Below are 71,250 nucleotides of genomic sequence, written 5' to 3'. Positions count from 1 at the left end.
AAAATGTTACCTGGCCCATAGGATATACTGGGGTCGATTCAAATCAGAGAATTTGAATCGGCCCATAGCAGCCTAAAAGAGCCCAAATGGGCCATTTTCGGGGGTGGGGGCATTCGGTTCAGACGAACCGAATGCAGCATCCCTAAACCACAGCATGAAGCGATGCAAGGCAGCCAGGTGAGCGGGCTGGCAGATGAGGTGTGGCCAGGGAACTGTGGGTCCTGTGACTGAACCTGCAAACACAGAGATTTCTCCCCTTCTCCCTCCAGTGCAAGACTGCAGACCTCGCTCGCTTGCATGTGCCTGTGCCCTCATCGCTGAGGAAGCTGGCCGCCAAGGGAGAGAGAAACACAGCACTCCCTCAGCTTCCCCTCCCGGGAAAGAAATAAGGAACCGAACAGGAGCCCGCCACTTTCGCCATAGTTCCCTGCACTCCACACAGCCACTGCGGTTGCGAGGGAAATGAGAGGAGGAGGGGATCCTCCGCAAGTTACTCGGAGTCAGTGACTGACTTCCACTTACACCCACCCTCCACAATAGGGGAAATAACCCTGCTCCTGCCTGCGAGTGTGAGTTTATTTTATTTTATTTTATCAGTGCCCCCTGACTTATTTAAAGGCCCCCTGAATTAAGAAATTCTGGCTACGGGCCTGCCTAAACCTGGCAGAAAATCCAACAGGAGGAGCAAACTGCGGCAATCCGACCAATGTGTGTGTGACTCTATCAACCACCGGTTGCTGCTGCGTCCTGAAGAGAGACATCTCATCACAGATGAGCCCAAACAGAGAGATGAAGGGGGTGAAGGGGCCGGAGGAGGAGCTGAGGATCGTGGGAGGGGCCCGCAAAAACAGCGGGGGGGGGCATGGACCCCACGTTAGCTACGGGCCTGCCTCCTCCCCATAATGGCTGTGGGAAGAGTGTCCATGTGGATGTTCTACCCCAGTCACCCCACAGGTCCTCCTTTGAACTAAATCAGAGGAGGCTTTCCTTTGATCTGGTTCAAAGGGGAAAGCCCAGGGAGGACCACGAGTCATGCTGAGAATGGAGATAAGGTCTTATGAATGCAGTACTTTAAATCAGTGCTTCCTTTGTTCCCTGAGGGGAGAAATCCCTGTGTGGAGGCTGCCACAGTTGGTAGCTGTGGGATCCAATTTCCTCATTATGCGCCCTGAATCTGTACCTCATACAAGAGCTTTCCTATTAAGTAGTACAGCACTTCAGGTCGAATGTCTCTCTCAGTATAGGCGCACCTACCTGGTATTGTCAATCCAACAGTCCACCCCCAGGGGCAGGAACATGTTGAGGTTCAGCCAGATGGTGAAGTAGTCCTCCGTTTTGCGATAACACATCCAATTGACCACATCCGGCTTGTCTAGCTTGGCCTCTAATTGGTTCCCAAGGCAACCAGGCACTGCAGGACCACAGAGAGAAAGAGAGAGAGAGATGTCTAAGCAACGGGTTTAATAGATTGGTTTCTATGTCCTGAGGAGACTGTGGTTATGTAGCTGTGTATGTGTAGAGGCCATTGCTGTACAAGTTGAAGACACAGAAGTAAGGTTGCCATCTTTTGACTTCCCTCCTCACCTCCCGTGCTTTCCGTACTAGTGAAACAGAGAGATGTGCTTGGAATAACTTCACCAGCTACATTCATTTTTATTTGTATTTATTTACTTTATCTACATTATTTATAGTCCAACTTTCTCACTGGAATTCAAGGAGGGTTGCCAGCCTCCAGGTAGCACTTGGATATCTCCCGCTATTGCAACTGATCTCCGGACAACCAAGATCAGTTCCCCTGGAGAATGGTTGCTTTGGAGGGCGTTTATTGAGGCCCCTCCCCTCCCCAAACCCCGCCTTCCCCAGGCTCCACCCCCCAAATATCCAGGTATCATCTGGAGCTGGCGACCCTAGACTCAAGTTGGATTACACAGAGTTAAGTAAATACAATCAAAATGATGAGACATTCAATAGGATTGATTGTATTTCTGCATGTCGGGCTGCTATGGAAACCACAAAAACAGCAGGAGGGGGATCTACTAAAATGATGGTGACCTTGATCTTACCATTTGTTTTCATGGTTGAGGGAATCTTCTGCTCGTACACATGAACCACACATAAAGCAGTCTTGCGCTGAATCAGACCGCTGTTTCCATCAAGGTGAGTATTGTCTACTCAAGACTGGCAGTGGCTCTCCAGGGTCTCAGGCAGATGTTCTTCATGTCATCTGCTATTACCTCATCCTTTCCACTGGAGCTGCCAGGGATTGAACCTGGGACTTTCTGCATGTCAAGCAGGTAGTCTACCACTGAGCCACAGCCCCTCCCCTCGAGTCTAAAGCACTTGTCTAGTCCAGTCTCTAGCCTAAAGCACTTGTCAGGCGTCCCAGCAGTTGCCGGCTGTCTGTGTTTCTCTCGGAATCCAACCTCATGTTGAGGGAAGTGAAATAGTTAAAATGAGCTGAAGCAGCTATGAGGTAAGGAACAATCTGTCTGAAAAGGCAAAACACAGTTGCAGAACTAAAGAGAAGATGAGGGGGGGGGGGAATGTGAACAAGCCAAGATGGTGAAATAGAGCACTAACCAACTATGCATGTGCAATACCTTCATGAATATTATGTAGCTAATTTTAATGCACACGCAGGGCTATTTTTGGGCAGGAACGCACAGGAATGGAGTTCCGGCTGGCTTCAGAGTTGGCCACGCCCACTACACCCAAAACCACTGCGTGTGCCTGGCTACAGAGGGAAGGCCTGGACAGCGACCCCCCCCCAGCAAACGCGCCCCCCCCCCCCAGCAACCCCGAGGCGGGCGGGCCTGGGGGGGGGGCTGGAAAGATCGGGCCTGTCCACTTGCGCCTTCCCTTCCCTCCAAAGGCTGGCTTGCCCGGGCTCTCCGCAGCCACAGGGCACCCAGGGAAGCCAAGGGAGGCATGGGGGTGTGGCCTAATATGCGAATGAGCTGTGTTGTCGGGGTGTGTGGCCTAATATGCTAATTAGTTTCTGCTGCTGGGTATGGCCTATTATGCTGATGAGTTCCTGCTGGGCTTTTTCTACAAAAAAAGCCCTGTGCACACGCAATGTATGTTGATGTATGTTTGGGAGGGGAACAAACTAATATGTAGAAGGCGGTTGGAAAGAATGTAACCTTCGATACCTTGGCCTGTGGGAACGAAGGAGGGACTTTGGGGTGGGTGGGTAGGGAGTATAAAATTGAACCGTTTGGAATGTTCTGGGAGCTCGCCTTTGTTCGACTCCCTTTATTGCATCATAAAGCACAACTATAAGATACTCCAGACTGACTTTCTTTTCTTTGATGTGTTCCTTGGAGTGGCCAAGGAAGACAGACTTTGTTTCAGTGTGAATCTTGGAAATGTGCATACTCTCTACTGCAATGGGAAAAGATTTGGTCACCCAGTCCCCGGGTCTCGGTGCCTTTAAAAACAGGGAAGGTTGACTTATGTCTGGGGGGCCTGCTTGTTCTCTGGACCATGCCTTCGGCTTTTGATGGATTTCATCAGATGAAAGGCTGTGGGCAGAGAGAGTCTTTGTAAACCTACACTCCTACTGTGTCTTTGAACTGCAGGTCAGGAGCCTCTTGCTTCTGGCCAGGATTCCTGGACTTGGGGATGTAACTTCCCATAAACTGCATCAGGCAAGTCCGAGAATACTGGCCAGGCACAGATTGTGTCACCTCTCTCTTCACTGCACAGAAACCTGAGAAGTTTCCCATCCTATAAAAGAGAGGAGAGGACCAGAAAATGCTTTCATCTCCTTGCTGTAACTTTGAAGTTTCCAATGGTGGGCAAGCATGTTGAAATCCCTGATTTGCTGGATTACAAAACAAAAACTACAGTGAATTGAGGTTTAAGAAACCCACAGGCTACAGGTTGTATAAAGTCTGGAGTTGTGGGTATATGACTAGGCCTGATCCTCTGAATCAAGCAGAGACTCTGGGATTTGCACACACACACAAATAAGAAACTAATTGCCACATAAGCTATTAACCCATTAGTTGGCAGGTGTCAACATGGCTTGGATTTGGTCTGTTGGAAAATAGACTTATAATGTCTAGAACCCTGTGCTTAACCAGAAATGAATCTTGTTGTTTTTAACCATCTTGGGACAAGCCTTGTGTTTTATACCGATTTTATTTATGTTATGCTTGTTTGCATGCCATGCAGTATTGATTCCCTAAACATTTTCTGTTTTACTGCATTATTATGCTTGTGGAATTAACAGTGCAAATCCTATGCAGCGTTTCATCCTGAAGTCTGTTTAGAGTTCCTTGCTATACCCTCTCTGTCTACACACAAACAATCTCTTGTACTCTTGCTGCTGTACCCAAATATTGTCTGGATTTTTAACAGAAAGGAAGTGACGCATCCCCAAATAAATATAAACATTTAGGTGATCGCTGGCTTTGTGAGTTCTTGAATGGTTACGAGAACTGCCTGGGATGTAAGGCAACGAGGGGAGCAAAATATTTTAAAACCCTGTGTGACTTCCAGGTTTCCTTATACGTTTGCATCTGGTTTACTGGGAAAGTTTGAGACACTTCAACAGAATCTACAACAATGGTCTACATCAGTAACTCTTTACTGGGGCCCTATTCCCCCCCCCCACACACACACACACCAAGGGCAATCTACAAATCTTGAGCACAGGATGTTTAGGAGGGGGGGGAACACACAGGATTTGTAGGCAGTCTTCTCTCCCCCCTTGCAACGGTTTCAAACAGCCAGCAGAGGAGACTTGTTTGATATTTCTCACCCCACTATGAAGATAAAAGCCTAGATCCTGGATTTCTCCCTCAGGCCATTCAAAAGTGGCACATGGCAAACAGGAATTGAACTGAACATTAAGGAGTTGGCTGATGGCCCTCCATCACAAGGGTCTTCTTTGATGTATGCCCACTACGACCTGAGTATTCCATGCATATATCATAAATAAACCAATAAACATTTGCCTTGTCTGGAGTGCTGTAGCTAGGGAGACATTTGATACACTGCATACTTGCATACAAATTACGCATTAAGAACTAAAAGCCCAGATGGAAACATTCTTGCATGGGCAGATCATAAATCATAAAACTGAACCCCTTTCCTAAGATTTGTGGGTTGGAGTTATTGTTGTTGTTTACTGATCAATGTCCTTCATGCAGTAAGTCTTTTTTCAAAAATAAAATAAAAATTACAGAAAGCATTTTTTAAGTTTCATTTGGGAGGGTCATATGATATGGACACCTTGTAATTTCCCTTGTTTGGGAGAAAAGCCGCAGGGTGAGTGATGTTGAGCAAACAAATAGCTGGCCAGGAATGGGTGTCCTGAGCAGAAGATTAGAATGTTTTCACAGGCCCAGGAAAGATACAGTAGATTCATTTCCAGCCTCAAGAAAGGTCTTAGTACCTCATAAGTCATAACTAGTGTTCCCTCTAAGCTGAGTTAGTGTGAGCTAGCTCACAGGTTCTTAGCCTCTGGCTCACACCTTTTTGTCTTAGCTTAGCAAGTATGGCTCCAGAGCAAGCTAATTTACTCAGTAGCCAAATCGCTCGCTCACAACTTTAAGGCCAGGAGTTCAAAAGTAGAATTTTTGCTCACAAGACTCCACAGCTTAGAGGGAGCATTGCTCATAACCCAAGGTAACTGAATACTGTGTGTGTCCTGTCTTTAATGCAGATTCTCTAACTTTTAAAAGTGATTCCTACTTCTAGACTTATCATACTTTGGGGGAATCCACTTGTAAACTGACTCCCATGCTACTTTGGCCCTCCTTAACCTAAAATGCAGTGTTAACATCTGTCAATACCAAACAAAGCTTTATTTTTTAAAATATTTTGTATCAGTAACTATACAGCGTTACAGAGCAACAAGCTATATTTCATGGCATATTATGTGGACTCAAATCCAGATTTGCTTTTGAGCCCCCCCAAAGCCTCCTTTCCCAGCTAAGCCTGTTCCAGGGCTGCCAACTTCTAGGCAGGGCCAGGAGTTTCCCAAGAATGACAACTGATCTCCAGACAACAGTGATCATACCCTGTGGCATCACATCATGCCTCAGGCTCCCTCCTCAAGCCCAACCCCCAAGGCACCACCCCCATGCCCCCCAGTGCTGGAAACCCTACCCTGTTCTTCTTTACTGCTGGCCTTCCAACCCACCATTTGAGAAGCACTGCTCTATGGTAATCAGAGAGAGGCCGTGTGGTGTAGGGGCTGGAGTGTCAGCCTAAGATCTGAGAGGCGGGTTCAAATCCCGCCTCTGCCCTGGAAGCTTGTTTGGTTACCCCAAGCCAGTCACTCTCTTGCAGCCTAATCAGAGGCAGGGGCAGGCCCACTATGAAACTAATGAAGTTTAAGCTTCAGGGCCCCCAATCCTGGAGGGGCCCTGAAGCAACTTTCTTTTCACAGGGTGAATTTTTCAACAAAATTGATGTTGGTTTTTTTTTAAGTGCTCGTTATTAAAATAAGGCTATTTTAGTGACAGAATCATAAGCCAATGGGTCAAATGTGCTCTAATACCTGTTTCATATGGTCTCAAAATGTCCTCAAACTGGTCAAATGTCAGAATCTAAGGAGGGGCCCCCATAACAGTTCAAGCTTCAGGGTCCACCACTGATCAGAGGGTTGTACAGATAGAAGGGGCGGGTGGATGAATGGAACCAGCAAAAATGGACCTGTTGGCTGGGCAGCTGTGCCTCCAACTAAGAAGGAAGGAAACAGGAAGCCCCTTCTCATTTTACAAGCTCTGTGGAACAAACGCAGAATAAAAATGTGATAAACAGAAACTGTGAGAGAGAGTCTCTCAGGGGTCTCACAGCTGCAATGTCAGTGGATCCATTTTTTTTTTGCTTCCTGGGCAAACAAAGCAAAGTCCAGCTAGAGTCATTTGTCAGAATGAAATTGTGCAAGGAAATAATCTCACAGACGGGTCAATAGGGAATCAGAAACAAGGGGACAGATCCCAGAGGACAGTAGAAAGACTCTCTCAAAGTAGGTTAAAGGTGGTGAAGCGAAGGTTGCCAGATTCAGTCTGGGACAGGGCTCTGCCTTTAACCAAAGGGGGCACTATGGAAACATGGCTTCACCTGTATCTCCAATGACAAGGATGACATCAATGTGGTGTAGTGGTTAGAGTATTGGGCCAGGATCTGGGAGACCCAGGTTCAAATCCTCACTCCGCCATGGAAGCTGGCTGGGTGACCTTGGGCCAGTCACACACTCTCAGCCTAATTTACCTCACAGGGTTGTTGTGAGGATAAAAGAGAGGAGAGGAGGAGGAGGAGGAGATTGGATTCATACCTTGCCCTTCAATACCCAAAGGAGTCTCAGAACAGCTTACAATCCCTTTCCCTTCCGCTCCCCAAAACAGCCACCCTGTGAGGTAGGTGGGGCTGAGAGAGCTCTCTCAAGAACTGCCCTTGAGAGAACAGCTCTGAGAGAATTTATGATTTACCCAAAGTCACACCAGCAGCTGCATGTGAAGGAATGGTGAATCAAATCACTTTGGATCCCCATTGCGGAGAAAGGTGGGGTATAAATGAGTAAATAAATGCATCAGCAAAATTTGACTCTTCTTTGCATTGCCGCAGTGGTCCTCTGAAATCTACTCACCAATATTTCCCATCCCAGATTATGAATTCAGACTATAAAAGAACTTGTTATCTTATAATTTTCTGTCTTCTTTGTTCTGTTCCAGGCTATTGCTCTATCTAGAATCATGTGTCTCTCTCAGGGAGAGGAATTGCTTCCTTGGGCATACCAGTATGAGAATTTCCTATGGATCAGCACTGAAATTGGACTGAAAATCATTTGAAAAAGATTTCAAGATCACCCCTGGGAAGCCAAAAAGCAGGCAGGTGACCCTGCCGCTCCCGGCAGTACAGGAACGGGCAAAGTTTACTCCATCAGGAGCACAGTGTGCATGGACTGTGACATCAGAATGCAATGGTCCTGCTGGGACATGCAGGGGATTATCAGGTGAGCGAGGGAGAAGGGAGACATCAGCTATCACCATGCGCAGCACCTCTCCTATGGGACTATTTGTGGTTGTCTCAGAATATCGGAGAAGACCCTGATGGTGGGAAAGATCAAAGGTCAAAGAAGAAGGGGACGGCAAAGGATGAGATGGTTAGACAGTGTTATCGAGGCAACGGACATGAAATTAAGCAAACGCTGGAGCACGACGGAATACAGGAGGGCCTGGCGTGATGTGGTCCGTAGGGTCGCGAAGAGTCGGACTCGACTGTGCAACTGAACAACAGCAGCATATTCATGTGGGCTATCCAGATGGGCCTTGGCAATTCAGGGTCTCTGGCTCATATGCTGAGAAGAGGGGCACAATTTGGTCCTGAAGGCAAGCAGTTTGAGGCTGGAGAACTAGGGCACGAGAAGAAAGTTTTCCAAAGGTGGTTGACATGGTCTTCAATCTGTCACCACATCCCAAATGCTCCTGCGTCTGCCTCCTTCAAACTGTTTTAAGAGAGTGGGAGGAAGAAATCGATTGCTCAGAAGGAGGGGAGCTTGGGAGTTTGCAGCCTTTCCTCCGGGAAAGATACCCTGACTTCCAGGACTTGCCTAAGTAGACATTGCTACTTTCCTCAGGTGATGCATTTTCCCCAGCTATGTCCCAGGGTTTGTTTGTTTTTTGGGTTTTTTTTTTTGGGGGGGTTGTGCCCTTCAGACCTGTGCAGATCCAGTTTAAATTGGGACTGTGTAAAGCCCCCAAGCCCCCGGTAGAGTCTGGAATTCTCCTGGAATTCAACTGATCTACAGCTGAAGAAGATATCTGTTGTCCAGAGAAAATGGCAGCTCTAGAGGGTGGGCTCTACGGCATCACATCCTCCCCGAGCTCCCTCCCCTCCACAGCCTCTGCCATCCCGTCTGCCCCAAAACTGCCAGCAATTTCCCAAGCTGGAGTTGGCAAATGATAGGGAAGAGGGTTGCCAAGAGGTCCTGGAGATCTCTTGGAATTACAACCGATCTCAGAGGAGAGAGATCAGTTCTCCTGGAGAAAGTAACTGCTTTGGAGGATGGGCTCTGTGGGGCACTGGGAAATCTAGGGGGGGGTGGAGGGAGGGGGGGAGCAGTGGGGAGAGAGAGAGAGATCCCATCAGCAGGCAGGCAGGTAAAGAAGAGAAAGGTCTTTGCTTACCTGCCGGCCGCACTTGTTCGCCTCAGCAACTACAGGAGAGGTACGGCCAGTGGGCCGGTGCGATTAATACTCAGGGATTATGTGTTCTGTGCTACAGTAGCTGCAGGCCTCACCTGCCCACTACTGTAGCAGAGAGTGCATACTCACCAAGTATTGATTGCGCTGGCCAGTTGGTTCTCCCCCTGCAGTGGCTGAGGCGAACAAGTGCGACCAGCAGGTAAGGGAAAGGGCAGGGGCAGTGGAAATCATGGGGCATGAGTGAGGGGGCACTGGCCCACGGTGATTACAGGGCTGCCCATCTCCCAAATGCCCATGAATTTCCCAACTTGGAGTTGGCAATCCTAAGAGAGCACTTAGGTTTCTCCCTCTCCTATGCCGTTTGCTGGACCTGAAACGGCTCCAAGTAACCACTGTGTGCCATGTTAGGGACTGCACATCTACTGTATTTTTAAATGTTGTAAGCCACCCTGAGTCCCTTGTGGGGAGAGGGTGTGAGGGATCAGCGTTCCCTCTAAGATGAGCTAGTGTGAGCTAGCTCACAGTTTTTTAGCCTCCGGCTCACACATTTTTGTCTTAGTTCAGGAAGGATGGCTCCAGAGCAAAATAATTTATGCAGTAGCCAAATCACCCCTCACAACTTTAATGCCAGTTGCTCACAAAGTAGAATTTTTGCTCACAAGAGTCCACAGCTTAGAGAGGGCATTGGTGGGGGCTTAAATCCAATAAATAAAAACTGCAGAAGTACATGTTGGTTTCCCTGCTGGAGCAAATATGAGCATCCCCCAAGCTATTTCAGGCCTGGAAAACACTGAGGAAAGGGAGCCCAGGGCACCTGGAAGGCTGACTCCCAGACCATGTCTACTGACCTGACCCACAGAGGTACCTCAGAAAAATATATTGTTAGGCCCTAGTTCAGGGAACCACCAATGGCTTTGTGACATCATGTCTGTCATTACACCAATCCCTGTTCTCCCCTCAAAACTATTTGTACACCTAGCAACTTATACCTCTTACCCAAGCCCAGTGACAAAGACCAGCATATTTAGGCCAGTTTGGTGTAGTGGTTAAGTGCATGGACTCTAATCTGGGAGAGAACCGGGTTTGATTCCCCACTCCTCCACTTGAACCCGCTGGATGACCTTGGGCAAGCCATAGTTCTAATAAGAGCTGTCCTTGAAAAAGAACAGTTTCTGTCAGAGCTCTCTGAGCCCCACCTACCTCACAGGGTGTCTGTTGTGGGGAGGGGAAGGGAAAAGAGTTTGTAAGCTGCTCTGAGACACCTTTGGGTAGTCAAGGGCAGTGTATAAATCCCAATCTCTTCTTCTTCTTCTAACATGCCTTGCTGAGTCACCACAGGCCAGCTAATCCATATTGTATTCCCACCATACAGTAGACATTCCACAAGAACAGGATACCGTTCAAGAAACCCATCCCCTCCAGGTCCCTCAGTGAGATATGCCTGGTCTTGAACGTCTCTCACAGGGAGCAGAAGTAAAAACATATGGACTCCTTGATCCTGGCATGTTCCTTTTTAACTCCACGTGTCTTGAGAGGAACCCTGTGCTGTCCCATCATGGCAAGTGCCTGGGCAGTCCAGGCCAGCTAGGCTAAACCCAGGATTGCCATCTCTGAATTGGGGGAACCCTGGTCAATTCAGGGTGGAAACTGGGGAGGGGAGGGCCGGGGGGGGAGGAAGAACCTCAGTCCCCCCCCCCCAAGCATCTATTTTCTTCGGGGAAACTGATCTCTGTCATCTGGAGATTGATTGTAATTACTCTGGAAGGTGGCAATCCTAGCCAGTGTTCCCTCTAAGCTGAGTTAGTGTGAGCCAGCTCACAGTCTTTTAGCCTCTGGTTCACTCATTTTTGTCTTCACTCAGGAAGGATGGCTCCAGATCAAACTAATTGATGCAGCAGGCGAATCGCTGGCTCACGACTTTAATGCCAGTAGCTCACCAAGTAGGATTTTTGCTCACAAGACTCCACAGCTGAGAGGCAGCATTGATCCTAGCTAGCCAATCATCTCATGCCCCCTCCCTCCCCACACCGGACCATGTGCCAAGGCTCAAGCCTTGCCTGCAAAGGTCTGCCACACCCCCTCCTGATCACCACAGGCCATGCCGTGTATCCCACACCAAGCTTTGCCCAACTTACCAAGCACTACCGGAGGGGTATTGTTGGCGAGAGCGACTTCCGGGGTGGAACTGGGTGGGAAGAGCACATCCAAGAGCCAGAATGGGCTCACAGGCTGGAAGAGGAACAGGAAAAGTGCTGCAGACCCAAGGAAGCTCCCCATCGTGAGCTCTGCTTGGCCGGTCAGCTTGCTTCAGGACAGTCTCTTAAATGCAGCAGGCTACTGAGAGGCGGAGGGGAGGTGGGGAATCATTAGCAGATGCTGGGCTTAGTTCAGCCCAGAAGGGCTGTCTGACGTGCCTCTCGGCCCCAGCCCGTATACACACTGGCGAGGGGAAGTGTGTGTGCTGCGTTTGCAGAAAAGAGCATCCAAAAGGTGGATGTTGGAATGTGAAAAGCTTCCCCCCCTCCAGGGACCTCTGCAAGAACTCCCTATCATAATCAAAACCAGATGCATCCAAGGTCCAGCTCATATGAATGTAGCTCGAAGCCATTTCTGTTCCCCAGCTTTCAACTGCATATCTGCCACTCTGAAGGAGATTCTTTCCAAAGGTTTCACATTCCTCACTGTGTATTTTTCACTAACCAAAGGTCTGTTTGCATCACGCTTTGGCCTTGGATACACCATAACGTTTTCAGCAAATGGCAAATACACTAAAAATTATACATCACAGGGAAAAAACCCTCTGAAGTTTTGTTTGTGCTAGCAGGTATGCAGAGAGGTGAATGTACACCCCTCGAAGCATTGTGCCTTTTGGGAAGCACCTTCTAGTATGGCCATTTAGTAACACGGGATTTCAGCTGTAACCATTTCAGTGTATGCCTCTAAACTGTAACAAAGCAACTGGTGGTGTCCAGGGGAAGAACTCAGAATGCATCATTAAAAAAACATGCACTTGGAATATATTTTTAGCAACGCTTGCCTAAGAAAAGGGTACTGGAGTTCAACTCTGTTTTCTGTGACTTTGCACATGATGGGGGAGTCTGGTGCCAGAAGTATTTAGATTCAGTCAGAATCTCATTTGCAGGTTTGCTTTCCCTTTGTCTCACACACTTCTTTAACTCAGAGGTGTCCAACTAATTTTTTATGAGGGCCGGATCTGACATAAATGTCACTTTGTCGGGCTGGGCCGTGTGTGGCATAAAATGTAACACCAGGTACTGGAGATATAAATTTTATAAAGGACACAGGTAAACCCAATTAACAATATTATTTTTACTCAAAATACAAATAAAAGCAATTGATTCCTAGCAGTGAAAGCAATTGATTTACTGGGAAACCTACAAAATCCCCAGTAAATGTATTTAATGATATGCAAGACTAGTTTTCCCCCCCCAAGGGATACCATAAAGGGGTGGGGGTACCTTCCATTTCCATACATACCAGCTGCTTGCGGGCCAGGTAACAGCCCTGGACGGGCCAACTTTGGTCCCTGGGCCTTTTGTTCGACACCCCTGCTTTAACCCATACATGTACACCACCATGTTCTTCTTTTATGGACTCTGTGGGGAAATGTACTTTGGAGGTTTGGACTGTACAAAAACTTCACCTTGAGTTTTAAAAACTTTTTCTCACTCTTGACAGAGAGTAGGGAGGAGCATGGGAAATCAACTGCTCTCCAGCCTCACTCAACCAGGCTTTATAAATGCCAATGGGAGGCTAGGCTAGAGACAATTATGTGGTATGTTTGCATCCTCAGCAAAAAGCTGACACCTTGCAGGGAACGGAGACTGGGAAGAGTGAAGGGGCTTCAAGAAAAGCTTTTTTGACCATCGGGTGGGCTAAAGAGAGAAAATAAAACTGCTTGGCACAGAGGGGAAAGTCTCTCTTTTTTTTTTTGCTGATTCCATCAAGGCAGATGGAGCTCTCACCTGAGCTCCTGCTGAAGGTGGCCATTGCCATGTGGGTGACTGCAGACCCGACCAAAGACTCCAAGGTAATGGGAGTTTTTTTAGAACTACTGTAACTTCTAACTTAAGGATATTCTAACTTAGAATAACATCAGCTAGGACATTTGCACAAGAATATAAGAGAAGCCATATTAGATCAGGCCAGTGGCCCATCTAGTCCAACATGCTGTGTCACACAGTGGCCAAAACTCAGGTGCCATTGGGAGGTCCACCAGTGTGGCTGGAACTCCAGAAGCCCTCCCACTGTTGCTCTGCAAACACCAAGAATACGGAGCATCACTGCCACAGACATAGTGTTCCATCTATTCCTTGTGGCTAATAGCCACAGATGGACCTCTGTTCCATGTATTTATCCAATCCTCTCTTGAAGCTGTCTATGCTTGTAGCCGCCACCACCACCACCTCTTGCGGCAATGAATTCCATGTGTTAATTAGTCTTTGGGTGAAGAAGTACTTCCTTTTATCTGTTCTAAACCTACTGCTCATTAATTTCATTGAGTCCCCGCAAGTTCTTGTATTGTGAGAAAGGAAGAAAATTACTTTCTCTGCCTTTTCTATCCCATGCATAATTTTGTAAACCTCTATCATGTCTCCCATCAATCATCGTTTCTCCAAGCTAAAGAGCCCTAACCTCTTTAACCTTTCTTCATAGGGAAGGTGTTCCATCCCTTTAATCATTTTAGTTACCCTTTTCTGCACTTTTTCCAATGCTGTCTTTTTGAGGTGTGGTGACCAGAACTGTGCACAATATTCCAAATGAGGTTGCACCATCGATTTATACAGCCGCATTATGACATTGGCTGTTTTGTTTTCAATCCCCTTCCTAATAATTCCCAGCAAAGCATTTGCTTTGTTTATTGCAGTCGCACACTGAGTTGATATTTCCAGGGAGTTATCGACCATGATTCCAAGATCTCTCTCCTGGTCTGTCTCCGCCAGTTCGGATCCCGTCAACGTATATTTACAGTTAGGATATTTGGCTTCAATGTGCATCACTTTCCACTTGCCCACATTGAACCTCATTTGCCATGTTGATGCCCAGCCTCAACAAATCACTCTGGAGCACCTTACAATCTTCCCTGGTTCTCACTGCCATGAATAACTTAGTGTCATCCACAAATTTAGCCACTTTACTGCTTACTCCCAACTCCAAATCATTAATGATCAAATTAAAAAGCATTTGACTTAGAACCAAGCTTTGTGGTACTCCACTGCTTACCACCCTCCACTGTGAAAACTGCCCATTTATACTTACTCTCTATGTCTTGTTGATTAACCAATTTTTAATCCACAAGAAGACTTGTCCTCTTATCCCATAACTGCTGAGTTTACTTCGGAGCCTTTGATGAGGAACTTTATCTAAAGCTTTCTGGAAGTCTAGGTAAACAACATCTACTGGGTCACCATTGTCCATTGTTCACCCCCCCCCAACTCTAAAAGGTTAGTGAGACAAGATTTTCAGACTGCAAAGTGAGGAGACAAAGGAATTGCAAGTTTATACCTTTCTTTGGAATCTCTTCCTCAGTCCGTTGCTGTGCTAAAAGTATGTGTGTGGGCATTTTCTTTGTAATAAATGTTTTTTAAAACACTGGCAGCTGTTCTGTATGCCACCTAAACCTCCACTGTTCAAACATGCTATTTTTAAGACCAGCACCGGGGGGGGGGGTCAGTTGGTAAGTGGCTAATCCCTCAATGGTACACAAGTGTAGCAAGTGGTACCCGAGGTAGTGGGGGGCACAGGGACAAGGTGGGGCCTTAGAGCAGCACTGGAGGGGAGGGAAGCCAGAAGCCCTGCCCCTCTCAGTGGGCAATTCCTACAAAGGCTGGGGGGCAATGTTCCCTCTAAGCTGTGGAGTCTTGTGAGCAACAATTCTACTTTGTGAGCTACTGGCATTAAAGTTGTGAGGAAGCAATTTGGCTACTGCATAAATTAATTTGCTCTGGAGCCATCCTTCCTGAGCGAAGACAAAAATGTGTGAGCCAGAGGCTAAACACCTGTGAGCTAGCTCACACCAACTCAGCTTAGAGGGAACACTGCTGGGGGGTGGTAATGGGTGAAGCAAAAGTGGGAGAAAAAAGCTCCTCAAGGCCACAGCCTCAACACTGATTCTTGACCAACAGGGGTGATGCACTCTACAAAACGCACACGAGTCTATCGACAGAAGCATGGTAGTAAACTTGAAGTAGGCCTGTGTGGGGTATCACACTGATGTTCTGCACATAAGAGCCAGCATGGTGTACGGTTAAAGTGTCGGACTAGGATCTGAGAAATCCAGGTCCGAATCCCCACTTGTGTCACGGAAGCTAGCTGGGTGACCTAGGGCCAGTCACACACCCTCAGCCTAACCCTATCTCGCAGGTTTGTTGTGAGGAGAAAATGACATTAAAAAAAACACCATAATTTCAGCCCCTCTTAGTCTTGCCACCTGAAATCCTTGTAAATGAAGACATGAGGGTTGATATATTTTATTTTACTTCATTTTATACCCTGCCTTTCTCCCCACTGGGGACCCAAAACAGCTAACATCCTCCCCCTCCCTCTGTTTTATCCTCACAACGACCCTGTGAGGTAGGTTAGGCTGAGGGTGTATGACTGGTCCAAAGTCACCCAGCTAACTCCAAAGGCAGAGTGGGGATTTGCACCTGGATCTCCCTACTTTGATGCTGTAACCACTACACCACACTGGTTCAGCTTTCCAACTCTGCAGGAGAACCAAGACTGAAGCCCAAATACTGCAAGAGACCTTTTGGAGACTGTGCCTCACTGCTTCGTTGACACCCAGGGAACTGCTTTGGTTTCTGCAGTCAGGCCTTGGCGCAACCAAGTCAACGTAACAGGTGACCTGGGCCAGAAATGGACAGGCTTTTGAGAGCAAGGAAGTGGTCTGAGAGAGAACCCCTTCACAAGGTGCGCATGCACTTCTTTTGTATGCCATCATCTCTGATCAAGTAGTTTTTTGAAATAGTCTAAAACCCACAAAATATAATCAGCATCCAGAGTGAGATGAATGTATATGAAGAAGAGTTGGATTTATACCCCACCCTTCACCCAGATATGGAGCTGCGGTGGCTCAAGTGGTTAAGACGCTGAACTGCAGGCTGTGGAAGGTCAGTAGTTCAGTGGTTCAAGACCCGGATGCCGCAAGACAGGGTGAGCTCCTGTCTCTAGTTCCAGCTCCTGCCAACCTAGCAGTTCGAAAGCAAGAAATTGCAAGTAGATAAATAGGGACCACTTCGGTGGGAAGGTAACAGCGTTCCGTGCGCCTTGGTGTTTAGTCATGCCGGCCACATGACCACAGAAATGTCTTCGGACAGCGCTGGCTCTTCGGCTTTGAAACGGAGATGAGCACCGCAACCCTAGAGTCGGATTCGACTGGCTTTCGAGCAAGGGAACCTTTACCTTTACCTTCACCCAGAGTGGCTTACAAACTCCTTTCCCTTCCCCTCCCCACAACAGACACCCTGTGAGGCAGGTGGGGCTGAGAGAGCTCTTTCGAGAACTGCACTTTCAAGGACAGCTCTGACAGAACTACGGCTTGCCCAAGGTCATCCAGCAGGTGCAAGTGGAGGAGTGGGAAATCAAACCCGGTTCTCCCAGATTAGAGTCCGTGCACTTAACCACTACACCAAACTGGCTGTGGCCCTTCTACAAATGCTTTCTCCAGTTTAAGAACACTGCAAAGGTCCTGTTTGTGAGCTTCCTGGAACCTCCTGGATGGCCACAGTTGGAAACTGGATGCTGGATGACATGGTGCCTAATCTGATCTAGCCAACATCTGGTGATGTTCTCACTCAAAACACTCATCACCTACAAACATTCTGGAGATGCTGTTGCTGATCCCCATTTCTTCAGACAACAGGCCATGATTTTAGTGGCAATGTTATGGGTTTCTGGATATCGCAAGTCCCAAGAGGACCAGAAATACAGGATGTGCCAATACTCAGATGCAGGGAGTACCAGGTTCTCAGTGCAATCCTAAGCAGTTATACTTTTCTAAGCCCACTGCTACACAGAGAAGAGTGTTAAGTTTAACTCTGTTTAGGATTGTACTTTAAGTCAAGAAATAGTCCCAGGACTTGAACCCTCAAAGTAAAAATAAGTGTTGGAGCAGAGTCAAATTAAATGCAATGGACATCCTGGATCTCCAGGTAACTTTTAAAGCCAAGTGACATTACATAAGGACTGAGGCCACATGGAGAGGGTAGAATTTAACCCTTCTGTCTCCTCCCATGCATGGCTTCACTAATCAAAACCACACCAGGGCAAATGCATTACAGCCCCATTCTCCCTGTTCACATGACCCCCATCCAGATGGGGGCCCACCCACCTGTAACTCAATCTACCTGTTTTTGTATTTCTGCATTTGTGTGTGTGTGTGCATGTGTGCATGCTCATCCCTGGAAGTCATAGCAACCTTGGGCAACTCCTACTCAGGTATGGAGGACATTCGAGGAAGACGAGGAGGAGGAGGAGGAGGAGGAGGAGGAGGAAGAGATTGGATTTATATCCTACCCTTCACTTGGGGCTTACAATCTCCTTCCCTTCCTCTCCCCACAACAGGCACCCTGTGAGGTAGGTGGAGCTGAAAGTGATCTTTGAGAACTATTCTTCAGAGAACAGCTCTGAGAGAACTGTGGCATGGCCAAGGGCACCCAGCAGCTGCATGTGGAGGAGTGGGGAATCAAACCCGGTTCTCCCGGATTAGAGTCTGAGCTCTTAACCCACTACACCAAACTGGCTTGACAGCCTGCCTCTGCCTCCCGGCCCTGGTATTCTTTGGAGGTCTCCCATCCAAATACTTCCCAGGGTTGGTCCTGCTTTGCTTCTGAGATCTGATGAGATCACTAACCAGATCAGGGCATCAATTTACCTACTTTGACCAATGCTCCCTCTAAGCTGTGGAGTCTCGTGAGCAAAAATTCTACTTTGTGAGCTACTGGCATTAAAGTTGTCAGCGAGCAGTTTGGCTACTGCATAAATCAGTTTGCTTTGGAGTCATCCTCCCTGAGCTAAGACAGCAATGTGTGAGCTGGAGGCTAAAAAGCTGTGAGCTAGCTCGCACTAACTCAGCTTAGAGGGAACACTGGTTTTGACTCTCTATCCATGGGCTGGAAGGAGTTAAGCAGGAACTGGAGGGGGGGCATCAAACCGAAAGTCAGTGGTGGCTTCCCAGCAGGAGGCACTGTAGCTCCAGGAGATGAGCTCATCAGAAAGCACCGGTCATGGAGAGGGACCCTTCCAACCTCTCCCTCCACCCCTGCTGGGTTAGATCCTATCCATGTTTCTGTCAAAACTGGGATTGTCTGCTTTGTATCAGTGAAAAAGCTATGCTTGGGATTGAGGGAACCACGCAGAGAGAAGCCATGTGGAAGAGAGTGCAGTGAGACAGGCAATTGAGTGAGGCTGCGAGGAAAAGTGGATAGGACCCAACCCTAGATATTTTTTTCCTTGCAACTGGGCATTCCAGTGTACCTACCACCATTGACACTTTAGGTACTAGTGGGGAAGAGCAGGGCATCGGCAGGCAGCTTAATTGCAACATTAAATGAGCACAGCTGCATTCTTTTCCGATGACCCTGCTCCCTTCCAGATCACACCAGCTTTTCTGCGGGCAACAAAGCAGAGGAGGGAGGGAGGCTTCTGACCCCCAAAAAGACGACGCTGAGGATCATGGGATGCTCACAGACAAAAGCCAGACGGCACAAGAACTGTAACGGGCTGAAATCGGGTGAGCCCGAGCTGAAAAGCTGGTTCAGTCCAGCCCATGCTCTTTCTACACCTACACCTGCCAGTTAACCCGGGCCCCAGCCCTGTAGGGACAAAAGGGCTCCGTGTCTCAGTGGGGGGTGGGGGGTGGGGGTCAGGTGCCTCAGGCGGGATGCAGCTGGTTTCATCTGTGATCTCCCCCCCCTCCAGAAAGGAAACATAAGCGGCTTCAAAATCCACAAGGGTTATTTTATTGGACTCAACTTGCTTCGCCTTGGATCCAATCAGTGCACTTTGTACAGAACCCAGAGTGAGCTCAGCAATCTATTTTCCCAGTTCATTTCTTGCCAGCAAGAAAAGAAGGATAAATACACAGACAGCTTATTTTCCTGGAAGAATTTCAGACAGGGGCTGGGGTGGGGGGCAGGGCCTGGAGGTCTGGGCACAGGATGTGGACAAATGTCGATGTGGAGCCACCTGGTGTGGTGCCGAGCAGGGAAAGGGGAAAGAGAAGCACAGGGCTGGAGAAGGGCGCGCAGGTCTCACACACCCAGTCCTGCAGAGACCCTGGGTGTGCGGAGTCATCTCTTTGTCCATCTCATCCCAACAAGCAAAATCCTTAAGAAGGGAGTGTCCTTGTACACCTTACAGGTCAAGTTAGCTGCTGGGCAGCTGGGGAAGGAGGGGAAGGGAAGCTTTGTGGGTCAAAGATGGGCAAGAGCATGGCTAATTCACTCCTAAAAAGTGCATCGCTGCCCAGGGAAAAGGCTGGGCTTGAGGGAGGGATACAGAGCCATCTCTATATTACATTAAAATAGACTATTTTGTTTTAAAAAATATTTTAATTGCTACAAAAAAACCTCACCTCTTCAGGGGGGTTGGCCGAGCCGGGATGCTTTGGACGGGGTGGGTGGGGAGCACATGCTGCTTGCGAGGGGCTGGAGCACTGACCCTTGGCTGGCTGGAAATGGCCGGCGGAGAGCTTGCCACAGGACCCATCCCTGGCTGCAAGGGCATCCTGCCTTGCGTAGCACCGGAGGGTGGGGTGGGGGTGAGGAATCAAACCAAGCAGCCAATCCATCAGGGAGAGGGTCGAAATGGCGGAAAGGGCAGCTTGGTCTCCACAGCCTCAACGGCCGAATGCAGTGGGCTGATCGTAAAATAAAAGCAACGTGGTGCCCTCAACTCTGTGAGCAAAAATCCCTCCTCCCTCTTGTCCCAGCTGCAAGGGAGAGCCAAGAGGCGAGCTGCTGAGCCCCGGGGGTGCCTCCTAGCCATCAGGCCAGAGCCAAGGACTGCCTATAAAGCAGAAGGGGGACTGGGGATGAGGGGGCCTGCACCCTCCCCCTCCCCTTGCTGCAGCTCACTGTCCAAACCCCCACTGTCCTCCAGCCTGGCCCCAACCCCAGGGGTGAGCCGGCCCGGAAGTCAAGTGACGGGGGCAGCGGGGAGCAGTGAGGTGAGGGAGGAGGCAGGGTGTGGCTTCCCTCGCCCGCACCGCTTTTGCTAACGTTAACATCAGACGAGGCGCCATTTGCTTAACATGGGAAAGGGGGCAGCTGCAATAGGCAAGGAGGAATCTGGGGGGGACGGGGACTGACAAGGAGCAATGTGTCAGTGTCCACTGCCAGAGCTTTGCAAAACAGATCTTACCCAATCAGGCTATCCTCAAGGCAGTTACGGGTGCACCGTGTGTGTGTGTGTGTGTGTGTGTGTGTGTGTGGCTCCTGGCAGACCAGGGGTCACTTTGGTCTTCCCTTGAGGGCAAGGGGCAGGGGGAAGTCTCCTTGGCCTCTGTCCGCATGGACTTTTATGCAGCAGAAGGAGCTCCTGAAGCGGACTCCTCCTGTTTTCTTACGATAAATAATTTCCCAGACACCCAAATTGCAGGACTGGCCATTTCTGAGCTTTGTTACAATAGAGAGTTATGGGGGGGGGGGCGATAAAAAGAGCAGGAAAATGGCTCTTTAGGCAAGGGGGGAAAAAGGGGTTACGACCACACCGCACCATGGGATTCTTTCCCAAGGGCTTCCATGGATAGGCATATCAGGACCAGGGAGCTGTATGCCTGACTGCGAGTTTTTGGCTCTGCGGGACACACCCTCGGCCTGCAGTGGCCTGAACTTGGCTTGAGGATTCCTGTATCAAGGCCTCTTGAGAACGACCAACTCCTCTCCAGCTTCACTTGGCTGAATCGGAACCACCACCCGGCTTCTAAATTGTGGGGCTCCGAAACAGGCGGCACGTGACGGTGGAGGCTCCAGGTATCCCTGTCCTCTGGAGGGGACTGAGGCCCAGCATGCATTGGGAGGCTCCGCTGGGTTTGGAGAGTATCGGTGAGGAGCGAAGAGGGAGGGCAGCTGTTTTGGTTCATTCCATCTCGTTCAAGCGGATACAACAGAACTAGAGTCAGAATGCATTCTCACGCAGGCAGGGGCATCCATCCTGCCAGCAGCCATTCCGGGGGAGCAGAGGATCATGGGAACCAACATCTTGCCCTCTGGCCTGTGCCTTCGTCACCACCTTCGTTGCTATGGTCTCTTTCTCTCGTGCAAATGCAACGTGGGTCCTAGATGACATGGCAGCAGTTGAACTGTCCCAGTGAGAGTAGGCTCTCCTTGGAGGCGGGCCGCATCCGGAAGGCCAGGGCCTTCTCGCAGAGAGGGAAATGCAGGATCCGGTCCTTCAGGTTGGCACTCTTGCCCTTGGCGGGGTCGAGCTTGATAATGTTGTCCGCCAAACTCTCGCTGCCGCTGGGGCTGCCGTTCCCGCGGCTGTCGCTCAAGTGCTTTGGCCTACTGGGTGGTCCCATCTCAAGGTTCCCATCTGGTTTGGGGGACTTCCCTTCTGGGTCCGAGTCTGTGTTTGCCTGGGCAGCCGTGTCCCGAGCGAGAGCCTCATTCTTCTGAGGAATATGGACCCCAGCCTCCTTCCTCAGGAGCTTCTCTCTAACAGGGCCCTGTCCAACTTGGGGAGTGTTGTTATTGTCCTCTTCCTTCCCTATGTGTCGTTCCACCGTGCTGGGGCTCGCGACTGCCCTGCCACCGTCCTCCTCCTCCTTGGAGTCCCCCCTGCTATCCAGCCACGGCTCATCTTCGGTGGTCCCTTCTGGGGGCGATTCAGGGGCTCTTTTCGCCCTTTGCAACTTGAAGTTGCTGGTGCCTTCCAGTTGTGCGGCTTGGTTCAGGAGCTCTTGGCAAAAGCCTGGGCTGTCTATTAGGGACAGAGGCCTCTGGAGAGTCACCTGGTTCAGGCTGGATTCATGCGACTGGTCAAGGGAGCGCATCTTGGTGAACCCCGCCACGGGAGCCTTTACTAGTTTGCTGTGGGCGGCGAGGCTTCGGCAGAACAGCAGGGAAGCCTTGGCACTCTGGAAATCACTCATCTGCTCTTGGTTCAAGGAGGAGGTTCTCCTTCGGAAGAGGCCGGGCTTCCCCTCCTCTTCCTCCTCTTCCTCCTCCTCCTCCTCTGAAATCTGCTGCAGGGCCGGAGTGCTCTTAGCAATGGGGGTCTCAATGAGGGAGGGCCGAATGAGCGCTCTGATTGGCTGCCCGCATCCGTGGAAACTGGAAGGGGACTCGTTCTCTCCCAGAGCGGAGAAGGACAGGACGGACTTCCCAGAATGCTCGGCAAAGTTCTCCAAAGCACTCTTGGTTGTAGGCAGAGGTTGAGGGCTTTCATCCAAAGCCGTGGGGTGGCTTAGATCGCTCACAACACTGAACGAGGTTCTGGGAAAGAGAGACAAGAAGGGAGGGGGGGGGTTCAATGTCTATGAACATCGAAAGGCACAAGGAACAGGGAGGAGCCAGAAACCGAATGCCTATTCTCCCCCCCTTTTGATGTTTTTCTCACTTCCCCCCTCTCCTGTCGATCAGGCGTCCACTGAAAATTCCACAATCAGACCTCAATTTGCCAGGCACGTGGGGTTCTGATTTGGACTGGGACGGCACCATGTGGGGGAGAAAGTTTAAGCCTTCCACACTGTACCATTTCCCTATACAATTGCTAGCTCTGGGTTGGGAAAGCCCTGGAGATTTGGGGGGCGGAGCCTGGAGAGGGCAGAGTTTGGGGAGGGGGACGGACCCTCCAGAGATCTGGTGCCATGCAGAGTCTGCCCTCGGAAGCTGCCATTTCCCCCAAGGGAACTGGTCCCTGTAGTCTGGAGACCAGTGGTAATTCTGGGAGAACTCCAAGCCCTCTCTGGAGGTTGGCAACCCTATTTACCCAGCCTGGGAGCAGCTATTTGCCCTGCTGGGAAAGATTACATGTAGCCATCAATATAAATAAAGCCCCCATCGGGGCAAACAGCACCTTAGTCCTGGGATTTCACGCTGGGAAACTGGCGAAGAAGGAGGAGGAGGAGGAGGAGGAGATTGGATTTATACCCTGCCCTTCACTTGGAGTCTCAGAGCAGCTTACAAACTCCTTCCCCTCCCCACAACAGACACCCTGTGAGGTAGGTGGGGGTGAGAGAGCTCTGAGAGAACTGCTCTTTCAAGAATGGCTTCAACAGAACTATGGCTTGCCCAAGGTCATCCAGCCAGGTGCATGTGGAGGAGTGGGGAATCAAACCCAGTTCTCCCAGATTAGAGTCCGCACACTTAACCACAACACCAAACTGGCTCTCTGGATGGGTAAGGCTTGAACCCCTCTCTCTTTGTGCCACAGCCCAGATCCAAATCAGGTCCCAAAGCACCTGGGGACAGAGATCCATGTGTGACACGCACAGTGCAGGTCTGCTGGATAGGATCAGGGGAGGATGTGAGACAGGACATGTTCCAGATCTGGGGGGGGGGGACCCTAGGCAGAGAGGATCCTCTTATGCCCACTACCAGCTCCCCTTTCTAGTTCACACACCTGCAGGCCCCCATAATGCTTGCATGTCATTCCCCTGCCCACTTGCGAGCTGACTCACCACCTGCAGTCACAGCTGACCACACGGACTGCGTGCCCTTTCCCTGAAGGTGCTGGGCATTGGGTGCAATTCAGAGTGCCGCTGCCATGGCCACCACACACACCTCTGCTATGCACACCACCCACATGCCTTTCGCCGGCAGCACTAGGCAGCTAGGATTGTGGGTGACAAGGCACTCACAACCAGCACGGGAAGGGTGTGTCAGGAGGTGCATGGGTGTCGGCATCATCAGGGCACGCCAGAAGCCCTGGGCCCTGGCACTCCCCCACCCCCCGACAGTATGCTGACGCCAGACCTGATGCAAGGAAAAGGTACATGGAGTTAGGTCCTCAGGGCCGTGGCCAGCAGTGGGACTTTAGGGGCAGAACCCCCTAATCATTAAGACAGAGCCGCCTGCAGCTCAAGATCTCTGTCCCCTCCCCTCCTGCATTGGGGGGCGTGGAAGGAGGAGAGAATGCCCTGCCCGAGAGCTCTCGGAGACCTGACTCACTGGCTGGCACAGATGAGGCTGGGGTGGGCCATTCTCACTGGCTGGCGCAGGCGCAGTGAGGCACCAAGGTGGGCCATTCTCTAATGGTCCACCCAGGCGCCTCACTGCTTCTGCGCCAGCCAACGAGTCAGCTCTCCAAGAGCTCTCAGAGAGCTCTCGGACAGCCAACTCACTGGCTGGCTGGCGCAGATGCAGTGAGGCACTGGGGCAGGCCATGCTCTGGTGCCTCATTGCGCCTGTGCCTGCTCAGAGAGCCGAGGAGGCAGTCATCTGCTCGCTGCCCTGCCACCTGGCTGCCTCCTCTTCAGCTCTCCTCCTCCTCCTCCAAACAGAGAGGGAGAAGGAGAGTCACTCGTGGTGACAGCTAACTGCCCCGCCCCCCGGAGTCCAATGCCCTCCACTGGAAAACTGCCTGGCTATGGGACTGCCCTCAGAGGAGAGGGAGATACTTGCCTGCTTTGGACGTGCTGGGCAAGGTTGTAAACCAGGCTGGGGCTAGGGCTCTGCTTCTCCTGTTTCTCGCGCAGGATCCTTTCAGCCAGCAGGAAGTAGGTGGCAGTAACATGGTTGTAGTGATTGGCCTCCAGTGCTCTACAAGGAACACAAAGGACAAGGGGAAAAAACAACCCCAGAGATGCAGGAGACACTCTACAACAGGCATGTCCAACTTCGAACAGGTAGTGATCTATTTTTTCTGGCCAAAAGAGCCGTGATCTACCACCACGAAAATAAAGTTTCAAATTAGATTTTAACCCACTAAAGTTCGGTTCCACCACGCCCTCCCCCCCATTTATAATGCACCTTCTGTCATTTACTGGTAAGCAAAATAAGCAAAAACAAAACAGAGAGACAAAGATCCAGAAAGAACTGCGAACATTTTTTATTTTTATTGTTATAACTTTTTTTTAACTGTCTCAATAACTTTCTTTAACTTTTATTCAGCGTTTCTAAAAGTAAACATAAGAATTCATCATACTGGCACCAATAATCAAATACCACCAAACAATAATAAAAAAACCCCCAAACACCTGTCCAGCAAACCAGGAGACCAAATGGGGCTGGTGATCTACCTCTGACCCCTCCGCGATCTACTGGTAGATCGCGATCTACCTGTTGGACATACCTGCTCTACAAGGACCCACTGCAGGCAAGTACACAGGAGCACACAAATACTGCACAGGGACATCATCCACCTCTATGCAGGTGGAGAGAATTCAGAAAGACCATTGCAGTGGGGTTCCCAAAGCAGTTTCAAGCACTGCCCCTCTGTGCCTGAAAACTGGGTTTTGCTGGGGGTTCTAGACACAGAATTCCCAGCATTCCTCTGGTTTGAAGACAGCTGGAGACAAAATGTCAAGATCCATCCCTGGCAGATACCTGCAACATTGCCAAAGGTGAACATTGGGCACAAGCCCAGCAGAGCCAATAATCAGGTGCCTCTGTGTGGAGGTACCTTGAGGCACTGTCCCTCCTGGCCTCAGCGCCCGACCCAAAGGCTTGTACTGCAAAATTATTCCTGCCTTTGCACACTGATAAGAGGCTCTACTGATCCACCCTTTGGGGCCACAGGGTAGGATGTCTTGGGCTAACTGGGGGTCACTGTTTGTGCTCCCTTTTATGGGTGCTTTTCAGATGATTAAACACAGAGTCCTTGACATTGAAACACAAAGGCTATACAGCTTAGCCAACAAATCTTGCTCCCCTCTGAACTTTGAGAATCCGCTCACGGTAGGCCGAATGGCCCCATACCTATCTGATATACAAGCACCACAACAGCACAGAGCCTTTTCACTAGCAAGATTCAATGCACTACCATCAGCAATCTTGCATGGGAGATATAATAACATAGCATATACAGCTAGACTTTGCCATTGTAACTCTGAATGCATTGAGACCAGTTTCACATATCTGTTTGCACTGCCAGTTTTATATAGATATATGTTTTAGATATTTAAACCCTATTTTAGCCAACATGACGGACCTTCCTGATGCTTAAAAAGTGCACCATCTTCTGAATGACTCCGCTACTGAAATATCAGTGAAGGTAGCCATGTTTTTACAATGAGCTACAAACTATCAAAATGAGCAACACTATGTAACAAATTGTTTTATTTGTTTTATTGTTTTATTATGCAATATCATGTAGTTTGCAAAATACTTGGTTTTATATGTATAGTTTTATATGTATATTTTTTAATAGTAATCCTCTTTTAAGGTATTGTTTTATGCCAATAAAGGCTAACCGACTGACTGGCTAACTGGGGGGCTAGCTACTTGGCCTACCTTTTTTTTTGGGGGGGGAGTATTTTTGTCTGTGTGTGTGTGTGTGTGTCTGCCTGGAAGTCATGGTTGACTTCTGGTGACCCCTAGTGGGGCTTGGACATTTCAGAGAGGTGGCTTTGATACTGCCTGCCTCTGTGTCCTGGCCCCGGTATCCCTTGGAGGTCTCCCATCCAAGTACTTGCCAGGGTCGGCCCTGCTTAGCTTCCAAGATCTGATGCGATCGGGCTTGCCCGGGCTACCCAGGTCGGGGCGCTACTTAGCCTATCTTATACATCCCAACTTCCTCAACCTGGGCTATGGTCAAACTTCCACAGGAAACAACTGGGGGAGTACTAGACGGCTGTTCCTAATGGCAGCTGAGCGCGAGAGAGACCCACCCTAGACATCTCGTTTGCAAGCAGGTGGTATCTCCCTGCTTTCTTCCCTATCAATCCGAGCTTCTGGCAGGACTTCAGGCTTTAACCTCTCTGTTGCCCCACAAAATCCCCTGGGTCGAAAGACATGCTTTTGAAACATGCCCCTCCCACACACCTATACACACACGACCCACACACACTTCTCAGACCTTGAGATGTCTGAGCTTGCAGGAGGGCCCACGGTTTAATATTATTAAAGCTGAAGAGTCAAGATCAGGCTACGTGCTATCAAGATGCCAGCGCATAAGGAAGTAGCCAGGTTCCCATGGGAACTCAGAAATAACCCGACAAGGACTTTATTCCTGCGGGCTCATCAAAATTCAAGCTATGACTAACGATCGAGGCTGGCAAGACAATGACGAACTTTCCAGGGACCATCCAGGAACTTGCCTTCCAACTAAGACTTCCCTGGAATACCTAATCAGGAACACGGGCAAAGCCCATGGCAGCAAGGCTTTGGTCAGACTTGTCACTTGGGCAATTTGATCATGCTGACTGGACCCATTTCACCTTCCTCCTGCGTCATCTAGTACCTTTTCTTTACCGGCATCTCAAACAAAGAGAAATTTGAACTTGCCAGTAGGCACTCAAACTGAGACTCTGTCTCCTACAATAAAAACGAGGTTCCTAGAATCTCTCCCATCAAAGAGCAACTCAAATTGCATCAGTCACAAGCAAAATTCTGAAAAACTGCCCAGTAGGAAAAAGAACAGAAAAGTTCTACCAGTGATATTTGGCCACAATAGTAAATGGCCAGGTACAAAACTATATGAAGGTGGCATCCTGACATGAACAAGTTGGGTTCATTTTCCCTCCCAGACTGTTCCTCCACCATTACAGGACTATGCTAAGTGGTGTAAGATTTAGGCTGTGCTCTCACACACTAAATGCATTCAATGCATTTTCCAACTGAATTTCGTCAGTTCGCACAATAAAATGCAGTTGGAAAGTGGACTGGAAGTGGATTATTCAGTGTGTGTGTGATCACCGCCTCAGTCTCCTCCCCAGGAATGCTCTTCTATCACTGATATTACAGGACAGAGACCTCCTTGCTACTTTGGAATTTCTCCAACTGCACTGCAACTGCTGGCCTGCGTCGCGATCACACACACTAAATAATCCACTTTCTATGCACTTCCGAATTAGATTTTGCCAGTTCACACAGTAAAATCCAGTTGGAAAGTGCACTGAAAGTGGATTGAAGGTGGATTATTTAGCGTGTGTGACTGCAGCCCTGGATCAAGCAGCATAAGAAACGTTCTGCTCTGCTTCCTTATCCACTCTTCTTTCCCTCCTGGCCTGCTTCCCTGACCTCAAGTTTCCTGAGATCCATCTTCTCCCTGTCTCTGCTCCAAGTGCTGCTAAGAGAGCAAACGTCAACGCTCCTCCCTAACCGCCCTCCCTCTCTGGGGCCACCCGAGGGTTGCCAGCTCTGGGTTATGGGCAGAGTCTGGGGAAGGGAGGGATGCGTTGCCACGGAGTCCACCCTCCAAAGCTGCCATTTTCTCCAGGGGGTCTGATCTCTGTAGTCTACAGATAAGCTGCAATTCCAGGAGAGTTCCTGGCCCTACCTGCAGGATGGCAACCCTAATGCATACTTGTAACAAACATCTAGGGTGGGTCCTGACCAATGCTCCCCCTAGGCTGTGGAGTCTTGTGAGCAAAAATTCTACTTTGTGAGCTACCAGCATTAAAATTGTGAGCGAATGATTTGGCAACTGCATCAATTAGTCTGCTCTGGAGCCATCCTTCCTGAGCTAAGACAAAAATGTGTGACAAAAATGGGCTAAAAAACTGTGAGCCTAGCTCACACTAGCTCAGCTTAGAGGGAACACTGGTTTGATTTTGGACTAGCCCCGGGGAGATTAATGTAGCATGGTTGGGACAGCTTCCACTAGGAATCATTAGATTTGCTTCTTGCTGCTTATTCCTCAAACGCTGTTGTGGATTCTAGACGCCATCTAGTTACTCGTAGCTCAGTAACTCCACAATCTTGTTATTTCATGTTGCTCTTTCAATTCACCTACTTTTTCCTTCCATTTTTATATGTTCCATAAAGATTAAAAACACAAGTACTGTCTTCCTTGTTGCCTGCTACTCCGAAACGCTGCCCGAGTAATCGGCCAAGTGTCTGTCTGTTTAAGCATGGGCCCGAGGTCCCTTGCCCTGGGATCTGAAGGTACAGTTGTGAAAGGACATTCACGCGTGCCCTCAGTTCTCGCAACAACACCCCCCCCCAGTCAGATCCCCCACCCCACCATATCCCCTGCTCAATCAGGAAACCGGGCAGGCCAAGTTAGCTGGTGACACTCACTCTTGGATTGTTTCCCGGTCTGCTATGTTGCCGCACATCATGGCCTGGATGATGATATCGTGCTCCTCCTCCGAGACCCGCTTGTGCGAGGTTAGAGGCAAGAGATAGCGACTGGCCGGGGAGGGGTCCACGCCCTGCAGCCACGGGTGGTTCTCAATCTGTTCCAAGGAGGCTCTCTGCTGTGGGTTCCGTTGCAGCATCTGAGAGATCAGGCTGGCCAAGAGAAAACAGGAGTTACCACTCAGCCAGCGAGATGGGATGACTCGGGGGAAACAGCCTGAGGTATCACTGCAGAAAGGGCCAAACTTAGTTTTCACACTCTAAATGGAGGCCCTCTAAACGGGATGACGACCATAAGAGAACATAAGAACATAAGAGACGCCAATGTTGGATCAGGCCAAAGGCCCATCCAGTCCAACACTGTGTGTCACAGTCTGACGTTGATACAGGGTAAATTGGTGGAAACCATTATTAAGGAAAGAATTAGTAGGCTTATAGATGAACAAAACCTACTGAAGCAGACTCAGCACAGGTTCTGTAAGGGAAGATCTTGTCTCACTAACCTGTTAGTGTTCTTTGAGGGGGTGAACAAACATGTGGACCATGGTGACCCAGTAGATAAGTCCTTTTGTGGATCAAAAACTGGCTAATAGGAAACAGAGTGTGAGAATAAATGGGCAATTTTCTCAGTGGAGGGTGGTAAGCAGTGGGGTACTGCAGGGATCAGTACTCGGTCCACTGCTTTTTAACTTGTTCATTAATGATTTGGAGTTGGGAGTAAGCAGTGAAGTGGCTAAATTGGCGGATGATACAAAATTGTTCGGGGTGGTGAAAACCAGGGAGGATTGTGAGGCACTCCAAAGGGATCTGTCGAGGATGGGCAAGTGGGCATCAACGTGGCAAATGGGGTTCAATGTGGCCAAGTTCAAGGTGATGCACATTGGGGCCAAAAATCCTAACTATAAATACACATTGATGGGGTCCAAACTGGCAGAGAATGAGGGTTGGAACACTTTCCCTATGAGGAACGGTTAAGGCGCTTAGGGCTCTTTAGCTTGGAGAAACGACGACTGAGGGGTGACATGATTGAGGTTTATAAGATTATGCATGGGATAGAGCAGGTAGAGAAAGAGGTACTTTTCTCCCTTTCTCACAATACAAGAACTCGTGGGCACTCAATGAAATTGCTGAGCGGTCAGGTTAGAACGGATAAAAGGAAGTGCTTCTTCACCCAAAGAGTGTTTAACACATGGAATTCACTGCCACAGGAGGTGGTGGCGGCTACAAGCATGGACGGCTTCAAGAGGGAATTAGATAGGCATATGGTGCAGAGGTCCATCAGTGGCTATTAGCCACAAGGTATAGATAGGGGCTATGGGGCAAGTGATGCTCTGTCTTCTTGGTGCTTGGGGGGGGGCAGCAGTGGGAGGGCTTCTAATATCCTGGCCCCATTGGTGGACCTCCTGGTGGCACCTGGTATTTCTGGCCACTGTGTGACACAGAGTGTTGGACTGGATGGGCCTTTGGCCTGATCCAACATTGGCATCTCTTATGTTCTTATGACCCCATAGGGTTTTTAAGACAAGAGATAAGCAGAGGTGGTTTGCCATTGGCTTCCTCTGTGTAGCAACCCTGGGCTTCCTTGCTGGTCTCCCATCCAAGTACTAACCAGGGCCAACCCTGCTTAGCTTCAAAATTCTAACGAGATTGGGCTAGCCTGGGCTGTCCAGGTCAGGGCAGAGTCCTCATACTAGTACAGTAACAAGAGGAATATGGGACATTTTAATTGCACTTCCTTCTTTGGTCTGCAGAGGGCACTTGATACTTAGTAAAGGTTTCCGTTGCTTGAAAGCCAGTCGAATCCAACTCTAGGGATGCAGTGCTCATCTCCGTTTTCAAGTCGAAGAGCCAGCACTGTCCGAAGACATTTCCGTGGTCATGTGGCTGGCATGACTAGACGCCGAGGCGCATGGAACGCTCTTACCTTCCCACCGAAGCAGTAACTATTTATCTACTTGCAATTCCTTGCTTTCGAACTGCTGGATTGGCAGGAGCTGGAACTAGGGACGGAAGCTCACTCTGTCACGCGGCACTCGGGTCTTGAACTGCTGAACTACCGACCTTCCAGTCTGCAGTTCAGCGTCTTAACCACTTGAGCCACCGCAGCTCCTCTTGGTACTTAACCAGTCCACAAACATGGAACAGAAATAGGAAGGACGTGGCAGCTACACCAGGAGAAGATGGAGCTCATGTGTGCTTGGGGAGGAGGGGGAACGTGCATGGCCCTGCCCCGTGACACAGGAGCCACACAGAACTGGAGTGGGGATGGGAGGGGATTGGTCTCATACTCTGCACACTGTGAGGAGACGTGACTCGGGATAGTGTAGCGGCAGTCCAGGATCATGGTCAGGGTCTCACTGTCGTTAGCTTCCTGGAAGGGCGGCTGCCCACACACCAGCATGTAAAGAATGACGCCCAAGCTCCAAATGTCTGTGGCAGGAAAAAGAGGAAGAGAAAAGGAAGAGGGGTGAGACAAACTGGGCAGAAACAGGGGAAACACTGGCCAGCCCCCCTACAACAGAAAGCCGTTGTGGGATGCCATCCTTTTGTGAAAAGTCAAGGGGCAAACAAAAAACCCGGAAAACATTCCCTCACATTCACAGACACCTCATGTGGCTCCCACCAAAAGGCTCCTTGTTATTTACTTAGATATTTATACTTGGGCATTCTCTCCAAAGTGGTTTATGTTATTCCCTTCTCTGTTATATATGCACAAAACCAACCCTGTGAGGTAGGTTAGGCTGACAGAGAGTGAGAGGCTCAAGGAAACACAGTCTTCTTCCATGGTAGAGTGGGGGATTCAAAGCCGGGTTTGCCACACACTAGCCCCACTTTCTAACCACTACGTCACACTGCCTGGGCAAACGCCTCATGGCCACACAAACAGTTCATTTTATCAAACCCTTTACTTGTGAAAGGAATGAGAATAGCAGCACCATCACTGGAGGCTGTGGGAAGTCTCAAAGTTAACCAGCCCGTCTGAATTCCACACTTTTGAATCACGCACAACACTCTAAGTTTAGGACAACGTAACTGTGGATAAGTGGAGTCTGGGCAATGAAAAACATCCTGAGTGAAGAGGTATATCCTTGATAGATGAGGTTTAGTTCTTTGTCCCCCCTAATGCCTAACCAGTTCCCAGGCTTCCAAAGGAAAGACAAAATAGTGACCCTGTCAGTGATGTCTACCACCAGAATGTCTCTGGCCTGTCCAAGTCCAGGGGGCTATCCCAAAGGTATCCTTTGGTTCTTCCCTCCTCAGGACAATTTGACCATCTCTTCTGGCATTAGCTTCAACACAGAGACAATCCTCGTCTCTGAGATATGTTACTGGGGCAGGGGATGAGATTTCTTGATGCAGAAAATAAGTCAGAAGTGCACTGGCACCTTGGAAATTAGTAGACATGTACTCCAGGAAAAGTTTTCAGGAGAAAGGGCTCCCTTCATCAGAGGCATGTGCCTCATGGCCAATGCATCTGATGAGGTGAGCTCTGCCTCACGAAAGCTTCTCCCAGAATGAATTCTGTTAGTCTCTAAGGTGCCGCTGGACTCCTCCTTCGTTTTGCTGAAGCAGAGGAATGCAGTAAATCCTCTGGAATGATCTTGAGGAGAAAGTACTTCAAACCACCTGTTGGAAATACTTCTCCCACAAAACTGGAGGGTGTTTTTTTTGGTAACATCTGCATTTTGGAAGCCCCTCAGAGGAAGTGCCATGGGAGGGGGAGCTGTCACTCAAGTGTCTCCCAAGGCACACATCAAGGAGGTGCCAATTAACTGAGGTGTGTGAGGACAAGAGTTGTGCAGGGTGAAGGATGAAAAGAGCTGGCAGAGAAGACGGGTGGCGTGGGGGGGGGGGGGAAGCAGAACATGCCAGGCAGGGGAAATTCACAGCTATCACCCCATCTCTCTCTGTCTCTCTACCAAAAGCCATCTCCTAACCTTCTGTCACACAACCCCTTTCTGTCATTCCACTTTTGGAACTCTTCACACACACGGGTGCTATTTTGTGTGAATAGGCCAACTGCATACATTTTCAAGTTTTCATACACACGACTGGGAATGTGGGTTTGTTGTGGACACACACTGAAAAGACAAGGGCTGCCCTATTCATAACAACTGCATATATCAAGAGGACCTGGTGTCAGATGCTGGTGAGCTGGTGTGCCAGGAGCGAAGGGACAGGACCCAAACTTGGGTCAGGGTGGTCTTATAAAGGGGCCCTGGGTGGGTGGGCAGGCAGGAGGCAGCTTTAGTTCCAAAGGGCTGGGGGGAGGGTGTCACCCAGGGCAGGATATGACCCCTTGACGCTCTCTCATACAAAAAGGAAGGAAGGGAGGGAAAGGTAGCAGCCCAGAGAGTGAGGCGGAAGTGAGGGTTCAACTTCCCCAGAGGAAGCCGAGCACAGATGGCCGACGAGATAAGCTCCGGTAATCGGCTCAGGCTCTTTTCAAAAGCCGGCTCAGTGCATGCCAAGCCAACCCAAAGGGGCCGAGGAACCCTTCAGAGCCTTTTACCTACATCCCGCCCACCCCCAACTCCCAAACAGGCATCGGTCTACAGACAGGCAGGCGATCCGACATGCACAGATGTCCCAGTATCAGGTCACCCTTGAAATGGTGCCATGTCCTAGACAGGTCAAGCCAGAGACAACAGGCCTCAAAGAGCAGCTGCCTCCTCTCCTTCAGGGCACTGCCCTTAGCCAGACAGGACAGAGATCCTCTCTGTGTATGTACTGAAGGGAGTCTCATGCAGCCTTCCACCAACTAGGTTCCCAGGGCAGCCAAGAACACATACAAAGCCCTACACAATTAAAGCTGTCGCACAAAATTCTCTTACGTTTTATCCAGCCCCTTCTTTCTCGGAGTTCAGGGCCACATAAAAGGTTTGTTTATTTAATTAATTTACTTTATTTATACCCCACTTTCATCCCTGATGGGGTTCCAAAGCAGCTCATATTGTTCTCCTGTCCTCCGTTTGAACCTGGCCCAAGGCCAACCAGCTAACTTCCACGGCAGAGTGGGGATTCGAACCTGGGTCTCCCAGATCATAGCACAACACTTTAAGAACGACACTGCACTGGTTCTCGGTTCTCCTGTCCTCCATTTTATCTTTACCAACTATTCTGTCTGGGCTGACAGTGTCCGGCCCCAGCTCACCTCCATTTCACCCTCACAACCACCCCGTGAGGTAAGTGAGGCCGAGAGAACAAGACTGACCCAGAGACACCCAGTAAGCTTCACAGTTCTCACTGTCTCCATTTTGTCTTCACCACAGCTTTGTGAGATGGGTTAGGCCGCAGGAGAGTGGCTGGCCCAAAGGTACCACTGGACGCCATTAATGAAGAACCACCACATTCAAGACCATGTCTTTGAGAGACAGTAGCTGGAGGGACACAGAGAAGGAATTCAGCGGATGGTCTATCTGGTGATGGGCAGGCAGGACCAGGAAGGCTATCAAAGGCGCTCATCCAAAACCATTTAGGACTTTAAAGAAGAACAGCCAGCATTCTGAACTGTGCCAGGTAGCAATCAGCATAGCTCTTTCAGTACCGGTCAGCAAGAGTTTCCTGGTAATTTGTATCTATGCCAGCAGCATCTTGAACCCACTGAAACTTTCAAATGGTCTCCAGAGTTTTAAGAACAGTGTGCCCCAAAACACTATTGTTGTGGTGGTGGCCGATTCAGAAATATTACCCTGGAGCAAGCTATGGAGACCTTCTTCCCTGAGGATCTTAGCAAGGTATTCGTCAGAAGGGATGCCATTGCTCTGGTCCCCAAACCAGGTCACCTAATTTGCATATTATTCAAAGTGTCTCACGACTGTGTGAACCAAGCACATTTGTTGTACCTTTTTCTACCAACTGTTCTTGGCAAAGATCACAACAGAGGGGCAGGAACAGTGGTATGATCTTCTTATCCCAACCTTGCTCGGGTATCCTGCCTGCCTTTCTTCTTGGAAAGCACCGCAAGGCATATTGGGAGAGATTTAACCGGCTGTTTCTGTTGCTGTTCCAACAGGGGAAGGCTTTATATCCGCTCCTCAATTAAATGTGGAACTGGGAGTTCCAAACGCAAGGGCGAGCGCTCTGTTCTCTTCCCTCAAAATCTCCCTTGGCAACGGCAGGCCAGAAACAAAGCCTCAGTCAGAAGTCAAAACATCACCAGCAGATCACAGCCCAACCCTGAGTTTACTTAGAGGCAAGTCCTATTCATTCCCATGGGGTTTACTTCCAAGTATGTTTAGTACTGCAACTTTTAACACGCAGAAGGGGGGGGGGATTGTGATGGGAAAGTATTGTGTGCCAGTCCTTAGAAACTGTGCAAAATGCAAAAGGAAGAAAGGTTGTTAAAGGATCACTCCAAAAATCTCATTTAGTCAAACCACACAATCTTCCTGTAACCCCTCCCTTTCCGCTGTAGTTTGCAGCATTTGGATATATTATTTATTGGGAGTGATATTACATTTAAAATAATCGTATATTTCTGAACTGAAGCACTCAAGGCCATCAGCGAAAACAGGAACTGCAGGAGCAGACAGAATACAATGCAATCATTAGTAAAATGCAATCAACTACTGATTATTTTTAAAAAATCAACACATTTTCAAGCCAGACTTTAAAATCAACCACAGCACAATGAGAAGAATTAGATCAAAAAGCAGAAAACAACTAAGGCCAGAAGACCAATAAAGCGATAAGGAGGAAAAGTAGAAACCACTCTCAAGCCAAAAGAATTTTAAAAAAATTGTTAGGGTCAGAAGTTGAAAATTGTCAGAGGGTGCTAGATGCACAGAACAAGAGAGGATGGGGGGGGGGGGAGTCAGGGAAAAAGTCCTACCCCTCAGGCTTATCTGTCTTACCTGAGAAGACTGAAGAGCCTGGTATAAGGGCCTGGCATTAGGAATGCTGAGTCCGGGGAGGACAAATAGGGGACAGGTAGCCATTCCACTATTCAGGTCCTAGGCTGTATGGGGATTCACAGGTCAAAACCAGCAGCTTGAATTGTAACCTGAAGCTACTGAATTCTTTCAACATTGCAAAAAACTGTGGCTTGAAGTCCACCCCCATTAACAATCCTGCCGTTGTAATTCTGGACAAACCAAAGCTTTCAAATAGTCTCTAAGGGCAGCCCAACTGTAATGCACTCTATCAAGCCTGGAGGTGATGACAGAATGGGTCACTGTGGCCAGATCAGGTTTCTTGAGGAAGGGTCACAGTTGGTAAACCTCACGAAACCTTACGCTGTAAAATGTGAGTCTGCCAACAGAATCAAAGATAAGACTTTTCTGAGTCCAATGCAGACTTCAAATATTATACCCCCTCCCCAGCATTCTTTGGCGAGTCACTGTCTCAGTTTTGCATCTGTAAAATGGGAATAATAGTGATTACTACACAAGAGTGTTGTGACAGAGAAAGGAGGACAGATTCTGAAGCTTAACCAAACACCTTGGAAAATGTACTTCCTGCAGACTGCAGCTGACCACAACACCACAACACAAAGAGAGTGTAGATTTTTAGATTATTCATAGGGAGAGTCTGTCAGACGCTTGAACAAACTTGCTCTCAACAACACTCTTTGCAGTGATTTGTTAATTGAGAGATGAGGATGTATCAAGCTAAGACCATCTTTTGTCAGAACTGACTCTTTTGGCGCCAGTTTGGGTATTATACATGATTCAAACAAGCCCCCCAATGACCTGTCCAATCTATCCATTCATACAGCCCGCGTAAACCTAGCGTGCTCCATTAGCCCTCCTCCCATCACCTGCGAATCTACAGTTACATTATCTACTGAAGCCAGCTAGAGGAGACTGGCATTCAAGGTCATTGTACATTCTTCCCAGCTCGGGACACTCACTTGGAAAGCAGTTGTAAATCAGTGCAGCAAAGCATTCTTAGACACTCACATACACACACTCACCCACAGGCTGCCACCCTATTCTCCACAGTGAAGAAACAAAGCATTACAGGTACAGTACAGGCCATAAAACAGAACAAGAGAAATCCATGGCAAATGAGGACTCGAGTTTGAGAGAGTCACAGTACAGTACAGGAGACAAACAAAAAATGAACACAGAAAATAATCTGGTTAAAATGGGCAGTGTGGCATTATTTGTGTACACAGCAGAAATAAAAGTGAAAGTGAACATTATTCGCTGTGTTGAGGTAAATTGGTGTTGGCACAACTTGAGTGGCTACTGAGATTTTCAGAACTGATTTCTTTTTTTATGTTTTCAGCACCACCATCCTACAGGGCTGGGATAACATATATTTAAATCAAGGTTAAAAATAGAGAAAAAACAAAAAAAAATCTTTAATTTTCTAAAATGATTTAGAAACGTTCCTGGGATCCCAGATCACCGCAGACTGTGACTGCAGCCATGAAATTAAAAGACGCCTGCTCCTTGGGAGGAAAGCGATGGCAAACCTAAACAGCATGATAAAAAGTAGAGACATCACCCTGCCAACAAAAGTCCGCATGGTCAAAGCAATGGTATTCCCAGTAGTCGTGTATGGCTGCGAGAGTTGGACTATAAGGAAGGCCGAGCACCGAAGAATAGATTCTTTTGAATTATGGTGCTGGAGAAGACTCTTGAGAGTCCCTTGGACTGCAAGAAGATCAAACCAGTCAATCCTAAAAGAAATCAACCCTGACTGTTCCCTGGAAGGCCAGATAATGAAACTGAAGCTCAAATACTTTGGCCACCAAATGAGAAGGGAGCAGTCACTGGAGAAGACCCTGATGCTGGGAAAGACTGAAGGTCAAAGAAGACGGGGACGGCAAAGGATGAGATGGTTAGACAGTGTCATCGATGCAACGAACATGAAATTGAGCCAACTTCAGAGGACGGCGGAAGACAGGAGGGCCTGGCGGGAGATGATCCATGGGGTCGCGAAGAGTCGGACTCGACTGTGCGACTGAACAACAACAACAACCCTTCTCCCCAACACCGAAAATACTTGATAACAGGCAACAGCTACAAACTGAACTTAGAAAAAGTGAAAAATTGCTTGTGTAAACTGGATTTCAACCAAAAAGTAAAACAAGTGAGGGTAAACCCAGACTAAAGTTCTGAACAAACAAACAAACAAAAAAACCCTGGCAGCTAAAGCTTAGAAGAACAGATGCCAGATGAATGTCCAGGGGAAGAACATTCCACAGATGAGGTGTCACCACCGGGAAAGGGGAAAGGCAAGAATACAGTGCAGGGCTTGGGATAAGGGATCTGTTCCTTGGGGTATTCTCAGATTTTGTGGGGAGTGGTCTCTACCAATGTTCCCTCTAAGCTGTGGAGTCTTGTGAGCAAAAATTCCACTTTGTGAGCTGCTGGCATTAAAGTTGTGAGCAGCTGATTTGGCCACTGCATAAATTAGTTTGCTCTGGAGCCATCCTTCTTGAGCTCAGAAAAAAATGTGTGAGCTGGAGGGTAAAAAAATATGAGCTAGCTCACACTAACTCAGCTTAGAGGGAACACTGGTCTCTACCATGTGTGGAGGCACCTAAATGATATGGTCAGAGGGCCATGCTTCCTCCCCTTTGTGTCTGCATAAAAAGATGGAATATGTTCTAAAAGGATATTCTAGATATAGCAACGACACACGCTAACATTGACCAATTATTTATTTACTTAATTGGCCTTTCTACCCAATGGGGACCCCAAAGCAGCTCACATCGTTCTCCTCTTCTCCATTTTATCCTCACAACAACCCTGTGAGTTAGGCTAGGTGGACAGCGTGTGACTAGCCCAAGGTCACCCAGTGAGCTTCCGTGGCAGAGCATGGATTCAAACCTGGATTTCCCAGATCCTAGTCCAGCACTTTAACCGCTACGCTACGCTGTCCTGGCAACGTGCCGGCATTCAAGGTGTAGGTATGGCCCACAGTGAAAGACCCATTCCCTGAAACCCACCTCGAACTCAAGACTTGTTAAGAGCACCATCTGCTTAGTGATGTCAAAAGTAGACAGTCACCAGATCGAGCAAAACTGACAAGGATGTAAGCCCCTTCACCCACCTGCAGATGGAGGCTGCCCAGCAGAGCAGCCAAACCTCTCTGTTCCATAACCTCCCCCAGCTTTTAAGCTTTGTCGCTGCCTCAGTTTAGCACCCTGGCTACCTAGAGAAATCAGGTCACTCCAGACGGGGTAGCCCTGGAGCAGCAAAATCATGCAGAAGTCCAGGGACCCTTTAAGGACCAAACAAAAGTTATTTCAGCATGAGTCAAAGCTCACAGAGTTTCTTCTGGGCAAACTGCTTCTGCAAACTGAGCTCTGCAGGAAGGAAGGTCAGGCTCTTCCCCGCTCCCCCCCTCCCCCACTACATTCCTCAGTACAGTCGCAGCTCCGCCCGAGCTATAAATACTCCTGGCACACACGTGATACGGAGGGAGCGGATCTGCGGTGGAATCCATGCACGGGCTTTGTGTTGATGCACATGCATCAGAAGGAACAGGAAGTGGCTAGCAGAGTTCAGCAGCTGTCACAGCAAACCCTGTGGTTATGCCCGCTCCCTTGTGCTCCTCCCCACCAGGCAGCCTTCTTCTTGAAAGCCACCTCTGGACAGGGCAAACATAAGCAGCGGTGGGGGGAGACGATGCTGGTGTGCTAGGCCAGCCCACACATCCAGGCTTCTTGCAGTTAACTAATGCTCTGCAGTTAGGGCTGCCCAACTTCCCAGAATTAACAGAGATCAATTTCCCCGGAGAAAACGGCTGCTTTGGCGGGTGGACACGATGGCACTGTACCCAGCCGAGACCCTTTTCCTCCCCAAACCCTACCCTTCCAAATCTCCAGTAATTTCCCAACCTGGAGTTGGCAGGCCTACAGTGCTAGCATAGCATGCAGTGGCTAAGGACTGAATGTACAGACACAGACTCCAAAGACGTAGCAGTTGAGACTGTCAGACAAGGATCTGGGAGACCAACTTGGCCATGGAAGTTTGCTGGGGTATCCTTGGTCTGTTATACACTCTCAGCCCCACCTACCTCACTGGGTTGTTTTTTGGGAGAGTATTTTGTGTATGCGTGTGTGTACCTGGAAGTCATGGTACACTTCTGGCAACCCCTAGTGGGGATTGGGCATTTCAAACGAGTGGCTTGATATTACCTGCCTCTGCATCCCGGCCCTGGTATTCCTTGGAGGTCTCCCTTCCAAGTACTTGCCAGGTTCGGCCCTGCTCAGCTTCCGAGATCTGACAAGATCGGGCTTGCCGGGGCTGTGCAGTTGAGGGCCTCACAGGGTTGCTGTGAGGATAAAATGGAGGCGAGGAGAGTGATGTAAGCCACTTTGGGGAGAAAGGGTATACACAAAGTAAGTAAATAAAACAAATTAAGCAACCCAGCCAATGTTAATCACATTTGCCCCAAAGGCAGGTGCCTAAAAATGCTCCTTGGGAATCAGAAGGGACCAATGGGGTTAGCAACTGGAGGTCACATTAATGGGGTGTTTTTTAATCCCTGCCAAGACGGTCTGCAAAAGGAGACATTTGGAGCAAGGGGGGGGGGCAAGAGGGAAGAGAAGGGGCATTCTGTGTTTTGCCTGCTGGCTGGTTCTGCAATCCAAATCCCTCAACCACTAGGGTTGCCAACCTCCAGGTGATGGCTGGGGATCTCCCGCTATTACAACAGATCTCCAAGCAACAGAGATCCATTCACCCGGAGAAAATGGCTGCTTTGGAACGTGGATTCTGTGGCATCATACCCCATTAAAGTCCCTCCCCTTCCCATACCCTACTCTTCTCAGGGGATCCACCCCCCAAAATCTCCAGATATTTCCCTACCCGGAGCTGGCAACCCGATCAACCGCCTCCACAAAGTTTTTCTTTCCCTTCAAGAAGAATGTGGCTGCAAGTGTGGCGGAACGGCCACTTGAGGCAATTGCTGTTTGGGGGGGGGGGGCAGATCAGCTTCCCCTGAAGCTGCTTTTCTATTAAAGTGCCCATCAAGGATACGATACACAGTTTAGTCCCAAGATAAATGACCCAAAGTTGAGCTGGCTACCGCAAAGCAAAGCAGGCAGCCTGCACACAAACACCCCCGAAACTGCCTGCTGCTCATGTACAAGATAATTAAGGATTGCCTAATTAACTCATTATCCTGCAAGATTAGATGCTCTGGTAAAGATGGGCACCGTTTACAAACAGACAGAATAAGGCCCATTCAGCCAGGAAACTCCATGCAAGGAACTGTTAGGAAAGGGGTTGAAAATAAGACAGCAAATATTGCCTCTATACAGATCTATGTGGTGGCTTCATTTGGAAGTACGCGATCTCTTGATCTTCAGACTACATGTACCAGTCCCCTCTGGAGAAAATGGCTGCTTTGGCTGTACGGCATCACATCAATGCTGAGCTCCCTCCCCAAATTCTGCTGTCCCCAGGCTCCCGCCCCCCCAAAAAAAATCTCCAGGAATTTCCCAACCTGTTGTTGGCAATCCTCTTTGGAAGACTGCTGGCAGTTCTGATCTCCACACCTCCAAAAAGATATTGCAGAGTTCAGAAAAACTCAGAAGAGGACAACTAAGAAGATTAAGGGGATGGAGCTCCTTTCCTACAAGGCAATAATTAGAGTTTGGGACTTTACAGTTCGGAAAAGAGATAACCACCTTGGGCCACGATAGGATTTTTAAAAACTGTGCTTGAATTAGAGAAATTGGAACCATAAAATTAGAGCTTGAGGGCACCTAATGAAGCTGAGGACCAATAGATTCTGGTTGGATGAAAGGAAGGCCTTCTTTACTCAACAAGTGATCAAACTGTGGGATGTGCTGCCAGGGGTTGCAGAGATTGCTGCTCCCACAGATGGCTTACAGATCTCAAGTAGATTCATGGAGGAGAGGTCCATCCATGGCTCCTGGCCAAGATGACTAGAGGGAACCTCCACATCATATCTGGAGAAGGCCTCTGCCTCTGCACCCTGTTTCTTGACCCTCCAGGGAAACTGTCTGGCTATTATGTAAAAGAGGATGCTGGACAAGATGGTCCACAGGTCTGATCCAGCACAGCTCTTCATAAGATCAGGCCTGAAGCAGGGAAACACGAAGCATCTTTAAACCAAGACAGCTTCTTTTGTTGCTTCCATAATCTGTTTGAGAATATAAACTGAGTGAATGCAAATATTCTTGCATCTGCTCTAGGCATGTCTCTGGTTTCCATTAGGCATGAAACCATGGGATGGGGGAAGGGGTGTGGACTTAAAGGTAAACATGAGCATAAATTTCCTGTTCCTGTAATATCCAGCAAATGGAAGGCTGAACAGAAAAGCAGAACTGCTACATCAGCCCTGAGGCTAGATCAGAGGCTGTCTCTACAAGCCCCTCCAGGGAAGCTGCTCCTATCAAAGGAGCATACCCCTCCCTGTCCCTACCCCATGCCGAGGCAGGATGCCTTCAATTTCATCCAGGATTTTTAATTTGTTTTTTTACAAAATAGTCTGCTGGTGCTGACCAAGGAGGTTCTGCTTTTGCAGAACACAGACAGCCACACATCAAAATACAGCTAGCCTTTCCCACAGCAAGATATGCTGCCCCTTCAATAGACCAAGCATTTCTGATCCACACACAAATACACGCCCACTTGGTGCACTTTGTGCACATCTGCAGGATTAGACAACCTCTCATAAAAAGCAAACTCAGGGACAGACACCTGTTTTACCACCTGCAGAACATGTGCACATGCACACACATAAACACACACATCCTGTTTAATTTGGGTTTAATACGATATATGCACTCACTTATGCTCAGCCTACGCATATCAGTAGATCATCTTCCGCAATATTACAAACGCATACAACCCAACACAAAAAAAGTAGTAGGGGGACAAGGACGGAGACTATTTTAAGGCATATTGAATGAAGAGAGATACAACCAAGGCCATGAGTGCTGAGTGCAGGATGCCAGGGAATGACTCTCATGTATTTACTTGGCGCAGTGAGGAGTCTTGGGAGTCAGATACATCATATACATTTTTATATGCGCCACACCAGAACCTCTGAATACCACATTCAGGTAAGTCAAATTAAGTGTCAAAAATAAATCTAGATTCTCATGGATTTTACTTATTTTGAACAGGCTACTACATTCTCCCAAGAGCCTAGATATCAAAGAAGGTCTTTGAATGAGGACTGACTGGAAATTAATACATTAGAAGCAAGAAACCAGCCAGGGAGGCAGTGGGGCCTTTGGATGACCAAGGGGTAAAATGAGTACTGAAGGATGATAGGGAAATGGCTGAGAAGCTAAATGCATTTTTTGCCTCTGTCTTCACTGTGGAAGATGAGAAGTGCTTGGCCACTCCAGAACTGCTGATTTCGGGAGGGGTGTTGAAAGACCTGAGTCAGATTGAAGTTATGAGAGAGGAGGTCCTAAAACTGATAGACAACTTAAAAACTGATAAATCACCAGGCCCGGATGGCATACATCCGAGAGTTCTGAAAAAACTCAAATGTGAACTTGTGGATCTCCTGACAAAAATATGTAATCTTTCATTAAAATCTGCCTCCATTCCTGAGGACTGGAAGGTAGCTAATGTCACTCCAATCTTAAAAAAGAGTTCAAGAGGAGATCCGGGAAATTACAGGCCAGTAAGTCTGACGTCAATACCAGGTAAGTTGGTGGAAACTGTTATTAAGGAGAGAATTAGTAGGCACATTGATGAACAAAAACTACTGAGGCAGACTCAGCATGGGTTCTGTAAGGGAAGATCTTGTCTCATTAACCTGTTAGTGTTCTTTGAAGGAGTGAACAAACATGTGGACAAGGGGGACCCAATAGATGTTTGTTTACCTTGACTTCCAGAAAGCTTTTAATAAAATCCTTCACTAAAGGTTCCTAAACTCAATAGTCGTGGGATAAAAGGACAAGTCCTCTTGTGGATCAAAACCTGGCTAATCAATAGGAAACAGAGAGTGAATATAAATGGGCAGTTTTCTCAATGGAGGGTGATAACCAATGGAGGGATCAGTACTGGGTCCGATGCTTTTTAACTTGTTCATTAATGATTTTGAGTTGGGAATAAGCAGTGAAGTGGCTAAATTTGCGGATGACACAAAATTGTTCAGGGTGGTGAAAACCAGGGAGGATTGTGAGGCACTCCAAAGGGATCTGTCGAGGATGGGTGAGTGGGCATCAATGTGGCAAATGGGGTTCAATGTGGCCAAGTGCAAGGTGATGCACATAGGGGCCAAAAATCCTAACTATAAATACACATTGATGGGGTCCAAACTGGCAAAGACTGACCAGGAGAGAGATCTTGGAGTTGTAGTAGATAACTCACTGAAAATGTCAAGATAGTGTGCAACTGCAATAAAAAGGCCAATGCTATGCTGGGAATTATTAGGAAGGGAATTAAAAACAAATCAGCCAGTATCAGCCAGTATAAATCGATGACGCGACCTCATTTGGAGTACTGTGTACAGTTCTGGTCACCACACCTCAAATAGGATATTATAGCATTGGAAAAAGTGCAGAAAAGGGCAACTAGAATGATAAAAGCATTGAAATACTTTCCCTATGAAGAAAGGTTAAAACGCTTGGGGCTCTTTAGCTTGGAGAAATGACGACTGAGGGGTGACATGATTGAGGTTTACAAGATTATGCATGGGATAGAGCAGGTAGAGAAAGAGGTACTTTTCTCCCTTTCTTACAATACAAGAACTCGTGGGCACTCAATGAAATTGCTGAGCAGTCAGGTTAGCAACGGATAAAAGGAAGTCCTTCTTCACCCAAAGAGTGATTAACACATGGAATTCACTTCCACACGAGGTGGTGGTGGCTACAAGCATGGACGGCTTCAAGAGGGAATTGCATAAACATATGGAGCAGATGTCCATCAGTGGCTATTAGCCACAAGGTATAGATAGGAACTCTCAGTCTGGGGAAAGTGACGCTCTGTCTTCTTGGTGCTTGGGGGGGGACCCACAATGGGAGGGCTTCTAGTGTCCTGGCCCCACTGCTGGACCTCCTGATGGCACCTGGTGTTTTTGGCCACTGTGTGACAGAGTGTTGGACTGGATGGGTCATTGGCCTGACCCAACATTGGCTTCTCTTATGTTCTTATGAAAAGAAATGGCACCTGGGAGTTAAGTGAGGGCCAGGGGAAAGGGACCCAAACTTTGGCAAGCAACTGCATCTCACTTCCCTGGTCAAAAAAAAAAAAGTTTGTCTAGTCCTTCTCTGACATCAGGTTTCATTAGGCAAAGAAAGCACGGATTCCTGGGACAACACACTGGGGGAATTTTGGCCCTTATAGAACACAGAATTTTTGGTATGCTTTTAATCTGCCTTAGCAAGAACCACTTCAAGTTGTTGACTGTTAAATAGCAGAACAGATTGCTTTAGTTCTTCTTCCGTAATGCTGAGGGCTAGAATCTTGTTTTAAAATAAAAAGTTAAGTGCTCTACCCAGTATTATTGATCCACGTTGGATATTTTTGCCACACTTTTATGGTATCATTAAAGCTGCATGGATTTCTCAGTGAAGGATACACTTGAGAGTTAAGCAGGAGCTACAATATACATTCTTGCCCAAGTCTGCAACAGACAGACACTACCAAGCCCTCCAAAGTGCCAGTATACACGCTCTGCATCCTGGAACGGCCAGTATTTGACCAAAAACGCATTACCAGCATGGTCTGCTTGGAAATAACTGAATTAAAGCAGCTATACACCGTGAACACCTTTCCTCTTTCCTCCCATTCTTCCACATATTGTTATGAAACTGATCTTGAAGATCACTTAGCAACCCCATCGGGTTTTCAAGGCAAGAAACGTTCAGAGGTGGTTTGCCACTGCCTGCCTCCAAGTCACAGCCCTGGACTCCCTTGGTGGTCTCCCATCCAAATACCAGCCATGGCCAACCCTGCTTAGCTTCTGAGATCTGATGAGATATCCAGGTCAGGGCCTACAAGGAGAGACACTTGTTATTTCCACTAACAAGGTTGTGGCTTTATGGGTCTGAAATGCAAAATTGTGAGAGGTCAAATGAATCCTTGGGGAGCTGGCTCTTAAAATCCAATTCAATAACAGCACAGCCCTAAACAGAGTTACTTCCGGCTCAGCCCACCAATTTCAAGGATGCGTAAGATGGCCCTGTAAGTCACTTTGAGCCTGGTCCCTCATCACAATATCTCTGGCAACAGACAAACGGGGCAGGAGATGCTGAGACGGAGGAGAGGGAAAGAAGGACCACCCTGTCAAAAAAAGTGGAGTGGCTGCAGGAGTTGTGGAGGGGAGAAGGCCCCATGACCCCTAATGGAGCCCGTACACATTATCACAAGTAGGGATTTAAAATACACTTTCCCTGCAAAACATCTGAAGACTCTGAGCAGTGCAACCCAGCCAGAAAAACTCTGCACAGGATTGCACTGCAAGCCTCAGTTAGTCAGTAGTTGCTTCACATTCCCTCCCCTCCCCTCGCACACCTTTCTCAACTGCTTGTGGAGGTGGCTGGAATTTACTGCTGCCTACCGGGTTTCCTCATGTGAACAGCAGATAAACGTACAGAATGTCATCTGGTTCCCAAAACAGTGGCAGCCCTTGCAAGCAGACAAAGAACTGTCCCTGGGGTGGAAAGTTGAGAATGGACCGGCGGCGTGCCTTGCCATTCAGTTGAACGAAGGTGCTTTAAATCCCAGCCCTGCGTGATCGGGTTTATACAACGAAGATCACGAGCAACTACCCCTGTGGATTTCTGTCTTGCAATAAGACAATGCTTTGGAACCACTGAAAGTTCTACATAAATGTGAGGGGTTAATATGATTACCATTTTATCTGCAGAGCCAATCCTGGGAAGCCTGCATCTCTTAAGACCTGGCTTTCTCATCTGCCGGTCTTCCCATGCAAACAGAAGCAGATAAATGGAAAGCGTGCACGCACACACACACAACCAGTCACCCACGCTTATGCTCATGCTATCCTATCAGCACAGAAACCTTCTCCGGCACAGGCAGCCTTGCTGGTCCCAGCAATGATCAGGCCGCTGACCAAGATTCTAAAGTTTAAAGATTCCTTCTGGCTGTCCCACCCAACCCGCCCCTCCCCTGGGTTAAGGGAATAGCCGCCAAATTGCACAGAGCGATGAAAGAGGCCCAGCGGCAAGGAAAAAGGTGTGTGCAGTGTGCTGAGCCCCAGAAACCACTTTCAAAGGCCTCTTTGCATGTTACAGAGCAGGCAGGTAGGGATGAGTTCCCACCCTGTGTCTGAACATGTAACACAGCCACAACATGAGTTTTGCGGGTTCTCCTTAATCCCAGCACATGCAGTGCCCAATCAAGAGGAAGACCACAATGCACATGGAGAAGGAACGACAACCTTCTCCTTACACCATCTTCCCAGCTTGAAACAGTCCTGGGGTGGGGGTGATCGTCGTACCGCCCCACTTGAGGAAACCCATGTGTATCCCAGGGAAGACACGGGGCTCCTCTGAGCTCCTGAGAAACATCTCATGCTGCAGAAAAGACCATTCCGGATCGATTTATTACATGTTTACCCTACCCTCCCTCCAAGGAGCTCAAGGAGGCTTTGCTGATCTCCCTTTTATCCTCACAACAGCCCTGTGAGGAAGGCTAAGTCTGAGAGAGACTGGTCCAAGGTCACCCAGAGAGTTTCATGGCTAATCTGAGAATGTAGCGGGAAGTGTAGGGGACCATGTGCCCCACCCCAGGATTGTGGGGAGGGAGTTCAGGTTATCTATACATAGAAATAAGAACAATTTCTTGATAAAGAATGGAACGCTCCTCTGAGACAGCAGCAGTTCTGCTCTGGGTGACTGATAACTAATACCTCAATTTAAGAACAAAAGAAATAGCCCTGCTGAATCTGACTAAAAGGCTGGACTAAACTAGCAACTGTTTGCCAAGAGTGGCAGGCAAGAGACCTAAAGGAAGCTCACCAGCACTGCACAGAAACAAGAAGACTGCTCTCCTTGTCGCAGGTCCCCCGCCTTTACTATTCTGTGGCATGCCGCCTCTGCATCTGGAGGGAGATGCTTAATAGCTGCAGCCAACGGGTCTACAACAGGTCTGTGAGCCAGCGTGGTGCAGTGGTTAGAGTTTCGGACTGAAATTTGGGAGACCCAGGTTTGAATCCCTGCTCAGCCATGGAAGCGTAAGCCAACTGCACACACTCGGCCTACCTTACCTCACAGGGTTGCTGTAAGGATAAAATGGAGGACAGCGGTGTAAGCTGCTTTGGACCCCCACTGAGTGGGGCATAGATGAAATAAGTAAAATACATGACACACTCCCTCCCTAGATTTGATGATCCCCTTTGGAAAAGCCAGAGATTATCATAAAGCTGGAAGGTACCCACATAGAGCTGGAAGGTACCCAAAGGGTCTCCTAGTACAACTCCCTGCACAATGCAGGAAATTCAAAGCTACCTCCCCTGCTGTATGCCCAGAGGAAGGCAAAGAACCTCCAGGATCTCTGGACCCATCTGGCCTGGAGGAAAATTCCTTCCTGACCCCGAAATGGCAACTGTGGCAGTGAATTCCACGGTTATTTCTAAACCAAGTGTCCCCAGCGGGCCTTAGGCTAAGCAAACCCTTCCCAGCCAGTTCCAGCCCGGTTCTTACCCACAGCGGGGGCATCATATTCGTCCCCCAGCAGGATCTCGGGGGCCGAGTAGGCCAGGGAGCCGCAGCTGGTGGTGAGCATGGTGCCCGGCTGGAAGCAGTTGCTGAAGCCAAAATCCGTCAGCTTGACCACTCCCTGCTCCTGGAAGAAGACCACGTTCTCAGGCTTGAGGTCGCGGTGCACCACATGGAGGCGGTGGCAATAGGAGATGGCGTGGACGATCTGGGCAAAGTAGTGCTTGGCCCGCTCCTCCTCAAGGCCGCCCTCGTGCTGCATGATGTGGTCGAACATGTCTCCACCGTCGCCCAGCTCCAGGATGAGGTAGAGCTTGGAGTGGGTGTCAATGACCTCATAGAGGCGCACCACGTTGGGGTGCTGGACCAGCTTCATGCAACGCACCTCCTGCAGGAGCTGGGCAGCGGCCCCGCCATCCAGCTTGCTCTTGTCGATCACCTTGACGGCCACCCGCTCACCTGTGAAGACGTGCCGCGCCAGCTTCACCACCGCAAAGTGGCCCTTGCCCAGGGTGCGTTCCAGATCATAGAGGCCGGCAATCTTCCCCTCCGAGAAGGCCCGTGTTCCGGCCATCTTCGCTGCGTGCTGCGCCTCACAGAGGTCCAGTCATTGGGGAAGCTGGAAGAGGGGGAAAGAGACAGTCAAAGACAGGAAAAGGCAGCTGGGGCTACCCACACTGCAGCACTTCCTGGAAAGACATGGGCCTGGCGACTGTCTGCTGAACATGATTAAGATATTTATACTCTGCTTTGCTACCTCACAGAGGACTCAAAGCAGCTTACATCATCACCCACTCCCGTTTTATCCTAACAACAACCCTGCGAGGTAGGTTAGGCTGAAAGATTCACAGCAGAGTGGCAATTCGAACCTGATTCTCTCAGATCTCTAGTCCAGCACGCTAACCACTACACCAAATTTGGCTCTCTGTCACAAGCAGGTCTCTTCAACTAGTGAAGGATGGACAGTGGAGATGTGTAAGCAGAGGGATCCAGAGCACCTCAGGAGACTGAAGCACGGAAGGCAAGCCCCATCAAATATTTTCCTAGCTGAATTCTGCATCCGTTTAATTGGAGGGAAAGCAGTGAGAAGACTAGTTAAGAATAAGAGTAACAGCACAGACCATTTAGTGTCACCTCTGAGGGTTTCATCCAGCTTCCTCTGTGGGCTCCACTGGGCTCAAGGCCTCAGCTAAGCCTCCTCTGGAGTCCACCAGCCACACTGGGTAGCCATATTCCCTCCTCACGAACATGAAGAAGAAGAAGAAGAGATTGGATTTATACCCCGCCCTTCACTACCCAAAGGAGTCTCAGAGCGGCTTACAAACTCCTTTCCCTTCCCCTCCCCACAACAGACACCCTGTGAGGTAGGTGGGGCTGAGAGAGCTCTGTCAGAAACTGCTCTTTTTCAAGAACAGCTCTTATCAGAACTACGGCTTGCCCAAGGTCATCCAGCAGGTGCAAGTGGAGGAATGGGGAATCAAACCCGGTTCTCCCAGATTAGAGTCCGCATACTTAACCACTACACCAAACTGGCTCTCCACTACACCAAACATGCACTTGTGTGCTCCTAAACTTAATAAAGACAGGTTGCTTACCAGTAACTGGTGATCTTTGAGTGGTCATCTGTGCATTCACACCCATGGGATCTAGTGCGCACGCGCTGGATCGATTGGTGCTTTAGCAAGCTCTTTTAAAGGATTTTCGCGCCCGGTCCCTCAGACATGCACAGGAACCCCACTGCGCATGCCCAGAGGGGTGGGCGCAGACATCCCGCCAGTTCCTTCAAACCGCCGCATTTAGACCTATTTTTCGTCTGTCAGATCGGTTCGCTTTTGGCTTTCGCCTCAAAGCTCTTAGGAATTATTTCCTTATTCTAAATTTCCTCTCCTTTTCTTTTTTATTTGTTTGTTCTTCAAAAAAACTTTAAAAACATTTATTTTCTACTGAGGGGGGAGTCTACTGATTACCTCAGGCCTTCGGGCTATCCCCCCCCTCAAACGTTCTCTCTTCTTCACTTTCTTTTATGGAGAAGAAGTGGGGGGTTTTCAATAGGTGCAAGGGTTGTGGCAGCAAACTTGCTCCTCCCGACCGTCATGCCCTGTGCATTTTTTGTCTCGGAGAGTCTCACCGGCCAGAGTCCTGTCGTCACTGGGCTCGTTTTTCTAATCAAATGCAGAAAAACCGAGCTGCGCACCTTAAAGCCCATTCATCATTGAGAGTTTATTTGGCCACTCTTTCGGCCTACCATGTTCCAGTTGAGGGATGCACGTTGTTTTCCCATCTGTTTTCAAAACGTTTTTTAAAAGGTTTATTGCATCTCTATCCTCCTGTCAAAACTCCAGTCGCTCCCTGGGACCTTCTTCTAGTTCTCCGCCAGCTCACGAGGAAGCCCTTTGAGCCGCTTGCAACATGCGACCTCAAACTTCTAGCATGGAAAACGGCCTTTTTAATTGCTGTCACATCGGCTAGACGAGTGGGAGAAATATTGGCTTTCCGGCACGATACACCTTACCTGTCATTTTTGCCGGACAGAGTCCGCCTCGTCCGGGACATCTCCTTCCTGCCGAAGGTGGTGTCAGAGTTCCACCTGCAGGCGGAGGTCTTCCTCCCTGATTTTTTCCCAAATCCAACATCACCGGAAGACAAACTATTACACACTTTAGATGTGAAGCGGGCTCTCCTGTTCTACCTCAATAGAACACACCCAACTAGACGAGACTCGCAACTGTTTGTCTCTTACGTGTCAGCACGGCTGGGCACTCGCATCACAGCTCAGCGCCTGTCAAAGTGGATTGTGGGTCTCATCCGTCTATGTTACCTGATCGCTAAATCGCTAAGAAAGGAACTTGCGGGATGTCCGCGCCCACCCCTCTGGGGGTGCGCTGTGGGGTTCCTGCGCATGCCCGAGGGACTGGGTGCAAAAATCCGTTAAAAGAGCTTGCTAAAGCACCGATCGATCCAGCGCGTGCGCACTAGATGCCATGGGTGTGAAGCACAGAGACCACGTCGAAGATCTGTGTGTTGCCAAGTCACAGCCAACTTACAGTGACTGAATAAGGTTTTCAAGGCAAAAGATGGCAGAGGTGGTCTGCCACTGCATGGCTCTGCAAGCATCCCTGGACTTCCTTGGCGGTCTCCCACCTAAGTACTAACCAAGGCAGATCCTACTTAGTCTACGAGGCCTGCAGGAGGTGCGTTGAGGCCTGATGAGACTGGGCTAGTCTGGGCTATTCAGGCTCATCCTCCTAGCCTTTATCCTCCCTTAAAAGGAGGGAAAATGAAAGAGATATGGATTATTATTTATCATATGGCAATGGATAATTTTATCAAGGTGTACAATTAATACTTATTTAAAATAATAAGAGCGTTGTGTGGAATTGTATAGTTATGACCTATTTAGGAATGCTGTGAGTCAATGAATCTATACAAATGTGTTTTTATATTACATAACAACAATTTTTAAAAAATTAAAAGGTCAAAAATGAAATAAACTCAGAGACAGCCACAAAGAGACATTCCCCAGTCAGAGATTACTCCGTACAGAGGAAGAACCATTTCCCCTCCCAGAAAAAGGAAGCTCTTGGATTGTTGCCGTGTGTGGACATTCCTGCATTCTCTGCACCTCCGAAGGAAGAATATTAGCTCTGAGGACACAATTCAAGGAGCTGTATATCTGTCAATGTCCAATTGATCTGGCATCACCAGGAAGGACTACTAGCAGCTCTGGCCCAGGGATGAAGAGTGGAAGTTCAAAATGTCTCCCATAAGGATGCTGAAATCCTTCATCTGCCATGGAAACTGGCTGGGTGACTTCGGGCCACACACAAGAACTCAGCCTAACACTGGGTTGTTGTGAGGGTTAAAAGGGAGGAGAAGGGGACAATATAAGCCATTGTGGGTCTCTGCTGGGGAGGGGGTAAAAATGAAGTTAAATAAATAAGCATGTTGGCCCCAGTCGAGGATGTTGCAAGTCGCCTCAACTACAACATGCCACCATGAACAGCTTGAGGCAATCTGCAGCCGCCCCCCTTCTCAGAAGCCCAGGAGAAGGTGGAATGGATACACGTGGAGGCAGGTGGCTGAGGAGCAACTCTGGATTCCCCCCCCCCAAAAAAAAGACGTACAACCGCTGCAGGCCTATATAGACAAGCAACTAATTTCCATTCAAGGAGATGCAGGGAATAATGTCCACCAGTGCCAGTCATGGCAGTTCTCTTTTTCCCATGCCAGGCCTGGTTTCCACATTCAGGAGTATGAGGCAGCAGCAGAATGCTGAAGGGGCAGTCCAGACAGCATCTTGGCAGGAACTAGGTTCCAGTTTTGAATTATTCTTCACTTAAAAAAAAAAAAATCCTCCCTGAAAACAGAAAACTAGCACTGCAGTAAGTGAGCTGCTGCTTGCTCTCCCCCTCACCCCGTTTTTGTTTTTGTTTGCGGGGTTAGCTTTCTCTTTTAAAGGGAACGGTTCAAAAACGCGACCCTCCCGTTCCTGTGCGAAGCGCTCCAGTCCACTCGACCAACCTCTGCATTTGACCATCTCATTTCCTGGCGAGTGTCCATCAAGCCGGAGCGATTCCCATAAAGCGAGCGCGTTCTTGAGCATGTACAGAGTCCCTCCTCCCCACCAGGTCCCGATCTGGGAAGATGGCCTCCGCGCCCCTCCCTCCCCCCCCCTTCTCCTTTTAGGAACGAGGCGCCTTGGGTCTCCACAGCCCCGATCCGCGGCCGAGGCCAAGCAGCGCCGCAGGGGGGATGGAAGCCTTGGCAGCGCAGGAGCCCCCAGCGCCCGCGGGCCTTTCCTTCTCCCCCGATCCTGGGTCCTCCATCCCTGCCCGCCACTTGCTGCCCTTCTGCAGAGGGGACGTGCACCCCCCCCACCCCCCCGTGCCGCAGCCTCGGCCTCGCTGGCAGGCCGGGCACATCAAGGGCAGCTGGGCGACGAGAGCGCACAAGCTGGGAACGGGGGCGCAGAAGGGCGGGCAGCTCTCCAGGCACCCCCTCCTCCGACCGGGGCCCCCTCACTTACCCGGGGCCGGCCGGGCGCGCTCCTGCCTCGGCTCTGCAGCGGTGGGAACCAAGCGCCGGGCTCCACAGTTGGCTGACGTCAAGCCGCTTCTTAAGGGGACCGCGGCGTGGCGCAGGGAGGGGAAGCGAGAGCGGGGCCGGGCTGGGCCGGCTCGCTCCCCCTCTCTCTTCCGCCAGACCCTGCCCGGGAGGGTGCCTGCCTGCGTAGCCAGGATCGGGCCGCCACTACCCCACGGGGGGGGGGGAGGAGGCACCTCGCTGAGGCCGCGGCTGGGCGCCCTACAGCACCGCCTGCGGAGCTGGCCCCATTAGGATTGCCTGGAGGAACCAGGGCCGGGAAAAGGCAGGCTGAGCGTTCTCGACGGCAAGCCACAGAAACCAGACGGGCTTACTTCCGAGTAAATGCGGCTGCAAGAAGTCGTCGTCGGCCGGCCGCCTAGCCTTCCAGCAGCGGCAACGGTGCCCAGTTGGGATTGTTTATTTTTTTAGATATTCATAGCCCGCTGTTCTCCCCAACGGGGACCCAAAGTCATAATTCCTTTCTCCTCCATTTTACCCTCATAACAACCTCCCTGTGAGTTAGGATAGGCTGAGAGTGCCAAAAAGACGCCCAGCCAGTCTCTGTGGCAGAGTGGCGCTTATTGAACCCCGGGTTGTCCATACCCTACCCTGATGCTCTAACCGCTCCACCTCACTGGCTCTTGGGAGGACTTTTAAAAATTGTACTGTGTAGTGTAAAGCTGGGATGTGGTATGGTATGGCCTGGTCCTGTCAGATTTCGGAGGCTAAGTAGGGTCAGTAGTTGGAGGGGAGGCCACCAATGAAGACTCTGCAGAAGAAGGCAATGGCAAACCACCTCGCTTACCTGGAAAGCCCCTTGCTGAGGTCGGCATAGTTGGATGCGACTTGGCAGGACATACATGCATAGTGAAAAGCTGTTGAATACTCACCACCACTGAGTGCAGACAGATGACCACTAGAGTAACCAAATATCCCAGAGGGGTGACCCCACCTGTTCTGCCCCAAGGCCTTCCTTTAATCAAAGAAATCAGCGAGAAATGCTGTTCATGGCGAGTCAACAAACATCATCCTTATGTCTGCAGCTGAAATTGCTTTAAAAGCACAGAAGCAAAGGCTATTTTTTAAAAAGTCGGCAACCAAGTAGCTTTTAACAAGGGCTTGGCAGATCAACCCTTCATATTTAGAGGCAGTCTACCTCTGAATACCAGGTACTGATGCTAAGGGTCCAGTTGTCTCCTTCCTGGAAGCATCTGGTTCCCGAATCCCTACCATTAGAAGACAGGACAAGATGGACTCTGATCCAGCAGAGCCCTAAAGTGCGGAAGCCAGTGTGGTGTAGCAGTTAGAGTATCAGACTAAGATCTGGGAGACCTGAGTTCATATCTCCCTTCTGCTGTGGAAGCTCGCCAGGTGACCTTGGGCCCATCAGATACCTTCAGCCTTACCTACCTCACAAATGGGGGATGGAGAACCACGCATACACCCTGTGCTTCTTGGATGAATGGTAGGATAGAAATGCTCTTGATCAGTTGGATAGCAGCAGGGGTCATTTCGTAGAGAAAGAGGTGCAGGAGCTCATTAGCATAACTTATTTGCATATGCCACACCCCTTGACATCACTGGAAGTGTGTCAGAAGGCAACACCCACGGCTCAGGCTCCACTGGACTGTTTTGGATTGCTAGCTATTGGGGGGGGGGGGAACGTACAGATCTGTCCTTGCAGAGGAGGGAGAGCTTGTACCTGAATAAAACTTGGGCTTAAAGGTGCCACTGGACTGTTTTGGACTGGGGGGCCGGGGGGAGCTCTGCAATTTACCTGGCTGCTTCTTGCTCTGACTGAGGGATGCTGGGAGCAGGGGGTGGGGCTTGTTGCATGTACCCACCCCCTGGGCTCTTTACTGCCGGAGCTCCGCTCCTGTGCGCTCCTGCAGGAAATGACCCCTGGATAGCAGTAATGGCCATTGCTTTGCTCAGAGAGCCATGGGGGATGCAAATGTCATGCGCAGCGAGTCAATGCATAGAACTGGCAGCATCAAGAGCCCTTGCCTCTCTCTTCAGACTGCAGGTAGGCACGGAGGGGTGGAATGCATATTTGAATGCTCCCCCATGGAAAGAAAACAACCTCCCAGTAAACAATAAGATAGCACTGGCAAGGAAAAAGGATGAATCTCTGAAATGCTATAGGTAGGGTCTTGGGATGTGTGGGGGGGAGATGAATGACCTTTTGAACCTGCATCCCCCATGACTGCTGCTGCAAAATCCAAGAAAAGTGATTATTTGAGATGGTTGCTTGTGAAACGAACACACTGATGGGATAAGAGCTGACAGGGACACACAGAACATTGGGTGGGTTCAGCTCCTTTTGGGAAAATAAATGGGGAAACCATGCTGGGCGGGGGGGCTCCAGTTGGCATCCCAGTCCCCCTGCCTGTAGCCACTTATTAGACTTGTGTTTTTAAGGATCACAAGTTTACATAAACATCAACGTGAAACCTAGAAGATGTTGTAAATAGGACACGTTGCGAGTTTAAGTTGCATCCAAGCAATACAGAGTTGAGGATGATGGTCTATAATCCGGAAGTGAGACCACTTCCATGTATTGTCCCTGGAGGACTGGAAGAAATGTCAGCTGGGGCCAGTTACAGATTATTTGATACGTGGGTATTGAAAAGGGAAGTGCCCTGACCTGAATAGCCCAAGCTAGGATGATCTTGTCAGATTGCAGAAGTTAATCAGGGCCGGCCCTGGTCAGTAGGTGGATATGAGACCACCAGGTTGCTACACAGAGGCAAGCAATGGGAAAAACCACCTCTGAATGTCTCTTGCCTTGAAAACCCTGAGGTCACCATAGGTCTGCTAAAAATTGACATCTGACTTTGGTCAGGATTCTCTGTGGATGCAGGGGGGCACATCGTTCAGACCCAGGACATCTCTGTGGTTAAAACATAGCCTTTTTCGCATTGAAAGCACAAAATTGGTTATGTTTTAGATCACTCAGCAGTGCCAATCAGTCCTGCAGTCGTGTTTGACCTTTGTATTTCTACATGTCTGTTGACTTGATAATGCCAGTCACACGCCTTTCTGGAGAACAAGGAGCTTGCGTCTTTCCCCTCTGTGCTTTTGCAACCTCTCCGATTGACTGACGCCAATGGGCGGCCCTTGAAGGCAGTTCACAAACTGCAGCTGATGCAAATGCAGCAACTCGGCTTCCTGACAGGAAGCTGCACAAACTCAGAAGAACTAAATTTATTGCAGTTGGCTTTCAGCTTGTTTCCAGCCCGATCAAAAGTGCTGATTGTCAAATGGCCCTTTTGGCATTTGGTATAAGTGAGCTCCTCTCAAGCTTCATCTAGCCTGGCAGTAAATCTTGGAGAGCCACAACAGTGTGTGTCTGACACCCAGAGCCTTTGGCGTGCTGAAGAATTTTTTTTTTTAATGGAACACATCCATAGAGGGAAGAACCCTGTTACAAGGCAGGCCAAATGCTAGGAAATTGGACAGTGGCTGCAAGGCCTTTGCGAGCTATTTCGCAGATAAAGTCCTGTCGCTCCACTGCGACCTCCCCACCACAATTAAAACAGTGAGTGAACTCAAGGCTCCATGCACACCTTCTTGTCAGGTTTTGGATTATTTCAGTCTGCTCAGGCTAGAGGAAGTCAACAAATTGCTCCTGACTGTACGCCCCACCACATGCTGCCTTGATCCGTGCCCTTCATGGCTAATTAAAGCTGGCCATGACGAGTTTTGAGGTGCCCTATGGGAGATTATTAATAAGTCCCTCTCGGGGGGACTGTTCCCTAGGCACTCAAGGAAGCGATGGTTCGTCCTCTACTGAAAAAGCCATCCTGGTCAGTCTCCAACTTGCCCTATTTGGGCAAGATAATAGAGAGGGCTGTGGCAATTCAGTTACAGAGCTTTTTGGATGATGCTTCCATTTTAGATCTCTTCCAGTCAGGTTTTCGCCAAGGCCACGGGATGGAGACGGCACTGGTCGCCCTCAGGGATGACCTCCAGAGGAATCTGGATTGGGGCGGATCGGCAGTGCTGTTGTTGTTGGACCTGTCAGTAGAGTTTGACACAGTCGACCATCAGCTATTGATCCACCACCTTGCCGACACTGGAGTCCAGGGGCTTGCCTTGCAATGACTTGCCTCCTTCCTCCATGGCCGGGGACAAAGGGTGGCATTAGGGGAGCAGCTATCCCGAAGGAACCCACTGGGGTGTGGAGCAGTGTTCCCTCTAAGCTGAGTTAGTGTGAGCTAGCTCACAGTTATTTAGCCTCTGGCACACACATTTTTGTCTTGGCTCAGGAAGGAGGGCTCCAGAGCAAACTAATTTATGCAGCACCCAAATCACTGGCTCAAAACTTTCATGCCAGGAGGTCACAAAAGAGAATTTTTGCTCACAGGACTCCATAGCTTAGAGGGAGCATTGGTGTGGAGTGCTCAGTTGTGTTCAGGAGATGAATTTATGATGTTGCCAGGTTTGAGAAACTGAAGGCAAAGGTGCTTTTCTGGGTGACCTAAAAGAAAAAGGAATTCTGCAAATCCTCCATGAAAGGCGGGTTGGGAGCAATGCTCCCTCTAAGCTGTGGAGTCTTGTGAGCAAAAAATTCTACTTTGTGAGCTACTGGCTCTAAAGTTGTGAGTGAGCAATTTGGCTGCTGCATAAATTAGTTTGCTCTGGGGCCATCCTTCCTGAGCTAAGACAAAAAATGTGTGAGCCAGAGGCTAAAAAACTGTGAGCCAGCTCACACTAACGCATCTTAGGCTGTGATCATACGCACAATGAGACCTGACATTGGTGCAAATGCCGGGCAGATTTAAATCAGACAACAACATCTGGGAAGCACCCCGCAGCTGTCAGCAACCCGTTCTGCTCTGTTGCAGAAGTGGAGTTAAAAGACACCAGGAAACTCCAGTAGCAAAGGGGTTGCAACAGGCCACGGACAGACTTTCCCCGAGTCTGATCGCTCCAGCGTGCTCTCATGGTGTTAGAGGGAACACTGGCTGGGAGGAACCCCAGGGTTTGGTGTGCAAGGAAAGGGGACCTTATTTCCCTGGAAGCTGAATTCTAGGCAGGTGTTTCTAGCTGCACAAGACCATCACTGCCCCCTCTACAAAGTGGGATGCCCCAAAGTGTTCTGAATGTCTAGGCCTTAAGGGTGAAATGAAACGTTATGTTGTTTAAGGCGTGAGATCCCGAATTCACTTCTTCTGCACCCAGACACCAGCTGTGGGGAACTAATTTTTAAAGTACTGCAGGAGTCCAATTCGGATCAGGACTGCAGCACAAGGGGGAAAGGGATTCAGCCTGCCTCATGCCCGGGGTTGCCAACCTCCAAGTGGGGCCTGGAGATCTCCTGCTATTACAACCGATATCCAGACAACCAAGATCAGTTCTGGAGAAAATGGGTACTTTGGAGGGTTGACCCGATGGCATTATATCCTCGTAAGGTCTCTTCCCTCCCCAACTCTGCCCTCCTCAGGGTCCACCCCCAACATCTCCAGGTATTTCCCAACCCAGAGCTGGCAACCCTACGGCCATGCCATTGACCCAAAATGGCTGGGGGTGGGCATTATTTGCCCCATTTTGAAGTCGCACGTCCACTGAATAGTCCAGAACAGCAAAATTCCCTGTGCCGCTCATCACGGTCCTTATTTATTTATTTAGCAAATTTATACCCCACCCTCCCCGCCGAAGCAGGCTCAGGGCGGCTTACAAAAAGATTGAAACACATATATAACCGTTAAAACAATCATAAAACCTCCTAAAAACAATCCAATTAGGATAAAGTGTGTGAGGAGGGAATCCGCCTGTGCTGCCTGACTTGTATGCTCTGGCATCCCGTCAACAGTAAAGGGAGACGGTCTTGTCCCACAAACAGAGACACGAGGAGGAGGAGAAACTACTTCCTACCCTCTGCAGCAGCCCAGGTGCTAAGTCTAATTTTTAGGCCCAGTATGGGTGCCTGCCTGTATTTTTCCACCTCCGTTTATCACATATAGCCTGATTCGATGTCTGTTTTCCAGTCCCACTACATTCAACAAGTCCTTATTAGAATGCAGGGTTGCCAGGTCCCCTTTGGCCACCGGTGGGGAGGCGGGGGGGGGTAGGATTCCCAGATCCAGGTTGGGGACCTCCTGGGGATTTGGGGGTGGAGCCTGAAAGGGACATGGACCTCAGTGGGTGCAATGCTATAGAATCCATCCTCTAAAGCAGGGGTGTCAAACTCATTTGTTATGAGGGCCTGATCTGACATAAATGAGACCTTGTTGGGCTGGGCCATGTGTGTCATAAAATGTAATGCCAGGTAGCGGAGATATAAACTTTATAAAGGACACAAACACAAAGGGATTTTTTAAACTTAAAATAAAAACATGCTTAAAACATGAGTACTCTTGCAATATTTTGTTTAACAGTATCTGATAACGGACACCTCTTGCTCTGAATTATTGCATCAAAATGTCTGTGCTGTTGCAATCTTGAGTATGCTGCTCAAGTGTGTATCTGTACGCTACAAACCTACTTTTGATTTATTGACATTCACCACAGAAATCTCATGCTCAGAATTCTGAGTCTAGGACCCAGATTAACACATGAAATGGCTGAGTGATTAAGAGCAGGGGTCATTTCGTAGAAAAAGAGGTGCAGGAGCTCATTAGCATGGGGGGGGGGGCGTGCAGATCTGTACTCGCAGAGGAGGGAGAGCTTGTACCACTGGACTGTTTTGGACCGGGGGACCAGGGGAGGGGCTCTGCAGCTTACTTGGCTGCTTCTTGTTCTGACTAAGGGCTGCTGGGAGCAGGGGGTGGGGCTTGTTGGATGTGCCCGCCCCCTGGGCTCTTTACTGCCGGACCTCCGCTCCTGTGCGCTCCTGCAGGAAATGACCCCTGATTAAGAGAGTCTGGTGATGCAAGCTATGATGCAGCAGCAGCAGCAGAACTGGAAGCAGGAGATGGCCAGTTCCACTGTGGGCCTGATGGAAGCCCTCCAGGGGCCTTATCCGGCCCCCGGGCCACATGTTTGACATCCCTGGTCTAAAGCATCTATTTTCTCCAGAGGAACTGATCTCTGCAGAATGGAGATGAGGTGTAATTCTGGGGGATCCCCAGGTCCCACCTGGAGGCTGGCTCCTTACTAGAATGGCAGCTTTACCTTGGCAAAACCTGCCTAGGTAGCTTATTCTGAGAGTTCACCAGTAAATCACAGCAGTCAGGAATAACCTCCTAATCTATCTGTGTACCACTCTGTCTCAACTAGGGTTGCTAACTCTGGGTTGGGAAATTCCTGGAGATTTGGGGGTGTGGCCTGGGAAGGACAGCGTTTGGGGAGGGGGCTTAGTGGGGATCTGATGCCATAGAGCCCACCTTCCAAAGCCGCCATTTTCTCCAGGGGACCTGATCTCTGTAGACTGGAGATCAGTTGTAGTTTTGGTGGAAGTCTAACTCACACATGGAGGGCAGCAACCCTCATCTGCCTCCCAGGTCAACCTACATACTGCAGACAACCTTGTCCTACAAGGCAGGGGAAAAGTTGTTGTTGGTTTTAATTTTGAATTTGTAACACACACACACACCCCGAGCTATGGGAAAAGCGGGGTCTAAAAATATTAATAAATAAAATGCACCACAAGACAGGAGTGCAACTAGTCTTCCAGATGTAAGCTTTGCCTTCTGCACACAGAGGAAGCAGCACCAGGCGAATCACATATAGCTGTGGAGGTATTGAAAGTACAGCTGAACTACAAACTCTTCCCCGCTAGTCTGTTCCCTCCCATAAACAGTTGCACACAAAACAACCCCCTTGCCCCTTAATGATGTAACCTTCTCTCTTTCCAGGAGTGATCAGTGGCTAATAATAATGTATTATCGCATAGCATTATGTGTACAATAGCCAGGAGATCCTAGGATTGTTTCATTTTGTTTTTGTTCAGTGGTTGAACTACTGGAATATGCAAGGACTTTTTTTTTACATTTTTTGTAATAAATAATGGATCCAACACCAATATTTTTTAGCTTTATCACACGTCCACCACATATGGAAAAAGGAACCAACATTTTTTTCGTATTTCTAACATTCATTTGATAATTCAGGATACATTTCTGCTAATTTATCAGGGGTCGTATACCATCTATAAAACATTTTATAAATATTTTCAAAGAAAATATTGGTCTTGGATCAATGATTTATTACAAAAAATGTTTAAAAACACTGTACCATATAAACCTGAAGTGTTTTTACTGAATTTTGTACCAGAAATGTATAGAGGGAAAGATTTATATCTTATTATACATGTTGTGACTACCGCAAGAATACTATATGCTAAACATTGGAGGAGAAATGAAGTCCCTTCAAAAGAAGAATTTATAAACAAAATTTATGAAACGGCAGAGATGGATAATCTAACTTCAATTTTGAGAGGACAAAATGGAATGGCTTTTGAAAAAACATGGTCCAAATTTTATAAATTGATTGAAGAAAACCATGTCTGATTCCTACAGGCATACAACCAAAACGGAACAATGAACTACATGCTTTATTGTATGCAAAGATTTCTATATATAAACTATAATATGCGAAAAAGTAAAAATAATAACTGGTTAATGTATGAAGTTAAGAATGGCCCCGGCCACACGAACGATATAATCCGGGGGGGGGGAAGTGAGGCTTTTTGCTCTGGAGCAAAAGGAAGTGCGGTATCACGATCCGATGTTCCCCCAAGGCTCTGTGCTCAGACCATCAGCCGCCGATCACACGGCGAAGCATGGCAACGAAGCAGTACCGAGTTTGTGTGCGTGTGCGTTTGTACGCATACCACGGAGGCTTGCAAGATGCGACAGGATACTAGTGCTTCCGCGATCATATGTCCGCCTGCGCCCCGCGTTTTTCAGATAATACTACACTTTCCCAGCTTCTTTTTAACTCCGCATCTTTGGCCGGCCGCTACGGGTTGGAGATGGGGGTGTGACGCTTGCCAGATGTTGCCGTATGATCGCGCCCTTTTAATCCGCCCGGCAGTCGTGCCTCTCACACAGAAAATTCTCTGTGTGACCGGGACCAATGTATACTACTCCCCAATTATATGTTTGTTTGTCTTTTATAAAATAAAAAAAATTATATGGAAAAAAAGGGAATATGCAAGGTCTGTTTTTTTATATATATAGTGCTGCCTTACAAAGAAGAACTGAAGATCACCCTACAGGGGGACACCTGAAGGACTGGTAGTTAGTGTAGCTAGACTAGGGACTGCCCACACTTTCAAATTATGTTTTTGCTGTCTCCTGATTGGCTCTTCTGGAGGCTTTCTGCTCCTGCAGAGCTTCCTTGTTGTTGTTCCTCTCACAGCAGTTAGGCTAGGCATTTAATGTACTCTCTCTTCTATGTTCTATAACAGTTTGTTCTTCTTTAAATAAACCTACTTGTTTTTCTCTAAACAGTCAGTGCTCCACTTCCTTGCATGTTTAAACTCTGCCAACATGAACATGATTTGCGGCCTTAGGTTGCAGGCACCGTTAGCAGGGAGAAGTCGTAATTGCTACCCTGCCGGGCTCGCTGCCCTCACTGAGCCTATAAACAAAGTAGGTATGTGGCTTTTTCATCTACCGCCTTGGAAATATGTCTATTCCAAATAGAAAATATTGCATACTTCAACATGATTTTAATAACTGACAATATATAACTTTTTTTTTAATCCCATTTTTACCCACCTATTCAAGTTGCAGTTAGGGCAAGATATGATTTCCCCACCCTAGTTACTTCACTGCCAATTGAACCAAACAACTCAAGCAAGAAAGACACACACACACACACCAGCCAATCTGACATAGAAGACATTCCCTTCTTGACAACACCCCCCCCCCCCATGACTAGTCAGAACCAGAATGCAAATGTTTGGTAGCATTCTCAGTCTTGGTGGTTTCTCTTGTTCTGTTTATCATCCTTCCCTCTAAAAGAGTCCTTATCTGACTTCCTGTCTCTCTCAGTGGCTGGGGGCTGTTGTAGCTCACAAGCAGTGCTGTCAAAATTAGTGTGAGCAGAGGCAACCTGAGATGACAAGTCAAAGCATTTGCAGTGGAGGAAGGCAGACAGGGCCTGACCCACAGGGCACACAGTCCCAGGAACATTCACCTTCATAGGGCCCACTGAAATGGATGGGAACTGTGTAAAAGCATAGCCCCAGATTACATTGATTAATACGATTATGTGCAGAAAAGCGACGTGTGGATATTTGTTCTATCAAGCACCAAAGTATATCTGGGCCAGCCATCCCCACTATTAGTTGTTCTGAGCCACTGTGGGCACAAGACCGAAGGAAAGAGAGGATTCTGGGAAGTCATTAGTACTGTAACGAAGGAAGCCGCATCTGCCCTCCACCCCCACTGCGCTTTGAAAGCTTTTTAATCTACGGGAACCACGTCTGGCGTATGTTCTGCCCCAAACATTTAACTAAAAGGCAAAACGAAAGCCCTCCGTTCCACGCAGCCATTTCCAGGAAGACATGGGCCCTCAAATAGCTCTGCCATGGTCAACAAAGCTTGTTTTTCTGAATCTAGGATGCGGGGGGGGGGGGTAAGGAGCAGAGCACGAGCTCTGCAGCATGTCCCTAGCCACAAGTTTTCCCCATTCCCCTGATATGTAATGTTGCTTAGGATTGCCGACTTTAGCTTGGGAAATTCCTTGAGATTTGGAGACGGTGCTTGGGGAGGGTGGAATATGGGGAGGGTGGACTATGGGGAGGCGAGGGAGCTCAATAGGGAGGTAAATTCCATAATATTCAGCCTCTGAAGCTGCCATTTCCTCCAGGCAAACTGATCTCTGTAAGTCTAGAGATCAGTTGTAATTCCAGGAAAACTTCAGGCTCCACCTGGATGTTGGCAACTGTAATTGCAACAGTAGAAAATAGGTGACAGGATGCACATTGAGGAAGAGTCCCTTGATCAAGATGTTCCTCCCAGGGCCTGTTCTCTGTACTCCCACCCATGGCCAGACCAAAGGTTTTTAGCACCCTGAGCAAACCATGACTTCGGCACCCACCTTCCCCTGTTCAATAGAGAGAGCAATGAAAAGTCTAGAATGAACGCTGGACTTACTGGACATTCAAAAGGAGCAATGTAAAAATAAAAATAGATAAGCTCTTCAAAAGCCTTCCATGTTTTATCATGGCAGGTGTAGAAGACCAGAGACAACAGACAGAGAGATTTTAGAGGCCTTCCATTCAAGCCAGTAGAGTAGGCTTATCTCGCCTTTTTGGCACCCCTCAAAATCTGGTACCCTAGGAACACCTAGGTTTTCCTAGTGGTCAGGCCAGCCCTGCTTCTATCTGAAGAAGTGAGAGTAGCAATCAAGAACAGGGCTTTCTTAGTGGTGGCCTCTCCAGTCAAGGAATGGCCTCTCCCTTGAGGCTTGCCTGGTGCCTACCCTCTTATCAGTTAGGCATCAGGCTAAAGCTTTTCTCTTCATCCACAGCAACAGCCTGTTGCAGTAAGCGCCAAGAATAGGGATAGGAGTGTGAGTTTCCACTGGCATGGCTACAGTCCAGCTACATAACCACAGCTGTCCCAGGTTTTCCCAGGATCTTGAGGTCCAGCTCCAGAGTGGGTCTAAACCAGCCCTTCTGTCCAAAACACAAAAACACATTGTCGGATAGAGCCCTAAGTCAAAGAAGTCCCAGTTGTTCTGGTTTTAAGTTCACTAGCTTGAATGTGTATTCTAAAAGTCTGAGTCCAAGAAGCGCCATGTCTCAGAGCAATTTACAGTCTCCTTTCCCTTCCACCTCCCACAACAGACACCCTGTGAGGTAGGTGGGGTTGAGAGAGCTCTGACTGAGAACTGCTCTTGAGAGAACAGCTCTGAGAGAACTGTGGCTTGCCCAAGGTCACCCAGCAACTGTATGTGGAGGAGTGGGGAATCAAACCCGGTTCTCTTACATTAGAGTCCACACACTTAACCACTGCATCAAACTGGTCTCTATGGTCTGGGGATCAGTTGTAATTGTGGGAGATCTCCACGCCCCACCTGAAGGTTGGCAACCCTATGTATTGTGGGTATTGCTGCCAGACAAATCAGGTTTCAGGTTGCTATAGGCCAGAGGCCATGAAAACAAAAGGTAGCAAAGAGACATGGCTTTTTCAGTAGTAGTAGCACCTCATTTATGGAATGCCCTTCCCTGTAAGACTCACCTGACCCATACATTGGCTTCCTTTTAGGGGCCAGGCCAAAATGATAGATGGGGCTGATTTTTAAAAACTATTTCAGTAGGGAAACTGTTATTTTAAAGCTGGCAGTGGTTGGTTTTTATGATCTATGTTCTTATGCTGGACTGGGTTTTTAATGCTGGACACTAATATCTTAACATTTTGTTTTTATTGGTTTTATTTTGTAAGCTGCTTCAGACAGGTTCTCTTCTGAGCAATTTGAATAGCAAAAGCTGGGAATGGTATGGGCAAGGAAGCCACTCATTAGAAAGAGAGTGTAGTAGCAGGAGATCCTGGAGGGATATCTGACCGCCCTGCCCTACTGACTTCTGGGTGAGGCTTAGCTAGAACTCTTTGCTGGCCTTAGTAGGCTCATTAGCCCCAAGCTCCCAGAAGCACTCATGGCTACACGTTTCCCTCTGAATCTATAGGAATCTCCCTTTCTGGAACAAACTTGCCTGCCAAGCTTCTGTTATGAACTTAAAATGTACCAAGAAACAGCCATAAGAACAAGCAGTGTGGGCAACTTTCTCCAGAGAACAATGACTTAAGTGTAGGATTGCCAGCCTCGAGGATTATAACTAATCTCCAGGCTACAGAGATCAGTTCCACTGGAGGAAATGACGTATTTGGTCTCCTGAAGACCCTCCCCAAATTCTGCCTCCCTGAGCTCCACCCCAAGTCTCCAGGAATTTCCCAACCCAGAGTTGCCAACTCTACATTCTCACTCTACTACAGGAACATTTTTCAGCGTGAGAAGAACACAAGGCCTTAGAATGAATGATGTGTGTATGTTGTCATTCCTTAAGAAACATCTCAATTTTGAAAGAAAGACCCTTTTCCCACAGTTCTATCAAAATGTCCCTTCACTGAGAAAGTTTTCAGTCTAAGCACACTGATCCAGAAGCACACTGATCAAATGTCCCATGGAGGGCTGAGAACGCACCTCAGCTCCCTGGGCATGTTCTGTCCCCTTGTATATCAGCTGCCTTTATTGATGGAGCCTGGTCATGTTCCGGCTATTTTGGGGGGCCCTTTTCCTGGAAACAGCAGTGCGGGCTAGCAGGGAGATTTTAATTTAGCACTTTAATGAATGTTGGGGGAGACGTTTAAAGCCAACGTCACTTCTGCAGATTGAAAAGCTTTCAGGGCAGGTTGGGGGCCGCCTCACTCATTATGGAACTAATCTTTTCCCAGAAGCCTCTTCTGCCTTCTGCACAAACAGGCATTAACGAGCTTGGGAAAGAAGGTGGCCCGGCACAACTTTCACTGCAGAAACACAGGGAGCTAAAGGTTTCCTCAGGCCAGGAAGTGCTTTTGGGATGGAAAGGAATGTCCTTGTGAACATCCCTCATCTTTAGCACTTTCCAAAATTTTCACCCAAATAATTTTTCTTGCTAGCTTCTGATACCCAAAGTGGTAGATTTCTGTGCTTTGTCGGTTTGTCTCTTGCCTTGAAAACTCTATTTTTGGGGGGGGGGGGGGTTTGCCATAAGTCAGCTATGTCCCTTGACCTACACACTCTGGTTCTATATAAAACAGACCCCCTCATACACAAAGTTGCTTCCCATCTTGTCCCACATATGGGATAATAGCAAGCAACTAGGGGTGTGATAGGATTTTTAACAGGGGAAAGGCAGAGTGATACAAAAGTCTCAGATCTTGAATCAGCAATTCTCTGTCACATAGACTGCCTGATCCATCCTTAATCACTGATCCATTGCGTCTTGTCTGATTTGGGGTATGTTCGTGATAACTGGAGAATAAGCCTTAGATGCTGCCCTGTTCTCCCCCCCCTCCCCCATCTGTGAAAGCAAAGAATTTATTTCTGCTCCCTTTAGGGTGAGCTGGCTGATGCCACCTATCACGGGGGGCAAATCATAGCTTGCCTCCGTTCCCCTGCCTGTCAGCATGTACAAAGTCCTTACCTATCAGGTGAGTAGACCCAGAGATCAGACTAGCTTGCGCAAAATGGACCTATGCCAGTGAGATGGTGCAAGGATTGGAAGGAAGAAAAGCTGTGCACAGAAATGCTGATCAGGAGAATTGTGTTTGGTGGGAAATTGGGCTTAACTGTTCTGGATGGACAACATCTCTGTCAGGCACATATCTTTCTATATTACTCTCCTTGTTGCCTTTCCCGCTTCTCAGGAAATGAACCCAGAGCGAGGCATCAGAATAACTATCAGATAGGAAGGGTACTGACCACAAAAGATCATTTTGTTTGGGTTAGGACATGATTCCTAATCCACGTCCATCACAAAAACAGCAACACCAGGCCACCCACAGACAAGGTAGGTGCCTTTATATACTGGTGGAACCGCCTAGGTATGTAAAAAATTATGACTGTACATTATCTAAAAGAAAACGATTTCACCTCTCCAAAAAAATAACCTGATGAGGACTGAAGTTGCTCCTGGAACATGAAATGTTGAGTTTAACAGGAAAGGGAGGAGAAATTAGAATGCTGAAGCCTGTAATAGAATCTTGGATAGGGAGATTTTTGAGGATGAGCCCTCGACTGACATGGTTTGTATCAGATAGTGTTTAGTAAACTTCTGACTGCACATATTTAGTGGAAACATTGGTAGGAAGGAAAAGCTATCAAGCAAAACCTCTTTTGCTGCAAGTTCCATTTGACAACGATGTTTGGAAAATATCCCTGTCAGTTTCATTATCACTCTTTGCCTCCTCTAAAACCAGTGAAATATCAAAAAAGTTAATATTAATTAAACATCATTAGTTTTTCAATTAGCTTTTGTTATAATAATGACAGTAAAAGATGAGACATTTTTGTTTTCTCATTTACTAATAAGGATCTGCACATCCCTACTTGAATCCATGCTAGTGGCCCTCTGGCCTAGTTAATCATTGAGACTGGAAGTTAATTTAAGGGTGCCAAGCAAAAGAATAATAAAATATGCAGGGCTATTGGAAAATAGTCAGGTGTTGATCAAGACTGACTAGGGTGCTTTACATGCCAGAGCTGCAAGAACCCTCATTGTTCAAAGACATTGAGAAAATCATCTTAAATGTCTGAAAATCTAACCTTTAGTTCTTCCACATTTCCCATACCTTCTTGCGTTCCATGGTTCTTCTTCCAATGTTGGCAATGGTGGAAAGTGTCATCAAGCTGCAGCTTTGTTATGACAAGCCCGTAGGGTTTTCAAGGCAAGAGATGAACAGAGGTGGTGTGCCGTTGCCTGCCTCTGCGCAGCGATCCTGATAGTCCTTGGGGGTCTCCCATCCAAGCAGTAACCAGGGCTGCCTATGTAAGTATCCTACCATATTACTCCATGTTTGGGGAAAAGTCAATGAGGGTATCCTTTGTTCAAAACCTCAGAGCACCATTGAACCTTGGGAATGGCCTCTGCTTGTTCATGAAGCATACATAATTTTTCATATTTTCAATTGGTAACCTCATGGGTACCCCAACTGGATGTAGCTTTTTGAGAACTATCTGGCTGCAAGGGGGGGGGGGATTCAGACAGGAAGGACTTCTCTGGATTGCTCCAATGAAATATATGAATACCGTCAAGCCAGGAGGAGTGAAAGGTAATCAGTCACTGCAGGAAAAACGGGACTACGCGATGCTGACATGGAAGCCCACCCATCCTTTAGATAGCAGTCATGTGGTCCAGGCACTTAATTAGAAGCGATTAATATAAATCTGTGGTCAACGTGCAACTCAGAGCAGAGCCACAGCGTCAGGGCGACAGACGAGAAGTCCAGGTACAGTACATTTCCATCTTTCATGTGAATGAGTTAGCAATGTGGCATGAAACGGATTTATTTATTAGATTTATAGCCCTCCCGCCCCTGTACAACAGGGCTCAGAGCAGGTAACAACAGCATTTATATAAATGATACTCGATAATTTTAAAATTATTCAAACAGCTCCCACAATACTACTGGCAACTGGCAAATTAGGATTATTTATTTAGTTATTATTTTCCATTTGTATCCCGCCTTGCCGGTGCAGACTGGCTCACGGCGGCTTACAGAGGTTAAAATACAATAAAATACGATAAAAATTTTTCAATAAGAACAGTTAGATAAAGTGCTAGTGTAAACCGATGGCGGGAATACATAAAAAGGGAAGCACAATATAGTGCCCCTTATCCAGGGGAGAATAGGTATCATACAGAATGGTAAATAGAGAATAACCAACAGGGGAAGAAGAAGGGCAGCCTAGACGGAAACCATCGCTCTCCTCAGCCATAGGCCTGGTGGAACATCTCTGTCTTACACAGGCCCCGTGGAACTGCATTAGATCTTGCAGGGCCCGGATCTCACTGGGCAGAGTTCCACCAGGCCGGGGCCAGGGTGGAAAACATCCTGGCTCTGGCTGAGGACAGCTGGATACTTTTCAGGCCACAGATCATGAGTAAGTTGTTACCCAGTGAGTGTAATGCTCTTTGGGGGGTATAGCAGGGGAGGTGGAGTAATTCCATGTGGTGTAAGGTACCATAGCTCAGCGAAGGCATGGAACAGGTCCCAGGTCCAAACTCTGGCATCTTCAGTTAAACTAAAGGGAGAGCAATCAAAGCAGACAAATGCTAGGCTAAATAAATCCCAAATGGTCTGACTCAATATGGCATCTGCATATGTTCCTATTTGAAGCATGCAAGGCTCTGCTGTATGGGAAGAGAATCAGTTGTGAGGTAATGCTTAGAGGAGGTGTAAGCAACCTTTTTGGATGCCCCCCGATATAATGTCTACTTGTGAAGATATTGTTGTGCTAGCAGACAAAAGGGCAGTGGCAGGGTGGGGGACGAGGATTGGCCAGACCCAGACATGCTCAGAGCAAGCACTTCCGGTGTCTCCGGGATTTACCTTGCACTCAGCTGGTGGCTGTGCAAGTCTGGAAGGTGATTACAGGTGTTAAATCCAGTAGCACCTTAAAAGATTACCAACATATATTTCAACACCAGCTTTCATGAGTCAGAGCCCACTTCACCAGTGTGAAATTATTTCAGGAATTCTTGTAGGGAAAATGAATTCCATGCCTGTTGCTTTCTCCTGTACCCCAGCAGGGCCGCCAGTGCCTC

General features: G+C 48.5%; 2 protein-coding genes and 1 non-coding gene across 3 annotated transcripts in view; all 3 read right to left on the bottom strand.

Annotated features, from left to right (window-relative positions):
- The window catches only part of LCAT (lecithin-cholesterol acyltransferase), a 19,739-nt gene extending 8,160 nt beyond the window's left edge, over positions 1–11,579 (bottom strand). The window contains exons 1-2 of the mRNA XM_015408398.1: positions 11,300–11,579; positions 1,255–1,411 (exon numbers count right to left, since the gene is read on the bottom strand). Coding sequence (XP_015263884.1) covers positions 1,255–1,411; positions 11,300–11,441 — 299 coding nt within the window. The 5' untranslated portion in view covers positions 11,442–11,579. The remainder of the gene's footprint in view (positions 1–1,254; positions 1,412–11,299) is intronic.
- Positions 2,249–2,320, bottom strand: TRNAV-GAC. The gene has a single exon. It is a non-coding gene; the product is annotated as a tRNA-Val (tRNA).
- A 7,566-nt stretch (positions 11,580–19,145) lies between the features above and the next one.
- On the bottom strand, positions 19,146–54,102 carry LOC107108022 (SNF-related serine/threonine-protein kinase-like). Its single transcript, XM_015408405.1, has 6 exons — positions 53,983–54,102; positions 48,942–49,575; positions 31,663–31,804; positions 29,315–29,527; positions 24,755–24,892; positions 19,146–22,624 (listed from the first exon to the last, which is right to left on the bottom strand). The coding sequence occupies exons 2-6, from the start codon at positions 49,528–49,530 to the stop codon at positions 21,466–21,468; spliced, it is 2,241 nt and encodes a 746-aa protein (XP_015263891.1). The 5' UTR covers positions 49,531–49,575; positions 53,983–54,102; the 3' UTR covers positions 19,146–21,465.
- Between the last annotated feature and the right edge of the window lie 17,148 nt (positions 54,103–71,250).

Source organism: Gekko japonicus, unplaced genomic scaffold (assembly GCF_001447785.1).
Source record: "Gekko japonicus isolate JY-2015 unplaced genomic scaffold, Gekko_japonicus_V1.1 scaffold717, whole genome shotgun sequence".
Classification (NCBI taxonomy): domain Eukaryota; kingdom Metazoa; phylum Chordata; class Lepidosauria; order Squamata; family Gekkonidae; genus Gekko; species Gekko japonicus.
This window is presented reverse-complemented; position numbering and strand designations above follow the sequence as displayed.

Bases quoted from the DNA above. Each gene is read 5' to 3' on its own strand.
- LOC107108022 (XM_015408405.1), bottom strand. From the start codon at position 49,530: ATGGCCGGAACACGGGCCTTCTCGGAGGGGAAGATTGCCGGCCTCTAT. The intron at 31,805-48,941 runs GTAAGAACCGGG...TTCCTGCCACAG, and splicing joins ATATGATGCCCCCGCTGTGG to ACATTTGGAGCTTGGGCGTC. The intron at 22,625-24,754 runs GCAAGTATCTCC...TCTCTTTCCCAG, and splicing joins GCCCAGCACGTCCAAAGCAG to AACCTCGTTCAGTGTTGTGA.